Here is a 66753-nt window from a genome sequence, read left to right as displayed (position 1 = left end):
GTATAGTCCCAAGAGGCGGCATTGTAGGATCCTATGGAAATAAGCTGCTTTTTAACCAATTTGGCTTCAAAATAATCTTCGTAAATTTTGGTAAACCGGGGGCAGGAGTGGTGACGCAGGCAGTAAGGTGTCTGCTTTGCCTGACCTAGCCTAGGATGGACAGCAGTTCGATCCCCTGGCTTTCCACATGGTTCCCAAGTCAGGAGCGATTTCTAAGTGCATAGCCAGGAGTAACCCCTGAGCATCACCAGGGGTGGCCCCAAAACAAAACAAGACTTGGTAAAGCCTCTCCTCAGGTCATTCAGGGAACTTAAACTTGTCATCCAGATCTATCCAAAAGCCCCTTATTCTGTAATTCGGTGTGGAGTGAAAAGACAACTTGGTCAATGTGGACTCTAGCTACTGTGCTCTAGGGCTTTTGTAAAGACAATGCCCTCCATACTTATTTAGAATATAAGGTTGGAAACAGTAATAGAGATTATATGAGTGTCTTCTGCAAAGAACTGTCTCCAGGGTTCTTTTGAAGGACTTGTACATGTCACAAGCCTCAGCAGCACCAAGGAGTCTGTTTGCTGTTTGCAGTCATCTCTTCCCGGGTCTCACAGGTCAGAGAACAGGGGGGCCTAATTGACTGCATCAATATGTGGCTTTTATTGCATTGTGATTCTAAAATGAATGAAACCTTGTTTTTAGAATAAATGGATAGAGTTTAAGGTGCTGCTAATAACAAAAGTGAAAGAACTATTGTTTCACTCATGAAATGTTATTAAGAAAAGACATACGCCCCCCAAAACCGCCTCTAATTATCATTTCTGGTTTTGTTGAAATATATTGTGGTTACTAGTGGGAAATGGAGGGTAAGGGAGGGGTGGTAGAGTTAGAATTGAAAGCAGTAATTCTGACATACTTTTATGTTAAGCCTTATCTTGGAATACTATAGTAGTGAAAAGCAATTAAAGAAGGAAAATAGAAACAACCTCCCTCCAAGGATATGACTATTAGAACTGAAGTGATATTTAAGTACTAATGTATTTTTTCTCACTAAAGTCTTCAAAGTAATTCTTTTTTTTTCTCTTTTTTGGATTTTGGGCCACACCCAGTGACCCTCAGTGGTTACTCATGGCTATGCATTCATTAATTGCTCCTGGCTCAGGGAACCATATGGGACACCAGGGATCAAACTATGGTCCATTCTGGGACAGCCACGTGCAAGGCAAACACCCTACCTATTGGGTGCCATCACTCAAAGTAATTCTTGTATTTATTAGTGCAAATTGCAAACAAACATATTGGGATGTAAAATCAACCCACACACCTGATCTCCAACCCCAGGTAAAGTAGCATCGTGCATGAAATAACACAAACCAGGATGAGGGTTCAACATGTGTAGGTGAAATAAAAATGTCACTGAGAGGCCGGAGTGTTGGCGCAGGACTCAAGCGTCTGCCTTGCATGCACTAGCCCAGAACAGACCATGGTTAGATCTCCGTGTCCCATATGATCCCCCAAGCCAAGAACGATTTCTAAGCACATAGCGAGGAGTAACCCCTAAGCATCACCAGGTGTGGTCCCCCCTAAAAAAGAAAAGAAAATGTCACTGGAAGGCCTTACCAGCAGATTAACAACTGCTGAAAACAGAAACACTGAGGTGGAAGATAAGGTGCACAACACATCCAGACAATAGCAGTAGCTGCTAAAATAAATGAACAGCATATGGGAAACTTCCTCAACATAAGTGGACGGGTAATAGAAAAGTGGATTATTTCAACAACAACAAAAAAAACAACATAAAAGCCAATGGGGCGCAGAAATCCTGGAAGCTAATCCCTATGAAGCAGCAACAAAGACATCATTGCTGAGAAGTTCCCAGGGATGAAGAGTACATATACCTGTATCCTGGATGCCTGAAGAGTACCAGCTAAGAGACCCAAATAAAAACACTGCAAATCGCAATAATGGAAATCCTAGAGGTAGAATACTGAAATAATTAAGACCAAGAATGAAAATAATATACAAAGGCTTATCCTTAAGATGTACAGCAGAATTATCACAAGCAACTCGTGAGTCCGAAGGCAGCGGTGCGATAGAGTGGAAAAGCTAAATGAAATGAACGCCTTACCCAGGATACTTCACACAGCTAGACACTCATTTAAGATTGAGTGAAGTATATGCCGTTCTATGTATAAAGAACAGCTCAGAAAATTTAAAACTAAAATACCAACTTTCAAAGAACTAAACGTGAGTACAAGGCAAGAAAAATCACACAAACACCCACACAATACACCTAGAAAAACAGCATACAATTTCATGACAGACAACCACATTTCTCTTTGTTAAAGGACTAAATGCACTAAGCAATAGACACATGGTGGCAAAATGCACAAAACTGAAACCAACATTTTGCTGCCTGCACTAAACACATTTGATAGAGCAAACAGATTCTCAAACTTAAAGGTTGCAACACATCCATCAAGCAATCAACTCACAAAGGCTGAAATGTCTATATATCAGACAGCATAGAATTCAGGTTTAAACATGTTATGAGACTAGAGGTTCTTTTTATAATAATCAGGGATATGTACATCAGAATGATACCTCACTCCTAAACATACATGCACACATGAGGGACAAGCAAAATTCTTAAAACAACTGAATAGAAATGAAAGAAGACATCAATAGCAATGCAATAGTTGTTGGAGACTTCAGCACTTCTCTGTTATCTCTTGATAGGTGAAACACGCTAAACATCAATAATGATATATTGGATTTGATGGAACAGGGAGATTACTAAATACATATATATGTCTTAGGGCTTTCCATCTCAAAAACACTGAATAAACCTTTTTATTATTTTATTTGTTAAATTTTTGTTTGTTTTGGAGCCACACCCAGTGGCCCTCAGGGGTTGCTTCTGGCTCTGCACTCAGAATTTGCCATGGGCAGGTTCAAGGGACCATATGGAATGCCAAGGATTGAACCTAGGTCCATCCCTGGTCAGCTGGATGTAAGGCAAATGCCCTACCATTGTGCTATTGCTAGGTCCCCAAATACACCTTTTTAAAATTGCTTTATTTTAACACCATGCTTTGGAAATTGTTGTTGTTAGGTTTCAGTCATACCATGTATACCATCATTCACTAGTGCATATTCCCGTCACCAGTGTCTCCCATTTCTCTCCCACCTTCTATCCCCAACCCCCAGCCTTGCTCTCAGGTAGGCAATTTACTTCTCTCTCACACTCTCTCTTTCTCTTTCCTTTTAAGCAGCATGGTTTGCACTATTGTTACTGATGGCATGCCTTTGCTGTTAGTTTCTCCACTTTCAGTACCGAGTTCTTGTCCAGAACGATCAATGCGACATACCATTGTCATAGTAGAACCTCCTCTACTCTAGCTACATTCACGGTTCTTTGTGGTGAGCTTTCTACCATGGGCCATACCTCCTGACCTTATCTCTATTGTCTCTGGCTATTATTGCCATAATCTCTTGTTTTCCTTGTATCTCACAAGTGAGTGTGATTATTCTATATCTATCCCTTTCCTTTGGGTCATTTCACTCACCATAATAATCTCCATGTGCATCCTTGTAAGGCAAGTTCCATAACTTCATTTTTCCTATTGTATAGGTGTACCACCATTGCTTTGGCCACTTATCCATTGTTCAGCACCTGGGTTGTTTACAGATTCTGGCTGTTGAAAGTAGTCTTTAGTTTCCTTTAAAAATAATTGCATTGTTTTAGTGAGAGTACACATGTACTCATAGTTTTAACTCTTGGATTTCTAATTCCAGCAATGAGTACATTATTTGTAGTGGTGTCGTAATTATACAATCTACACATCTGGAAATCAGCAGGATACACCCCATGTAACTGTGCAATTTCCAGAGTGAAAGAAAGGGGGAAATATAGGAATATGGAGCACACTTGTTAAAATAGTACACGAAAATAAATTTTTTTCTGGAATTTAATAAATTTTCTTTTGAAAAGCTATTTTATGATGCATTAAAACACTTATTAATGAACACTGGAAATAAAGCCAAATTTTTGTAAATACTACTTTCATTTTTCAAATACTAGAAAGTAGTGCTCCCTGGTGGTCTTGACTCTCTCTCTCAAATATTAGAAACTAGAACAATATTTGAATTGGGTTCTATTCAGTTTCTGAGACTGACTATATATATTTCCTGAACACTTACACTAACATATTACGTTAGCATATATTTAAGTAGCTGTCTCTTCAACTAGGCTATAAGCTACATGAGAAAAGTGTATTGTTCTTTATAAATGTACAAAATGCTAGTACAGAGTGGGTGCTTTATAAATATCTATGGATCTATAGCCCAATAGTTCTAGCAAGCAGAAATGATTCATTATTTCTAAATTCAGTATTTTGTCTCCTTTAGTCAAAAGTGTGAATAGTGAAGTACACACTTTCTTTAAGATTTTGCTGTTGACAGTTTGATTTGGATCTTATTTTGGGGCCCTACCTGCCTCCCTCCATCTCTCCCTTTCTTTCTTCTTTATTTCTTTTTTTGCTTTTGGGTTACACTGGCAGTGCTCTAGCTTTTCATTTAGAAGTCGCTCCTGGCAAGCTCGGGGGACCATGTGGATGCAGGGATTCGAACCTGGGTCCATCCTGTGTTGGCCACGTGCAAGGGAAGCAACTTAAAACTGTGCTATCGCTCTGGCCCCAAGGCATGTATTTCTTAAAATAACTCCCTATGATATATTTTGGAAGAATTTACAAAGAAAATAAGTTTGTGTGGTTTGGGGCTGTGGCTTCAATATCACCATATCTCCCCTCTGAGTATGAGTGTAGTTTCAATTCTTGGCACCACCCCACATTGCCCAGGGAAATGTCAAGTGACATGGCTGCTGTGATCTCAGGCACCACAAATGTGTGTGCTTTCCAGGTCATCGTGTGAGCATGAGGTGTAGAGTTTCAATTCTTGGCACCACCCTTCGTTGCCCAGGGAAATCTCAAGTGACAAGGCTGCTGTGATCTGAGGCACCACAAATGAGTGCGATTTGCAGGTCATCGCAACCAAGGATGAGTGAATACCACAACCAAGTGTGTAAAAGCCAAGGGAAGGGAATCATGAAAGGACAGAGAAAGTAAATGTGCATAGTACCCTCTTTGGGTGCAAGTGGTTATAAAAGAATTAATGTCCTGGCAGTCAAAAGAAGTAACATTTAAAATAAATAATATGTATATAATATTTAATCCTTCCTCTAGTGAATATGAAGCTACCCAAGACAAAATCTAAAGTAAGATTTTCCTCTTAATAAAAAACATAAGGAAATTATTACAAAAGCATGAATCCTAATTATTTTTAAGAAATAATATATATTATCTTTTTGTGACCTATTTTTCTTGGCTTCAAACTGCTATTTAAAGATTAATTCAAAGTTTTTCCTGTTTCCCCAGGCAAGATCAAAACTTGGATTCTCATTTCCCAAAAATGGTATAAATATTGGAACATAGAATCAATATTCAAGAATGTGAAATTAGGGACTGGAGCTGTGGTGGAAGCGGTAAGGTGAGGTGTCTGGCCTTGGCAGCTCTAGCCTAGGACGAAGGAGGTTCGATTCCCCGACATCCCATATGGTCCCCCAGTTCAGGAGCGATTTCTGAGTTCATAGACAGGAGTAACCTTTGAGCATCACCCGGTGTAGCATAAAAGCCAAAAAAAATAGTGTGCTATTACAACCTGAAGAGTTTTAGTATCTAATTCTCCTATTGAAGTTCCAACTAAATTACTATAATCCTTTCAACAACTTTTTCAGTGTTTTCAACTATGATTTAAACTTTACATTTTAAACCAACCTTTAACAAAATAAAATCTCCAATATTTTCTTAGCTATAACCCTATACTTAAATGACTTCTCCCAAATCATGTCTTGAATGTTGCTCAATTATACAAACAAAAAAAAAAACACTATCCTCAGTCTCCTAGAGCTTGAAGTTATTTATCTATTGTTTAACCCATTATTTTATGTTTGGATGCGTTGTTTTAATCTGTCTGCAATGTGCCACATCTCAATTGCAGTTTGTCAAAGTGGTACTTACCCCAAAGTGATGTTTTAGATCCACTCATTTTCTGGAGGGTGGGGTAAAAATTCAGTCTACAGTTGTAACTCACATCAGGAATTTGCTTCTCAACAGCTATGCAACAGAGATAAAATGAGAGAAACTCACTGTTATTGCCTATTATGTGACACTATTTTCCTCTATAGGCAGCTGCGAAAACACAATCAAAACGACAGAAAGCATTGTTTTCCCTCAGTGCTATAAATTGTCATTTACTCTGGGATTGTCTTCTGTTCCAGTCCAGTAATGGATGTGACCTAGATTTAGGCAGAATGCTTTTCTGCAGCTTCCTCCACCCTGCAGACCTCTTGGAGTTCATACTGGATTTTGCTTTTTCATGCAGTAAATCCTGCAATGGAGCCGCACCAGCAGCAGGGAGCACGTGACTGAGCACAGCGCTACACATGGGGGAGGGAAAGGTGGGCGTGACTACCACAGAAAGGCTGGAAAGGTGGCCATGGGGGAGAGGCGCACGTGACTGAGCACAGCTCTACACGTGCAGGGATGGGGAAGGCGGGCGTGACTACCACAGAAAGGTGGGAAAGACGGCCTTGCAATGCTCAGCTCCCCTTCCCGCCAGGGCCGTTTCCAGGCGGAGGCTCCACCTGCGAGGCTTGGGAACAATGAGCCCCTTGGGTGTTGACATGGAGCACTCGGCCCCCCACGGAGTGCTGGGCCCAGACGCCATCTTGCCGCCCAGTGCCACCCAACCAACCGCACAGACAGACAGACCCGAGGCCCTGGGACCGGGTTGATGGGATTCGGGACCGACTTACCAAAACCTATGCGCTTCGGGGTCTTCATTTTTGTGGCTTTGCCGGGCTCCCTCGGCGACTTTCCAGAAAAAGCCACCTCACCTCGGAAAGGGAAAGGGAAGAGAGGAGAGGGACAGGGAGAGGTAGGGAGAGGGAGAGGAAGAGGGAGAGGGAGGGAGATGGAGAGGGAGGGAGAGGCAGCCGTCCTGCCAGGGCGACTGCTCAACGAAGAACATGGCGCCTCCCTCGTGCACCGGAAGCACCCCCTCCCCCAAGACCGTTAAACTGCGTCCAAGCCCAGGAGGGGGGCGGCTTAGGACAGAGCTCCGCCTGAAATGTCTCCACGTTGTCCAGCTACCCCTGCCCCAGCATGTATCAGTGACTTATGACCAAGTAAATTACGCAGTGATTGCAGAAATGAAAAATATGAATCAGGACTCAGCAACTGCCCCGCTCTTTTCCTTTCCGCACCCCTCTGGTCTGGCCACACTTACACTGACCCAGGCAGGTGTCCTTCTCATCTGCACATGCGCAGACACCAGGCAGGCATTCTTCTCATCTGCACATGCGCAGACGCAGAAGAAAGACGCCAGGCAGGCGCTCTTCTCATCTGCGCATGCGCAGACTCCGACACAAGATGCCAGGAAGGCACTCTTCTAATCTGCACATGCACCTACACCAGGCAGGCGCTCTTCTCATCTACACATGCGCAGACACCAAGCAGGCGCGCTTCTCATCTGTACATGCGCAGACACTGACCCAAGACGCCAAGACGCCAGGCAGGCGCTCTTCTCATCTGCACAAGCGCAGTTGCACACGCAACACCAGGGAGCCACCACAGATCTTTCTTCTGGGACCTCGTGCATCCTTCACCTTATGCTTGTACTTTGGGGCCACACCTCAGTGATCTATTCACAGATTTTAAAAACAATATTCATATTCCTCTTGTTGCCTAAATACTGCTTGGGTATGTGATTTTTTAAAATGGTAGAGGAGAGGAATGGACTGATAATACAGCTGGGAATAGCATTTTCCTTAAACATGACTGACCCAGATTCTAGCCCAATCAGGAGTGATCCCTGAGCACAGAGCTAGGAATAAACCATGAGCAGTGCCAGCTGTAGCATCAAATATATATATATATATATAAATATATACATACATATATATGTATATGTGTATATATGTATATATATATGGCTGGATCAGCGACAGAACCATTAGGGTGTTTGCCTTGCACGTGCTAACCTAGAATGGACAGGCTGTTCAATACCCAGACATCCCATATTGTCCCGAAGCCAGGAGCGATTTCTGAGCGCATAGCAAGAGTAACCCCTGACTGTCACAGAGTGTGGCCCAAAAAACAAAAACCTAATATATATATATAATAACACATATTATATATAAAGAAAAAGAGTAGAATGAAACACCAGTGATTCTCCAGAGAAAATTAAGATCAAGTTACTACATCTTCATAAATGCAAACAAGGGATAGTATAGATCATAACAAAAAATGTTTGATGAGTTCTTAGAATGAAAATTATTGAACTTGTCATATTTAATACTTTATGCTCCCTATAAAGTAATAAGGGTAAAAGTTTTTCTTTTTTATTTTTTCTTTTTATTTTTTCTTTCTTTCTTTTTTTTTTGTTTGTTTGTTTTAGGGCCACAATCGACGGTACTCAGGGGTTACTCTGGCTATCTGCTCGGAAACAGCTCCTGGCAGTTACAGGGAACCATATGGGACGCCGGGATTTTAACCAACCACCTTAGGTCCTGAACCAGCTGCTTGCAAGGCAAACGCCACTGTGCTATCTCTCCAGTCCCATGGGTAAAAGATTTTAACGGTAAAGTTAAAAGTCAACTTAATAATTAATATCCATTAATTAATGTATATATTATTTTGCAAGGCACGTATATTTACCAAAGGTAATAAATAGATGCTGATATAAATGTAGGTGCTCTAAGTCTACAAAAGTTATAAATAAGAATATAAAGACAGTAAGTCTCTCTGCTAGTAAATAATGAGGTCCTTACTGTTGTTAAAACTGATGGGGCTACAGCTATCTAGAAAGTATATATAAAATTAAAGGAGAAAATCCACCCGAGGCATCAAAAATGCTATACATTTCATTCTTGCTTTCTATCAGTCCTATGCACTCAAAACATGCTCAAGAACGTTCAAGTCCTACTGTATCAGAGAGTGCTGAAAGGTTGACTTGCAATCAGTGTGTCAAGTTCCTGTGTTCATTTGAGGACCTCTGATTCCTCATAGGAGTGGTGAAATGAAGGAACTGGACAGAATGCTGTTCTTAGAGTACTGATCACAATGGGTAGAGTTAAACACCAATCTTTCATCATCCAATTTATCAGTGGATTGAATATCCACAATACCTAGCCTTGGCTACATCCTCACAGACCAGCTGGTTTGCCCTGGCTCTCTGATTGAAATTCTTTCAAAGCCTTGTGGCTGCTTACACCTCTGGGAACTTCAGTTACCTGGTTTGAACTGGGGTGAGATTCTAAACACAACTTAAGAAAGAGACACATGTGATCATCAGGGTCACACTTCCTCTTGCCTTCCCAAAATAATCAGCAAACCCCCATTTCCATTGCTGTATTTAGTGCTTAAGTCCTCTCAAGTCCATGGACTGACTGTAAGAGGAGGTTTCTCTAAATGTGTTTAAAATATTTTTATGTCCCTCTGAAATCTGCCTTATCCATAAGCCTATTACTGCTTTGTGGAAAGGCTCTGATATCTGGTGGCACTCCTCTTCATAGTAGGGCATGAGATAGAATTCTGACATCTCAGAGCAGGCTGCCACTGCCACTGCTGCTGCACTAAGAAGACTGCATTTTCTTAGGCGGATATACCCACCAATTTCATCAGAAAGATGTGACTCTCTGCAGTTCAAGAGTCTTCCAAGAAATACAAATTGTTCATAGTGAAAACAGACAAAACTGCTATGCCATTTTCACTATCTTCCACTTGATGTCTGGAACAGGCTGCAGTGAGGAAAAGAGAAGACAATAACCTAGACAGCAGTACACCTTGCCCAAAGACTCAGGTCAACTAAGATACTGGGGATATAGTTCCACATCTAGAGGTCATCAGCAACACAACTTTTTCTCCATGGATAATTTATTGAGGCCTGAGTTACAGGACGAGATTTAAAGAAGAATAGCAGGTATTCTTGTGATTTCTCTCTCACTGGTTACTTCTGAGATTCATTTCCCTAAGAAATCTAATCCTCTGTGTCCATTGTATATTTTTGTCTCCATATTTCTGCTAATTATGAAGGTTTTCAAATGAATGGCACTACCATAAAAATAAAAATAGAACAAGTATCAGATGACGTAGTAGAACACTCTAGAAAACATTTCTGATTTTCCAGGACTTCTGGGACACAACATACCTATAAAAGAAAAGTCCACGAGTGGTGAGACTGACTCACACACCATGTTTCTAACCCCTTAGCTTTCCCTTAGGTTTCTAACCCCTTGGGTCTGAAGAACCAGGCTAGCTGTGAACATATAATACACCAAGCCTTCAAGAAATTATGTGGAAAATGACATCCATGGCTCTTTGCCTCAGGGTCTCTTCACCTCCTCAAACAGCCAAAAAGTTTGTCCTGTACCTTGATGTTTTTGCTAATCCCATGGGCTAATTCCTTTTCTTCAATTTGGTATTATCTAACCTGAATGTTGTACAATTATGCTGAAGGCTTTGGTCCAGATGTTTGGCCAGTAGGGGGAACTGGTGTCCCTTACTTGAGTTTTCTCTCAAGGTTTTCATTGTACCTAAGGGACTGCATTTAGTGAAGGTATATTATCAAGAATATTATACTACTTGTTTGTAGGCCTCTCTCACTAATTAGAAAAGTAGGATGTCCTTTCCAAGACTGTCATCCTTAGTAAACTTGCAAATCCCAGTCCATTTCAATTCTCTGGGTGATTGAACCTAAAATAGTCAGAAGGCATATCCCAAAATTTTGTGGAAAGGAGTGAGTGCCTCAGAAGCACTAGAGCTGTGCTGTTCCACATAAACAGAGCACAGACCCAAATTGCCACTTAAGAAACAAGTTGGAAGACTTCCACCACCTCAACACAATCATGTATTAAGGAGTCCCAAACAATATCTGATTGTTATGATTGAAAGGAAAGAATATACATAAAAAGGTGATAAAAAGAAACCATAAAAGAGCAGTTACCATAGTCTATCATAGAGCAGAGCAGGTATAATTGAAAATAAATACTGAAACAATAACAGATGTACTAACTGAATCATGTAAGTGAATTTGACTGAAAAAAGGTTCAGTTCATTTGGAGTCAGAATGGATAGAAAGTATTACCTTTCTGACAAAGATAAGTTTGTTGGTTTATTAAAGAAAAGTTGACATTACAGATATTCTAGATGATCATGCTGAAAATAAGAGCCATTTTGATGAATTGCCCAATCATGGTTTCAGTAATATTCTGCTCAGTGTATCCTCAGAGTGACATATTGTCCATCTTTCTTGTTGTTTTTAAAATTCAATTTCTTTATTTTAGACAGTTATTTATAATACAGTCATTTCTGTCATTCAATATTCTAACAAACATTCCATCCATCCTTGTCTTCAGTTTTCTCCCTTCCTGAAGTATGCCACTTGGCAGGCATCAACATTTACTTACTATTTCTTGGTACAACTAGATGGTAATGGAATTATCAAAAATTGTTAAAATAACTTTGTGAAACTGGTCGTAGCTTAGTTAAGCAATGTGTTCTTGCTTATCTTTTGTTCAGCTTAGGAGGCCTCTATGATAAATTCATATCTAATTACTGGCATTTCTACTGGAAAGTTAGTATTAATATTATGGAGGCATTGGACTACTGTTGTGTGGCCTCATAGTTCATAAATGAGGATCTGTTGAGCTGGGCTAATGAGCTCATAAGGCAATAGCAGTGGTTCATAGGTTCCTTCAAAAGGTCCCTGTGCAATAGCCTACAGGGCTGATATGTCCATGAGTTTTGCTGCTAATTGTACTTTGCTTTCAAGAGTTAGGTGACTCTATATCATTGGCTGCTTGCACAGACATGGTAGTAGGCTGTGGATCTTGGATGTGGCTGCTAGGACTTGTGGATGTACAGGAATTCAGGAGAGGTGGTGTACCAAGTTTCCAAACCTTCCCTAAAGATGTCAGCCACAAAGCCAGCATACCTGGAGTTTTTTGTTGGTTAGGAATCTCTGCAGAGATTAATGGAAAAGCAGTTAAACTGGATTATTGACTGGATGAAGACATGATCACCTGTGAGATTGATATATCCAAATGCTTTTGCAATTCATTGTGACTCTTTCAAGAGCTATATGAGTCTGTGGTATTGGTTACTTGCATAAGCATGAACGAAGGCTATGGATCACAACATGATTGCCAAGATTTCTGGAAGTGCATAAGATCTCTCTCTCTTTTTTTTGGTTTTCGGGTCACACCCGGCAGTGCTCAGGGGTTACTTCTGGCTCTACGCTCAGAAATAGCTCCTGGCAGGCTCAGGGGACCATATGGGATGCCAGGATTTGAACCACTGACCTTCTGCATGTAGAGCAAACACTCCACCTCCATAACTCTCCAGCCTCAGATCTCATTTTTCACCATCCATTTTACCAGTGCAATGAGTGCCTGCAACAGATACCATCTGTGGCCTACCACTTTCACATCCACACAGACCAGAAGCACTGAGCTAGCACTCTACTTTCACTTCTTTTGAGCCTATTAGCCACCCATCTTCTGGGAGGTCCATTTTCCTTCATTTGAATTGAGGCAAAAGTTTGAATACAACTGAAAGATGGGAGTTATTAAAAGCCTACTTCTTCCTAAATTGAGTCAGAACCTTCCATTTCATGATAAGAAGGACTTGGTTACAGTCACTTAATTCCATGGCTGCTTTTCTTTCCTAGACAACCTGAGAATATCTACATGATCTCAGGACATCCTGTCTATATAATTGTTTACAAAAGATAGGAATATGGATGGTTCTTTGGAGGTTGCTCTTTGTCCATCTCCACAGGAGACCAATACAGGCATCTTTCCTTATGTGTTACTAGAGGGTTAATTCCTAAAATATCTTTGAACTAAATGTTTGTCCACATTTACTTCAGAACATGTTGATTTATTTTCTGTCCCTAAAAATAGCAGCTTCATCCATGACCTGTTTGTTCCATGAGAAGACTCCAAAACCTGGTGACACTCCACACAATGACAGGGCATTGAATACAATTTTTATATTGAGTATCTGAGTATGTTGCAATTGTAAGTGCTGCTGCACTGACAAGACAGCATTACCATAGAGGGCACGCCCTGAAATCCCACCAGAAAGAGGAAACTCTCCACAGGTCAAGAATCTTTCAAGGAATGGGGCATTGTTCAAAGTCGAAAAAAATCAAAGCTTTTCCACCTCCTTTCCTGACATCACAAGGTAAGTGGGAAGAAGGCAAAATTGAGTTTGTTCTTTGATGCTAATAAGGAAATTAAAGGAAAATATCTTGGACAGCAGCAGAACATCTTCTCCACTGACACATCCCAACTATGCACATAGAACATAGAACCAACATCATTCAACAAAGTGGTTATCCAACTATTAGAATCTCTATACATTAAGTCTTTACTAGACTAAGATCCAGGACAAGATTCAGTAGAAAAATGTTGGTTTCATGTGATCCATCTCTGCTTAAGTGCCTCTTGAGAGCTATTTCTATGAATCCAGGTGCATTGACTTTCCTTTATTAATTGCTTCTGCACACTGCTGCTGAGCAGTTGGGATTTCTAACTGGTGGATACTATCCTTGCGATAGAAAAGTTACATTGAATAGTTTGGAAACCCTAGAATGGTTTGACTTCTCCAAGACTGAAGGGAACGCTACCAAAGAGGAGGCCAGGATGGTAAAAAGGTTCTTTTGCTACAAATATTAGTCTCCCAGATTGGGATCCAGTTTTTATTTGTCACATCAACTCTGGTCTTGACATTAGCCAACAAAGTTAGGATTGGAGGCAGAGCCTGAATAGACAGCAAGAACTGACAAAAGGGTATTGAGTCTGTAAGCATTTGTAAGTTTTTCATGTGGTATTTTTTTCCGGAATGGCACTGGAATCAAAACCATCACCCCATCAGAAAATGGTAAATTAGAGCCAGTTAGTTCAAAGAATTTGAATGACCCAGTCTTTTGAAGACCAGAAGAGTACAATGAGTTCCTCCTGTGTTCTAATGTTTTTTGAAAATACACTGCTTAGATTTTTGTTTCATTCTTTGCTACCAGACCCTACTAGATCAAAGGTGCACATCAAATTGCCTATTTTATAGATACTTACTAAAGATATCTTGATTATTATAAATGCTTTCATGAATAAAGTACTGAATTATATTAATAAAATTTATAGCAGTCAATGACTCTATATGAATGGGAAATTTAAAAAGAATGGACATCTCTGTTAACTCTTCCTTCCTTCCTTCCTTCCTTCCTTCCTTCCTTCCTTCCTTCCTTCCTTCCTTCCTTCCTTCCTTCCTTCCTTTCTTTCTTTCTTTAGATATATATATCTTTGGTCCTTTTTGGCCTCTAGTAGGGAAACTAAGATGTACCAGAACTCTGGTTATTGATATGAATTCGCATCAAATGCATTTTTTTGCTTTTGGTTTTGTTTTCTTTGGGCCACTCCCGGAGGCACTCAGGAGTTACTCCTGGCTATGTGCTCAGGAATCACTCCTGGCCAGCTCTTAGGATGCCGAGAATCAAATAAGGGTTAGCTGCATGCAAGCAAATGCTCTACCTGCTATTCTATTGCTCTGATCCCCTGAATGCTCTTTATTTTTATAAGCTTTGGGTTTTAAAAGTTTTGGTTTATAAATATAACCTTATACAACCGTTTGAATTTTGGGTCCAACTGGAAATGCTCAAGGCTTACTCCTGGTTTCTGTGCTCTGGGATCATCCCCAGTGGGACTCTTGTACCATATGTTGCAGAAGTTATGCCACCTGGATTAGTCACATGCAAGGCAAGCACTCTATCTGCTGTACTCCATAATGCTTTTTCTTTTTAGGTATAATTTACTGTTTTATCCAAATTAGCTAACTGCATATTTTACATAGAGAATAACACAAAACTGTTTCAAATCTACTGTTGAGGTTGAAAATGAAGGATTTCATTTCTTCCACAAATTAAACCCTCCATAGCAAAATTTATAAGTGGACCCAAGACAGATATTCATATGTTACAACTTGTCACAAGAATATATTAAGTACTTGGATCAAGGTTATTGTTTTCCAATTATAGTTATATATGTTACATAGTTACATCTGGCCAATGCTTATTTATTAATTCAGTTATTGTAGAGTGGTATCCCATCAGCCAATGTGCAAAATTTATTCATGGCTCTGTGCTCAGAGGTCACTGGTAGTTATATGTGGGAGACTACCCGGGGTGGGTGTTTGACGTGCCTTTGTTTATTTGGTCCCTGCACCCACCAGAAGTGACCCCTGAGCGCAAGTGCACAGTCAATTGTCAACCGTGAACACGACAGTTGTGGCCCGAAGAACAACAGGATGTTGGGACAATCCTATCATTTAGTATCAGAGGCCTGGTGCCTCAGTGAGCCTCCAGGAGTTTCTGATGAAAATAAGTAAAAGGGCATGCTGGAACTGGAGGGATAGGCAACACAGCTGGAAGAGTACTTGCCGTCCCTCTGCCCAGCGCCCCTTATGATTCCTTGAGCAACACCAGGAGTGATTCCTGGATGCAGAGCAGGAGTAACTCCTGAGCATTGAAATACCCACAAAACAAATGGTAGACTCAGGGACTGGGCAAATAGCTCAAAGGCTAGAGTGTGGACTTTGCATATGGAACTCGAGGTTCCACCCCAGCACCCCAAGAGGTATTGCCCTGCTCTGTGCTGAGAGCAGGTCCAGATGACCCTTTGGGCTGCACAGCCACAAGTAACCAGTGAAATGTGAGCATGTGCAGAGCGGCTCTGCTGGGGGGCTAGGGGTTCTGCTCCTTGGCCGAATTCATGCCCTCACACGAGTCTTCCTGTGCCAAGCTCTGGGTTTGTTCATGGAGTCCAAACAACAGATTAAAAAGCACAGGGAGTAGGCACAGACTAAATCAGAATGCTGCACCGGGAATTCCAAGGGAAACAAATGTCTACCATATCAATCCTCTGAACCGAAACATGGAATAACATTGTATTCATCTATGTTATAGCTCCCTTCCAAAGAAAAAGGTCACTGCTTCGAGATTTATTGTGTATTGAAATTTGATGGGCAATTAATTTGAAGGTATTTCTTCAATACTGGCTTTCAGATATTGTCTATCAATTTTCCATTGGGCAATGGAAACTGACTTTAAAGAGTCAACACTTTTCTGCACTTTAGAAGCACCACTCCAATGAAGATCATTTTATTCAAAAGGCAATAGCACTTCCATTTGTAGATTTCTCTTCTAACTTGAGATCGAATTGGCATACGTCACTTTATAAAAATAGTGTTTACTGAAATTTAAAATGTATATTCATGAGCAGGAACACTAAAGCTTCAAAATGGACGTAAACTATCTTACAAATGGGAGGAAAATATATAAACATATGTTTGTATATAGGTACATATAGAGAGAGCATGTGTGTGTGATGCATACAGAGAGTCAAAAATCATACCCAGGGCCTCACCCATATGATGCCTGTATTCCTTAACAGAACTGTACATACCCCACCACAAATTTTAAATGTAGTACAAATATTAACGTTAAATTTAAATTAATTCATTAAAAATTAGGGTCTAGCAGAAAAGGTCTGTACTACATATGTGAGATAAATAAATGAGTCACTAGACTGGAGGGTGAATAAAAAACTGCAGCTCAATAACTGTTGAGGAATGAGCAAGGGATGTCACTCATTGCTAGAGCAATACTTTACATGTACGAGAGTCAGGGTTCAAATCCACCGACATTATGCCAAATTCCTCTTACATTAGTCAGAAGCAGTCCCTCAAACAGCACAAGCTTTATTTAAACTTTATTTAAAAAATTCATACAGACTTCTATTCTGAGATGATTTCTCAATTATAACACTGAGGACTACTTCCTAGCCTTCCTGATCCTGTAGCTAAAATCCTCTGAAATTTTTCTCCCATTTCCATCCATTCCCCTCTGGGTTTACTAATGCCCCCAGTTTTCCTGACTTGAATTTCATAGACCTCTGAAAGTGAAAAAGAAACCAAGTCTTTGAATAACAGTGCACCCAGAAATCTATGCACTCCCATGGTGAGCTTATGCGGACAGAAAAACTGATGATGTCATAAAGCCTCAGAACAGGCTGAGTATGTCATATAGGGCACTTTCTTAGGCAGAATCAAAGTTGTGGAGGAGACTTCAAGATGAATCTTTTGATTTATGTCCTTTACTTGTGCGTGGGTATCCAAGCCCAAGATTATGAGGAAAATATACCTGAAGATATAGAAACTACGTTGACAACTATTGGTATATGTTTCATCTTTTTAATGATAAATGATGAGTTCTAATATTTATTTAGCACTAGTCATTTTAGTTAACAAGGTTGAAAAAGACCGAAACTATATTATATATAAAATATAGAGAGAGTATTTATATGTTTATATAAAAGTTATATAGTTCAATATGAATATAGATATATAGATATTTTATATATAATCATATAGATATTTATGTATAAGATTAATTTAGATATATATCATTACATATAATGAAATATATTAAAAATAACTTTATATATTTAGATATATATTTCTATAAAGATATATTAAGATATAAAGTTATGGAGAGAGATAAGTTTTTATGTATAAAAATATATATCTTTATAAATATCTAAAATAGATATTGTTATTTATATATATGATATATATGTAAATTTATACATATGTAAACAGATAAAGATATTCAGATACATATCTAATTATTTTATAGTAATATATTTGTAGATATGTAAATATATAAAAATATGTTTATAAAATTTATATAAAGTATATATCTAAATATCAAATAGATACATCGATATATAACTCTATAAATGTTTTTGAATAATATGTTTTAGATATATATCATTATATATCTATTTATATATATTAAGATATCTATATATCTATATTGATATACATTTGTATATACATATGTTAACAAGCATTTAAAGATCTTTTGATACATGATATATAAAGATGCATACACAAAAACAATTTTATATAGCTTTATATATCTAAAGATAGCTATAGATATTTATATATTGAGAAATAGATATAGATATTTTATACATATTAATATATAGATATATAACATAAAGATATAAAGATTTTATATAAAATGTTTCTATATATCTCTCTATAAAAAGTTTTCTATGTAAGTATCAATATAGATATATAGATATTAATATATGGATATTATATATGTATATGTATAATATATTTAGGAATTTTATCTCCCCATATAGTGTTCTTCCTATAAATACTTATTGCTGACAGTTTATTTTGAAAATATGGATATTGAGATAGAGTATAAGTTCTGCTCATTATACTGTCAGTCATGCATTATCCTATCACCAGAGTGTATTCTACATCACCACTGACTGAATGGCCCCTTCCAACCCTTACCTCTCAGGAACATTCAGTTCTATAAGAAGAATCTCTAGCTACGAATTCTTGTCCATTTATGGTATTTCACTGTTTTTATTAATGTTTATTTAAACACGTTAATTAAAATATAATTGTAGTTGGGGTTCGGTCATGTAAAGAACGCCCCCCTTCACCAGCGCAACAGTCCCATCACCAATGTCCCAAATCTCCCTCCTCCCCACCCCACCCCTGCCTGTACCCTAGACAGGCTTTCTACTTCCCTCATTCGTTCACTTTGCTAAGATAATTCTCAATGTATTTATTTCTCTAACTACACTCATCACTCGTTGTGGTGAGCTTCATGTCATGAAGTGGACCTTGCAGCCTTCTTCCCGTTGACTCTGAGAGCTACTGCAAAAAATGTCTTTTATTTTTCTTAAAACCCAGAGATGAGTGAGACTATTCTGCTTCTATTTCTCTTTCTCTAGCTTATTTCACTCACCATAATAGATTCCATGTACATTCATGTATAGGAAAGTTTAATGACTTAGTTTGTCCTGATGGCTGCATTATATTCCATTGTGTATATGTACTACCCTTTCTTTAGCCATTCATCTGTGGAAGGGCATCTTGTTTTTATCCAGAGGCTGGCTATAATAAATAGCACTGCAATCAACATAGGTGTGAGGAAAGGAGTTTTGTATTGTAGTTTTGTGTTTCTAGGTTTTTTCCCTAGGAATGGTATAGCTGGCTCATATGGGAGCTCAATTTCTAGTTTTTTGAGGAACCTGATATCCCTTTCCATAAAGGTTGGACTAGATGGAAGGCTTCCTTTATCTCCACATCCAGCCAGCATTGCTTGTTCTCATTCTTTGTGATGTGCACTAATCTCTGTGGTGTGAGATAGTACCTCATAGTTGTTTCGATTTAGATCTCCCTGATGATTAGTGATGTGGAGCATTTTTAAAGTGCCTTTAGGCCATTTGTATTTCTTCTTTGACAAATTGTTCATTTCTTATACCCATTTTTAATGGGATTATATGTTCTAATCTAATCTTAGTACTAATCTTAAATAGGTGTTAAAAACATAACAATCAGGGGCTGAACAGGGGCTTAGATGCTTGCTTTGCACTCTACAAATCCAGATTTGATTTCTATCCCTAAGCACTGCTGGGTGTGGCAAAAAAAAAAAGAAAAGAAAAGAAAAGAAAAAAGAAAAAGAACTTCTATGACTTCCTACAAATTAAGAAAAAAAAGTGGATGGTACCAGGGGCAAAGCAGTCTCATGAATATTGAGTGGAAATTTTAAAAAAAGTTCAGATCTAAATACCCAACCCAAAGTCAAAGACAATAGAATCAAGAGACAAAACTACAACAAGCAATATACAAAATATACAAAAGGGACCGGTAACACTAGCAGTCCAGAGGGCTAAGAGTGGAGGTCTGGAATGCATGCTGGGAACTAGGGCACAGGGAGGTCAACACTGGTGGTGGGAATGGCCCTAATTCACTGTCACTATGTGCCTGAAATACAACTGTGAAAGACTTGTAATTCACATTGATCTCAATAAAAATTAAAAAAAATTAAAGAACTTCCAGATTCAACATTTTTTAGTAGCTGAGGCCACACCCTGCAGTGCTCAGGGGCTATTCCTGGTTCTGTGCTAAAGAGTGACCCCTGGTGGTGCTCACATAGATAGTCAACAATTTCTTAGGAAGATATGAAAGGCATGTTATGAAACATACTCAAGAATTTTCAAATTTACAAATGGGATAAAATATTTCAGGAATAATGACACAATAAAATCTAGAAAAGAGATACACAAAAAGATAGGTTTTTAAAATCAAATTAGATGAGCTTGGCACTATCATATAATTGGACTCAGGTTCAGTACAGATTATTTATGCAAATCATGGAAACCATCTAAAAATGAATCGGACCTTTAGGATTTATTTTAGACCACTTTCAGTTCCAAATTTTCATTGACCTTACTGACTGTCATCAGCAGTTTTACAAATATTGATTCAGCACTTACTCTGTATCATACAAGACGCGAGTTGTGATGTTTGAAATCTGAGATGAGAATGTTTTCAGCACTCAAAGATCTAAGGTATACAATGTATGACAGACATATAAACAGCTATTTACTTAAAAAATGCACTGACGTTGACAACATGCACTAGAAATCAGCCTACAGTATTAAATTTACCAAGAAGGTATGGTCTGAGTGTGTGGCGGGAGACCTTGAAACATCTGTGGAGAGATGCTGACGCTCAGTGGCACTAGAACATTGTATGCCTGAAACAGTATTGTATATCATCTGCATATATAATTTTAGGCACCATGATTTATAATGGTGCTAATGAAAGGGATTCATGAACACAGTATTCCAACACCTCACCTGCCATGAAGTCTAGACATTTTTAAAATACTTAGGCAGTATTTCACCCAACGTGGGGCATTCAGAAAGACTTTCCAGAGCTAAGGTCTCATTTGAGGGTGGACAACACCTGGTGCTGCTCAGGGTTACTCCTGACTCTGCAGTCAGGAATCAATCCTGGCAATGCTCAGGGGACTGACCATACAGAATGTCAGAAATTGATTCTGAGCCTTCAGCCTGCAAAGCAAGCACCCAATCCACTGTACTATTAGTCCAGAGCCTTACCAACTTATTTTTATGCTCTCTAGACCAAGAAAAGTGCCTCTCTTTTTAACTAAATATGCAACAGAATATCTACAGTGTATGTCCTGGATACAGGTGTAGATGGTTTACTTACACAAACTATAATATTTCATTTTACTTTCTAAAGCTATTTTAACAATGATGCATATCACCAGTCAGTTTCTTAATTGTTCTGATAGTGAATTATGAAAGGATACATCTTTATTCTATTTCATTGCATATATTTAAGAATCTTGTTCTGAAGAAAGAATTCAGTCCTGTACAGTTGGTCTCTAAAGGCAAAACCATAATTTCGAATACGTCACACATACTAGATGGCATTCCAGCAAGAAGTGAATGAGAGTTCATTTCTCCCCACGCTCCCTTCCAGCATGGATTGTTCTTCTTCTTTGTGATGTATGCCAGTCTCTGTGGTTTGAGACGGTGCCTATTGTTTTGACTTGCATTTCCCTGATGATAGGTGAAGTGGAGCATTTTTTTCATGTGCATTTGGCCATTTTAATCTTTGAGGAAGTGCCTGTTTATTTCTTCTCCCCATTCTTTGTGGGGTTGGTTAGTTGCTTTTTCCTTGTTAAGTTCTGTCAGTACCTTATATATCTTAGATGTTAGTCCCTTATATGACGGATATTGGGTGAATAGTTTCTCCCATTCTGTGGGTGGGTTTTGTATCCTAGGAACTATTTCCTTTGAAGTGCAGAAGCTTCTCAGCTTAATATATTTGCATCTATTTGTCTCTGCTTCCACTTCTTTGGAGAGTGATTTCCTTGAAGATTCCTTTAGTCTCAAAGTCATGGAGTGTTTTACCAGTGTGCTCTTCTATATACTATATGTTTTTGGGTCAGTTATCAAGGTCTTTAATCCATTTGGATTTGATCATTGTGCATGGTGTTAGATGAAAGTCTGAGTTCTCCTTTTTTATATTGCTGACCAGTTGAACCAATACCTCTTGTTTAAGAGGCTTTCCTTGATCCAATTTGTGTTTCTTGCCCTTTTATCAAAGACTAATTGATAGAGTGACTGGGGGAACATTCTCTGAATACTCAAGTCTATTCCATTGATCTGAGGGTCTGTCTTTATTCCAATACCATGCTATTTTAATGACTATTACTTTGTAATACAATTTAAAGCTGGGGAAAGTGATACCTCCCATCTTCATTTTTCTAAGGAATTTTTTTAGCTATTCGTAGGTGTTTATTGTTCCAAATGAATTTCAGGAGTGTTTGATCCACTTCTTCGAAGAATTTCATGGGTATCCTTAGAGGAATTACATTAAATCTGTAGAATGCATTGTGGACTATTACCTTTTTAGTGATGTTAATCCTCCAAATCCACTAACAGGTTAACTGTCTTCATTTTGTTTTGTCCTCTTATTTCTAGAAGCAGTGTTTTGTATTTTTTTTGTATAGGTCCTAGACCTCTTTAGCTAAGTTAACTCCAAGATGTTTGAGTTTCTGTGGCATTATTGTGAATGGGATATTTTGAGGTCCATTTCTTCTCTATCATTATTTGTGTATAAGAAGGCCATTGATTTTTGTGTGTTAATTTTGTAGCTTTCCACTTTGCTATACAAATGTATTGTTTCTAGAAAAATTTTAATAGAGTCTGTAGGGTTTTCTAAATATAGTAGCAAGTCATCTGCAAACAGTGAGAGCTTGGATTCTTCCTTTTCTCTCTAGATGTCCTTGATATCTTTTTCTTGCCTAATTGCTTTGGCAGTAATCATAGTACTAAATCTAATACTATGTTGAATGGAAGTGGTGAGAGGGAGCAGCCTTATCTTGTACCAGATTTTAGAGTAAATGCTTTTAGATTATCTCCATTGAGTATAATACTTGCATTGGCTTGTGGTAGATGGTCTTGACTATATTGAGAAAAGTGTTTTCCTTTACCATCTTGCTGAGATTTTTTAATATAATTTTTATTTTGATCATAGTGGCTTACATATTGTTGACAATAATATTTTAGGTGCATATTTACATAAAATCAGGGGAGATTCCCATCACCAAATTGTCCTCCCTACACCTCCGTTTTTGTCCTACCTCCCATATCCTCTTCCCTCACCCCCAGGGTTGCTAGAATATGTGGTCCCCTCTGTACCTAGCCTACTACTTAGTAGTCTTGCACCTGTTTGGTCCTGGTGCCTCCCTTATTTCCCCCTCTAACTGGGGGCAGGACTAGCTAGTTCAAGTTACGTGGTTTTGTTTGAAGAAGAGAAAAGTAATAAACTGGGGTAAAAGTCTAATATGCTGAAAATAAGCGGAATTCTTCTAGAGGCTCTCATCATCGGTTTGAGAGATGAAGGAGAAAAAGAAGGTGAAACACTCCACCAGTACAAAAAGAAGTGTCAAATATCCAGTGATGACTCCAACAATAATGATAAGCATCACAAAAAAACAAAAACAAAAACAAAAACTCCATGGTCTTGATATAAGAAACATAGCATATTTGCTGAGATTATTTTTTTTACCATGAATAAGCATTGGAACGTACTGAATGCTTTCCTTGTATCTATTGCTATCATCATATGGTTTTTATTTTTCTTTTGTTGGTATGGTGTATTATATTGATTGATTTATGTATGTTAAACCATTGTTCATTCCTGGGATGAAACCTGCTTGGTCATTGTGTATGGCCTTCATTATGAGGTGTTGGATCATATTTGCTAGGATTTTGTTGAGTATCTTTGCATCTGTGTTAATCGTGGATATTAGTCTGTAGTTTTCTGGGTTTTTTTTTACAGCATCTCAGTCTGCCTTTGGTATCAGAGTGATCTTAGCTTCATAAAAATTATTTAGTAGTGTTTGTATTTTTCCAATTTTCTGGAAGAGTTTGCAAAGGTTTGGTAGTAGGTCCTCTTAAAAGGTTTGAAAGAATTCATTAGTGAATCCATCTGGGCCTTGGCTTTTGTTTTTGGGAAGAATTTTGAATACCGTTTTAATTTCCTCAATAGTGATGATTCTGCTTAGATATGCCAGATCATCCTGGTTCAACAGTATAAGAGTCAAATAATTTATCCATTTTTTTCTAGGTTCTGATGTTTTGTGGCATAGATTTTCTAATTACCCTTTGAATCTCTGTAGTATCTGTAGTGATCTCCCCCCTTTTCATTTCTTATCTGGGTTATTGTTTCTCACTCTCTATTTGTGAGTTTTGCTAGTGTTTTATCAATCTTGTTCATTTTTGTCAAAGAACCAACTTTTGATTTCATTGATCTTTCAGATCGTTTTTTGGATTTCAATTTCTTTAATTTCTACTCTAAGCTTTGTTATTTTCTTCTGCCTACCTATTTTTGGTTCCTTTTGTTGATCACTTTCTAAGTTTATAAGGTGTGTGATTCATTTATTTATGTAGGCGCCTTCCTCTTTTCTGACGTGTGCTAGCAAAGCTATAAATTTTTCTTTTGGTATCGCTTTTGCTGTGTCCCACAAATTCTGATAATTGGAGTCTTCATTCTCAGCTGTGGTTCATTCCTGCAGTAGAGTCAGTTCAAAATGGCTCCTGTGTGCAAATGCACATGGCAGGGATCAGACTCTGTCCTTTGAGGGTAGGGTTATCTCACTTCAATTATCATATTGTCAAGAGCTTTTCTGGGTGATGTGGTTCACTGATGTAGCAGAGGCAGTTCAAGATGGTCCCCTTTTGCAAACATGCATGGCAGTGATTAGAAAAAGCACATTTTGTGAAATTCTCTTTAAATGATTAAACCAAACTTTACATTAAGAAAAACTGGTCAAAGTGCAAGCTGACAGTTGATATGAAAATCCTTGGTTACTTTGGAGGCTGCAAAATACATGTTAAAAATTCTCTAAGCTCGTTTAATCTTCAAGGGGCTATCCAATTCCAAGCTTAAAATATGGAAGCTGCATGTGCAAAAACTGCAGTAGCCTATGCTGCTGCTGTAACCAACATCACCCTCTATCCTAGCAGATCTTGGGTTCAGGCCAAACAGACACTCCAGGGGAATAAACGGTGTGATCTGTAAATAGTTTGCACTATGTAACTGAACCTGTTGAAAGAGAAAACCAGGAATGGACAACGTTCTTACATCATTTTCATGAAAATTGCCAGTTACTGGAAAATTATTATGTGCAAATGTGCTCTTTAGATCCACATATGCACATAATCAAAGAAGCAAGCCCTTGGACCTCTATGTTGATACCATTGCTCTAAGTATCTTGAGTTTTTTTAAGTGCTAAATGAGCGTAATTAATAGAAGACACTGAGGAATTATACGTGTTTTGTATTTTTCAGTGTTTCCTTTGCACTTTAATCTAAGCTATATGGCACTCCGGTCTGACTTTTGGTTACATATGTAGTAACTGTACAGAGAAATATATCAAAGTAGTTTGGGGACACTGATGTGCCTGCAAGCATGTGCCTGTTAGCATGAGTGCCAATACAGACAGAAGTGATAAAGCTACTGGTAAATGGGCTGACTCAGATCGAACTGAAATTGTGCTTTCCCAGAGACATGAGGTGCTACTTAAACTTCTAGAAAATTTTATTTTTTTTACTTCTAGGAGATTTTAAACAGCACTAGGCTTTCCTACCTCTCAGCACCCCTTAACAGTCTACAGCTTTCCATTCTCAACCCTCCTGCCACCTATAATATACTTGCATAATCACTGTCACTATGAATTATGTTCTATTACAACTTCTCTCTTAATAAACTGTTCCCTTTTCCTTATCTTTCCCTCTGCCTCTCTGTCTCTCTACCATTCCTTCACTCTCTCTAACTTTCCCATGCCTAGTCTCCAGACATTTACTAAACTTCTTTAAAACATCTACTATCATTGAAATCCTGCCCAAATACCAAAACATTGTCATCATAGAATTCTGGGAAGAGAGTTTCTGGATACAACTTCTATAATCAGCCACATGCCATACTGTGAAGTTGACAGTCCCCCAAGGTCTTTCCAATATTTGCAGAGAAGCCTCGCTACTTGGTGTTTTATCATCAACATCATCATCCTTTTCATCCTCATCTGTCATCATTTATGGTAAAATATTAAAACGGAATAGTTAAGAGAAGAACAATAGCATTGCATAATAGGTGGTTTAATTTCAGGTTTTCTTTTTGCTTGTTTTGGGACTATACCCTGTAGTGCTCAGGACTTATTCCTGACTCTGAGTTCATGAACCACTCCTGATGGAGCTCAGTGGACCATATGGTGTACCTGTTATCAAATCAGGGTCAGTGGCAAGCAAGGCAAGCACCCTGCCCACTATCTAGCCCCACACACTTATATTTCATTTTCTTTTTGTTGTTGTTTGTGTTTTGGCGACAGCTGGCAATATTCAGGGCTTACTCCTAACTTTGCAAGACAAGTGTCCTACCCTCTGTACTATCACTCCTGCTTTAGCATCACTGTGTTTTAAAAACACTTTGTATCTATTAACATTGACTATATTTTTTCAGAATTCTATTCTATTGTTCTATTGAATAAAGTTTATGAAGAGGAAAAAAATATTGTGTTTGAGGATGTGAAATCTATTTGCCTTGTTGTGTTTCCAAAGAAAACACTTGGAACTACACATCTCATTGGGACTGATCTTGTAATTTGCGAAAGGGATTCAGTAACTATCATAATGCCATTCATGGCTCTTAAGAGCACCTGTGCTTTGTAGCATAGGCGCTAAAGTCATTAAAATGACTAATTCGATGTATAGGTAATCTTTTATTGGTTGCAGCTCAGCAATGACTCAGAGAAGTTGTAATTAACACTATTACTATTTACTAAATGCCAGCATTGTTCTAAGTGGTGTACATGCCTTGCCTCATTTATTCCTTACAAGAATCCCATGAAATATGTAGTACTTTACCCCATTGTACATATGGAGAAACTGTGGCATGAAAATGTTAAGTGGACTTGCCCAAGGTTACATAACTAATAATTAGAAGAGGAGAGATTCAAAATCAGTTAATTTGGTTCCTATATAAAGGGATCCTATCAGCTTTTAAAAAGACATTAGACCCAAAATATTTGATTTATCTAGAACTACACCTTATGCCAAGTTGGTACAGTCCATAGCTTTGGGCATTCATTTTGTGCCTCAAGATGCCATTATCTGCGCATGTGCTTCCCAGCACAATGCACATGGTGCCTGCATGCATATCCTGCCCACATCTTTCCTTTTGAGATGTGTGTGAACTTTCCTACTTTCATGCTGTTTTGTGTATGTGGGTTTTCTCCACCGTTGAAGAAACCCATGTTCTCTTTTGAGTGCATTGCTCTATCCCTTTATTATCCTGTCCCCCATTCCTCAGTATGTCCAAATAAAATCTGTTTTTACTTCACTGTTCATCTCCCTTCAAATTATTTTCTTTGAGGCAAGGTGATGGACCTGAAATCTCCAGCGAAGTAGTGTCTCGAGGATCTCCACTGGCACCATAATTGGTGGTGAAGATGGGATTTTGCAGTGAAGATTCTGAGTAAGGAGGTAATCATAAAAATTTGCTGTGTAAGTCTCTAGAGGGGAGGACTGTAATAACTTCTGTGAATATGTTGTCTCCATGAGGCATCTTACATGTTGTCTTACATGAAGACTGCAATAAACTCTGTGACTATGTTGTCTCCCCCTTATTTTTCTTGTACCCTCAACCATTGTGGGAGGGAAACTTGGAAACCCATTAGAGGAAGAAGAACTTTAAGATTTGGATGGATTATGGCATAAAATCAACCCCCAAACAGGAATAATTTGCTTTCAATTTAATAGAGGTAATTAGCTAGAGATCACCAAGAGAACTTGATCTGAAAAAACAGCAAATTAGCAAGGATCCAGAAGTAAGGTCTTCAAAAGTCACAGCAGTCTAGGTTAGGCTTGACACGTGCCTGGTGTTAATGCCGAAACAGGCCCCATGGAGGCTTGGGGTGCATTGGTGAGGTCAGTAATAGAGGCGTTCAATCCAATAACTCTCTTTCAAGTAAGGCAAAGGCATAAAATCCCTTCTTATAAGTCCAAAAGGAATGAGAGTCCCTTAAGTAAGGTCTAAGACAGGGGTCCTCAAACTATGGCCCACAGGCCACATGTGGTCCACCAAGGACATTTATCTGACCCACTGGGTATATATATGGTTTGGGGACTACTCCCAGCAGCCCGCAAGGACTCATCCTGGCTTTGCACTCAGAAATTAATCCTGGCAGGCTCAGGGGACGATATGGGATGCTGGGATCGAACCTGGGTCTGCTGTATGCAAAGCAAGTGCCCTACTTACTGTGATTTTGGTCCAGCCCCCAAACAGGGTGTTTTTGCCCCTACTGTCTATCCTGTTTAATGGCCAACTCACCCGGGACCACAGTGCACCAGTTTGAGATGTCCTCCGCAGTCCCTGACTTCCTCCTTCCCTCTTTCACTGGACTCCTCCTCTCAGTCTCAGGCAAGGGTTCACAAACTACAGCCCCCATAGTTTTTTAAACTATAGTCTGGCCCTCCAATGGTTTGAGGGGCAGTGAACTGGTACCCTGTTTAAAAAGTTTGAGCACCCTTATTAAAGTGTCCTCAGTAAAGCAAAGTGGTAAAACACCCTACATAAAACCAAAGGATTAAAGTCCCCTAAATATGGCAATAGAGTTAATCACCCCCATCCGTAAGCCCCAAGAGGTTAAAGTTTCCTCAAGAGAAGAGAAGTTAAAAGTATCTTGAGAATAAACGAATGCCAAGCAATCATTTTGTTTTAGCTTGCCCCTCTTCTATAGGTTGCTGCTGGTACTCGGAAAACGATGGGAAATTTGACTTCAGTTCCCAAAGATTGCCCTCTGGGTTGCTTACTAAAATATTGGAAGAATTTCCAGTGGGCATAAAATAAAGTGTCTTACCCTCCTTTCTATTATCATATGTCGCAAATATAAACTGGAGTGTAGGGAAAATTGTGAACTAGAGCAATGTCATTACAGTTTGGGTCTGTACCTTGGAAAACCAAATGCAGACCAGGCTCATCAGAGCCTAGAATAAGATTAGAAAAATTAACCCCTGGTCTCTGGAAGGGCAGGATTTGTAAACAAGATGCATGGCTTAATTTAATATCGGCTTTGTTTATATGTGCCTCGAAGGAATATGGATATGTGCTGTTAAGTTATAAAATATAAAGTCTAAAGTCCACGTGTTGGGTGAGGCCTCCCTCAGCATGGTGCCTCTAGTCCCTCAAGTGGATGGGCCTGATGATACAGGTAACGGTGAAGAAATAATTCACAAGAAGTCAGTTAAAATTTCATCTGAAACAGCTTGCTTTATTCCATGGCCCTATCCATCATGTGTTTTCCTCACATGGCTTTTCTGCTAAGCTTTCTGCTGCCCCTCTCTCTCAGGCTTTGCTGCTTCCTCTTTCATGTGTCTATCTCCTCTCCTCTCCCCTCAAGCCAGCCCCTCTTATTCTTTACTCAAAACCTCAGACCCCCCCCAGATGTGGGTGGTTTTGACCATCTAGGTGGGATTAACAGCTCAAAAAGAAGCTTAGGTAAGGGGGTTGGGGGAAGGGATACCATAAAATGTGCCTTGAAAATGTGGGCTGAAAATATATAAATTGTGTTCCTGTACCATGCTTGGGGCTCCAAGTTTCTCTGACTTGTAGGTCCCTAGTGTTCCTAGTTCCTTTGATCTGCAGGCTCTCTTGCTGAGTCTTAATCTATCTCTGTCTTCTGTTCTGCGCGGCAATTAGGCACTCAACACCCTGAAGAGGGATAGGATGTATTCCTGCTGGGACACTCCTACTGAAGATGAGAAGACTGAGGCCACTTTTTTTCTTTTCTTTTCTTAATAATTTTTTATTATTTTTTATTATTTAATAATTTTTATTATTGATCATCCACTACGATCAAGTAGGTTTCATCCCAGGAATGCAAGGCTGGTTTAACATCCGTAAATCTCTCAACATAATACACAACATCAATAACAAGAAAAATAAAAACCACATGATCATATCAATAGATGCAGAGAAAGCATTTGATAAGGTCCAACACCCATTCTTGATCAAAACTCTCAGCAAGATGGGAATGGAGGGAACCTTTCTCAATATAGTGAAGGCCATCTACCACAAGCCAGTGGCAAATATTATCCTCAATGGAGAAAAACTAAAAGCCTTCCCTCTAAATTCTGGCACAAGACAAGGCTGTCCTCTCTCACCACTCCTATTCAACATAGCACTGGAAGTACTTGCTATAGAGATTAGGCAAGAAAAGGATATCAAGGGAATCCAGATAGGAAAGGAAGAAATCAAGCTCTCATGTTTGCAGATGACATGATACTCTACTTAGAAAACCCTAAAGACTCTATCAAAAAGCTTCTAGAAACAATAGACTCATATAGCAAGGTGGCAGGCTACAAATTTAACACACAAAAATCAATGGCCTTTCTATACACCAATAGTAATAAGAATGAAATGGACATTAAGAAAACAACCCCATTCACAATAGTGCCACACAAACTCAAATATCTTGGAATCAACTTGACTAAATATGTGAAGGACCTATACAAGGAAAACTATAAAACTCTGCTCCAAGAAATAAGAGAGGACACACGGAAATGGAAACGCATACCCTGCTCATGGATTGGCAGGATTAACATCATCAAAATGGCAATACTCCCCAAGGCATTATACAGATTTAATGCCATCCCTCTAAAGATACCCATGACATTCTTTAAAGAAGTGGACCAGACACTTTTGAAATTCATTTGGAACAATAAACACCCTCGAATAGATAAAGCAATCATTGGGAAAAAGAATATGGGAGGAATTACTTTCCCCAACTTTAAACTGTACTACAAAGCAACAGTTATCAAAACAGCATGGTATTGGAATAAGGACATGTCCTCAGATCAGTGGAATAGGCTTGAATACTCAGAAAATGTTCCCCAGACATACAATCACCTAATTTTTGATAAAGGAGCAGGAAATCCTAAATGGAGCAGGGAAAGCCTCTTCAACAAGTGGTGTTGGCACAATTGGATAGCCACTTGCAAAAACTTGAACTTAGACCCCCAGAAGGTAAAATCCAAATGGATTAAAGACCTCGATATCAGCCCCAAAACCATAAGATATATAGAACAGCACATAGGCAAAACACTCCAGGACATTACAGGCATCTTCAAGGAGGAAACTGCACTCTCCAAGCAAGTGAAAGCAGAGATTAACAGATGGGAATATATTAAGCTGAGAAGCTTCTGCACCTCAAAGGAAATAATGCCCAGGATACAAGAGCCACCCACTGAGTGGGAGAAACTATTCACCCAATACACATCAGATAAGGGGCTAATCTCCAAAATATACAAGGCACTGACAGAACTTTACAAGAAAAAAACATCTAACCCCATCAAAAAATGGGGAGAAGAAATGAACAGACACTTTGACAAAGAAGAAATACACATGGCCAAAAGACACATGAAAAAATGTTCCACATCACTAATCATCAGGGAGATGCAAATCAAAACAATGATGAGATACCACCTCACACCCCAGAGAATGACACACATCACAAGGAATGAGAATAAACAGTGTTGGCAGGGATATGGAGAGAAAGGAACTCTTATCCACTGCTGGTGGGAATGCAGTCTAATTCAACCTTTATGGAAAGCGATATGGAGATTCCTCCAAAAACTGGAAATCGAGCTCCCATACGATCCAGCGATACCACTCCTAGGAATATACCCTAGGAACACAAAAATACAATACAAAAACCCCTTCCTTACACCTGTATTCATTGCAGCACTATTTACCCTAGCAAGACTCTGGAAACAACCAAGATGCCCTTCAACATACGAATGGCTAAAGAAACTGTGGTACATATACACAATGGAATGTTATGCAGCTGTCAGGAGAGATGAAGTCATGACATTTTCCTATACATGGATGTACACAGAATCTATTATGCTGAGTGAAATAAGTCAGAGAGAGAGAGAGAAAAACGCAGAATGGTCTCACTCATCTATGGGTTTTAAGAAAAATGAAAGACACCCTTGTAATAATAATTTTCAGACACAAAAGAGAAAGAGCTGGAAGTTCCAGCTCACCTCAGGAAGCTCACCACAAAGAGTGATGAGTTTAGTTAGGGAAATAACTACATTTTGAACTGTCCTAATAATGAGAATGTATGAGGAAAATGGAGAGCCTGTCTAGAGTACAGGCGGGGGTCGGGTGGGGAGAAGGGAGACTTGGGACATTGGTGATGGGAATGTTGCACTGGTGATGGGTGGTGTTCTTTACATGACTGAAACCCAAACACAATCATGTATGTAATTAAGGTGTTTAAATAAATTTAAAAAATGTTTAAAAAAAAGAAAATATCAGATGACTAAAAAAAATAATAATTTTTATTATTAACTCATCATACTGACCCGATCTTTCCATCTTATTTTAATTTTTTTTGGGGGGGGGCTCACATCCAGCAGCACGCAGAGGTTACTCCTGGCTCTCTGCTCCAAAATCTCTCCTGGCAGGCTCAGCGGACCATATGGGATGCCGGGATCCGAAGCACTGTCCTTCTGTGTCCAAGGCAAATGCCTTACCTCCATGTTATCTCTTCGGCCCCTGATCTTTGTGTCTTTACACTAACCAAGCCTGAGTAACCGTGATCTAACAGGTAAAATATTAATCCCTTTATTAATATAATTGCCTGTTCCCTTAGCCAATTCATAGGACTGCTCAGTAAGTAATGGGATACCCCAAATAGAGTGTTCGCCAATCTTGCTGTGTTTATACAAAAGAACAAGCCAGGTTTATTAAGCCTTCTGGCAAAACTTAGAGAAGTTGAAAGAGAAAACTATGTTTCTGTAACTTACCTTTTTGCAGAAAGCATGTAAATGTACTCTAACAGGCTTAAATAAAAAAGGGTACCTCCGTGGGTAATGAAGATAAAACCAGATTACTGATAATAGCACAGTAGCTCATAAATAGACTCACAGCTGCATATGCTGCCACTAGTCAGACCAGGATAGCAGAAATCAGATTTATCAGCAAGAAGTTAAGTTAAAAAGGCAGACTTTCTTTGTTTCTTTCTGTTTCTGTTGTTTCTGTTTCTTTGTTTCTTCTTTTTTGTTTTCCTTTCTTCCTTCCTTTCTTCCTTCCTTCCCTCCTTTCTTTCTTTTTCTTTCTCCTTATTTTCTTTCTTTCTTTCTTTCTTTCTTTCTTTCTTTCTTTCTTTCTTTCTTTCTTTCTTTCTTTCTTTCTTTCTTTCTTTCTTTCTTTCTTTCTTTCTTTCTTTCTTTCTCTCAGTACACTGTCCCTTCTAATTCTCTCTTCCATTCCTCAATACTTTCCAATGAAAACTGATTTTAATTTTTAAAAGACACCATTAACTTCAAGTCTTTTTTGAAGTTTATTTGTCTCTAATTTCATGTGGAAATGCATGATTGAGGCTGGGAAAGTTAGGTAATCAAGTGCCTTGTGACAAGAACAACAACTAACCTCCTATACTCCCTCTTCTTCAGAACTCCTTATGTTCTTAGGAAAGATTGTGCATGAACTTTTAACTAAAAGTTTGTCTATGGAGTTTGTCTATTTAACTTAAATAATTAAATCTCTTGATATCTCAAGACTAATGGATTCACTTCCATTTGAGGTATATCTCAAAGGCTACTTGCACAGAGACATTTGGGAACTGAGTTAGAATTGCATATTCTGGACACACATGTTCCAGATATATCTCCCTCATCTCTTCTCTCCCCTCCCCTTCCCTTCTCTCCCCTCTTTTTCTCTCCTTTCCTCTCCCTTCCCCTCATCTCCCCTCTCCTCTCCCCCCTCTCCCCATCTCTTCTCTCCCCTCCACTCCCTCTTCTCCTTCTCCTTTCCTCTCCTCTCTTCTATTCTCCTCTCCCTCTCCTCCCCTCTCCACCTCTCCTCTCCCATCCCTTCCTCCCCCTCCTCCCTCTCCTCTCCTTTTTTCTCCCCTCCTTTCCTCTTCCCTCTTCTCCATACCCCTATTACCCTCCTCTGTCCTCCTCTCCCTTCTCCTCCTCTCCCCTCCCCTCCTCTCCTTTCCCCTCCCATCCGCTCACCCTCCCCTCCTCTCCCCTTCACTCATCTCCTCTTCTCTCCACTCCTAACCTCTCCTCTCCCATCCACTACCTCCTCTCCTCTCCACTTACCTCTTCTTCTCTCCTCTTCTCTCCTCCCCTCCCTCCTCTCCTCACCTCTCCTCTCTCCTTTACTCACCTCTTTTCTCCTCTGCTCTTCCCTCCTCTCCTTTTCTTTCCTTGTCACCAAGGATCAAACCTAGAGCCTCACCCACACAAAGGAAGTACTTTAATATTTCATTACATCCTTGGCTCCCAACTTTATTTCTGAGGCAAGATTTATACATCTGTATTCTCAAAATGTTTCCTAGTGATACTTGGCAAATTACGAACCAGAATTCCATACTACAAACCAGCCTTTAGCAACTGGTGGCTTAGATGACCTGGCCTTTTTTACTTCCTGAATGATTCAGAGAAAAATCTTATGTATGTATATAAAAGATCAACTTTCTTCCAATTCTCTCAAAATAATATAAATACAATCAAAATCAAAACACAACTATATTTAAAAGTTTTTTAGAATTGTCTAAAATGTAGCACACATTATGAATGAAATTAAGGTCAACAGACTGGAGAAGGAATGCTGTTGGCAAGAACATACAAGAGGAGAATTGGTTTTCTTTTTCCCATCAAAGTTTAGACAACGAATTCTAGTATTATGTAATTTCAAGATCATTTTCAAGCACAATATCTCTTCTCCTTCAGTTTACTTCTCTCTATGTGAAAAATCTATCTGACATCCTATATGGTCCCATAAGCCCTGCCTGGAGTGATCCCAGAGCAAGGAATAAGCACTGAATACAGATTGGTGTGGTCCCCAAAACAAAAAAAAAATGTCTGAATCTTTCTTTTTTTTTTCCTTAGGGCCAAATGAAATCAAATAATAGCTATCTACATAGTAGCATAAATGAAAAAAGGGTATTTTTGTGTTTATGTATAGATAGGCTTAGGAATGGTACAAGAGACAATTAGTCATCTTAATTTTTTTTGGTGGTGGGAAAACACTGGCAGCACTCAGGTGTTACTCCTGGCTCTGTGCTCAGAAATCACTTCTGACAGGTTCAAAGAACCATTGGAATGCTGGGTTTGAACCAGAGTCACCTATGTAGCAAGGCAATGCCTTTCTCTGCCCCTGTGCTATCAATCAAGCCCCCATAGTCATCTTAAAAGACACAGAAAATACACATTCTCCCTATATAATAAGCCCAATTATTTGTCCCTGATATATATGAAGGGATCTATTTATTTTCAAAGTTGATTATTCTACTTAAGCTCCTAGCTTTATCCTTCATATTCCAAAGTTTAGTCATTAAATTATATTTCAATACCTCTAAGATTCAAATTGGGTCTAGCTGGGTTGGAGAGATAGCATAGTGGGTAGGGCATTTGCCTTGCATATGGCCAATACAGGACAGATCCCAGTTTGATCCCTGGCCTCACATTGTTCCCCGAGCCTGCCAGGAGTGATTTCTGAGCACAGAGTCAGGATTAACCCCTGAGCAGTGCCAAAAAAAATCAAATTGGGTCTAAGGTTTTTCATAAACATCTGGCTTTCAATTTCTGAATGCCTAGGTCATTCCTGGCTCTCCAAAAAGAATGTCTGTCCATTCTTGTTCATTCTCAGAGTGCTCCATCTCAGTGGCATGCTTCTCTTTTTGGCATTTTAAACAAAGCCTGTAACTTTAAACTTTAAACAAAGGCTGTAACTGAGGTCACTCCCAAGTCATTCAAAGGTTCTATCCAAAGGCAAATGCTATATGGGAAATAATGAAAAGAGGAGGACAAAAAAAGATGCACAGAAGATGAAATTGAGCTTTGACAAGCAATTCAGCCTGAACAGCCCCTTGGAAGGAAGCCAGTGTTGGTAAAGCTGCAGCTCCTCTTGATTTCAGTCAGTCTGGAATACACTTCAACTCAGCTCACCCTCCATCTTCCTTCTCCTTAGAAGCCCAGTGTTTAATCATTCAGCTGCTTTTTTGCTGCCAGGAGAGATTTGGCCAAATGTTTGAAAAACACTGTCTGCCCCAGACTACACTTGTTTTTATTCTCTGCTTATTGTCAAGGCCCTCTTCTAAAATGGTACACCCCAGGAAATTAGACTTACACCCTTAGAAATTTATGCTGCCTTTATGTCCCCTTTTCAAAGACAATTATAGGTATTTGGGGGGTACATCCATTGGCAGAAACATGCTTTCCTCATAAAGTTGAAAGTAATGTCTTATCAGAAATGATATCATTAGATATCCTTTAGGTTCAATGGAAAATATTATCCTTACAAACTCATCAGACATTAAAGGCAAAACTGAGATTTCGCACTCCTAAAATATGACTCCTAATCCTCCCCTTCCATGATCAGGGAGTTTTTTAATTCAAAGAAATAGGTTACAGGGTAATTGAAACAAGTTTTAGGGGGACAGGAAGAGGGGAGCATACCTGTTGGTGCACAGGACTTAGTCCTGGATTTATGGTCAGGGAACCATGGGAGTGCCAGAGATTTAACCTGAATAGGCAACAGGACAAGTGCCCTATCTGCACTATACTATCTCTCCAAACCTGCAAGAATGAAGTGAGAGCCTCCGTTTTAGGCTGAATTCTTGAACATTACTCTTTGTTTATCGGATTTCCTTCAAACCAGAAGGCCAACTTTCTTTTGTGGGTGAAGACAGGTTCTATGAGCCAGCCCAGGGTGATGAAGGTTCATTTACAATGATGGGAATCTTATTTGAACTGATTTGGATCAAGGGCTGTATTATAGCCCTTTTTGCTATCTACTCGTCCCTGAAAGCCTAACATACTAGAAAAGATGATCCTCAAAGTAAAGTGAAGAACGCAAAAAATAAATGTTCCCATAAACATAGCTTAATGCTTAAAAGGAGGGTCTTAGATGTTTGTAACCCAATTTACTACCTATTAGTCCTGGGCACACAGGAAATTAAATTCCTCTGTACCCTGCTTTTATAATATGTAAAATAATAATACCTTCTTTATGGGGTTATGAAGTTTAGAGGATATATGAATATGAATAGTGATTAAATGGGGTTTAGCATAGGATAATATGCTTTCTATAATAGTTTTAGCTATTAATGTTATTAAAACCCTGAACGTATTCTAGCCAACAGTTCTCATGTACTGTGTGGCACAATGATTGATTAAAAAAAGTTTAACCCCATATACATTTTTAGTGTATTTATTTATAATGACTCCAAACTTGAAACCACCTAATGTTCTTCAATAAAAGAAATACTAAGCAAATCAAGTGCACTTGTACAAAAAATGCTAACCATATAGACTATAGAGACAGTCCAAAAAAACTGACTGGCACTAGGGTTCTCTCTTTTGCTCAGAAGAGCCATTTTCACCCCAGATCAGTGAGCCCCCCAAATGTACTTTGCTTCATGGCCAAGTATTATTTCCAATCAATGAAACACACCACAGTACATAAAAAACACCAACACACTGCAATGGTTACAATGGGAAAGAAAACCCCACCACATTCAGTGAGTAAGTATGATAGTATAATAGACCAAACTAGTATCAGCCATCTATATAGAATCTCTGATAAGGACTCTAGGGGAAATTGTTGGGGATGTTCAAGGAACTCAAATAAGCCATGTGACAAATAATAAGAGACTCAGGAGACTATGAAAGAAAAAATGAGGAAACTTCAAATAGAAATGGCAGAACTGAAAGGCATGGTAGGTTAAATGAAAAACTCACTGGAAAACCTCACCAGTATCTGCTGATAACAGAATCAAAGAATTCAAAGATGAAATGCAGAAAATCTCTAGAGAACAACAGAAGATGGAAAAAAGACTCAAACAATCAAAAATGATGGAGAAAAATTTTATAATAAAGAGATGTTAGTAGAAATTTAAGATAAATGCAAAAGAAAAAATATTACGTTGCTGAGTTGTTGGGTTGCCAGAGACAGGAAGAAAACCTCCATGAAGAAGTAACAGTCAGAGACAACATTGATGAGAAGCCCCTAAACTGATGAATGCATACACCAATATCCCTGATGCCCGAGGAGTACCAGCTAAAAGAGACCCAAATAAAACATCCCAGAGCAAATCCTATTAATAATGATGAAAACCAAAGATAAAGATAGAATACTGAAAGCAGCAAGATAAAAAAGAAAATGCATACAAAGGAGCATTCTTAAGATTTAAACAGATTTTGACAGATTAAAAGATTTAAACACATTAAACAGATTGATAAAATTTAACAATTAAAAAGTTTGTGTGGAACTATAAAAGACCTAATATAGGTAAATATATCCATATTGAAAAACAAGAAACTGGGGAACAACTTACCTAACTTGAAACTCTGTATAAAGCCATAGTGATTAAAACATGGTATTGAAACAAAGACAAACTTTCAGACCAATGGGTCGGAATGGAATATCCAGTGACTACCCCCCAAGTATATGGTCAATTAATCTCTGACAAAGAAGCCAAGAACTTTAAATGGAATAAAGACTGTCTTCAACAAATAGTGTTGGAAAAATTGGATAACCATGTGTAAGAAATTAAAGGACAATCTATATCTCACACTTTACACAAAAGTCAATTCAAAGTGGATTAAAGATCACTTGAGATTAGATCCAAGTCCATAAAGTTCACTGGAAAAAAACATATGGAGAACACTCCAAGACTTAGACCACAGAGAAATCTTCGATGATAGGATGCCAAAATACAAGAGCTATAGAATCAGACCTAAATAAATGGGACTACATAAAACTAAAAAGTTTCTGTATGGTAAAAGAAACATGGGCTAAAACCAAAAGAAGACAGATAATTGATTGAGAGAAAATTTTTGCACTTAATGCATCAGATAAAGTTTGATATATAGAATATACACAGGTTAACTCCACAAAACCTAAAAACCCCATAAAAATAGGGAGAGGAAATGAACATAAACTCCACTAAGGAAGACCAATAGATGACCACAGGCACATAAAAATGCTTGTCATCGCTTATCATTAGTGAAATCCAAATCAATACAACAATGAGATATTATATTATACCAATGAGGTTGCCACATCAAAATACTGGGGACAATCTATGTTGATGGGGGCTGTGATGAGAAAGGAACTCTCATCCACTCTCATCCACTGCTGGTAGGGATGCTGCTTGAGCCAATTCCTATGGAAAACAGTATAGAGGTTCTCAGTAAACTCAAAATTGAATGCCATATGACCCAACAAGCCCCCTTTTGGTATCTATCCCAGGACAGAAAAAGCATTCATGCAAATACCACTATTCATAGCAGCACTCAGTACAATAGCTAATACTTGGTATCAACCTAGATGTCCAACAACAGATAACTGGTTCATGAAGATATGGTTCATATATACCATGGAATACTACATAGCTGTAAGGAACGATGCAATCATGCAAGTTGCAGCTACATGGATGGAACTGGAAGATAGTATGTTAAATGAAGTAAGCCAAAAAAAGAAGGATGAATACAGAATATCACTTATATGTGATATTTAGAATAACTGCATGAAGAAATGCAATGGTTTAAATGGGAGTTGTCTTGAACTCACTTGGCCCCAGAGTATAGCAAAGAGAAGGAAGAAACTGAGTGAAAGAGTAGAAAACTAAATATTAAAAGATGAGTGTCATGGGCCAAGCGGTCTCACTTGCATTGGTTGAGATAAGAAAGGGACAGAACTCACCACAAAGAGTGATGAGTTGAGTTAGAGAAATAACTACATTGAGAACTATCCTAACAAGGAGAATATATGAGGGAAATAGAAAGTCTGTCTAGAGTACAGGCGGGAGTGGAGTGGGGAGGAGGGATATTTGGCACATTGGTGATGGGAATGTTGCACTGGTGATGGGGGGTGAACTTTACATGACTGAAACCCAACCACAATTATGTTTGTAATCAAGGTGTTTAAATAAAATATTATTATAAAACAGAACTAAATATCCAAGCCAAATTCAACTACAATAGAATCAAGAGACCCAAACTACAACAAGCTATACTCAGAAGGAACCTGTTACACTGGTAGTCCTGGGGTCTAGGAGTGGAGGGGTGGGATGCATTCAGGGAACTATGGTGGAGGGAGGTCAACACTTTTGGTGGGACTGATCCTAATTCACTGTCACTATATGCCTAAAATACAACTATGAAGACTTGTAATTCATAATGGTCTCAATAAAAATTTTCAAAAAAAAAAAAAGGAAAAGCAAGGGACAGAACTAAACATCCAAGCCAAAGTCATAAACAATGGAATCAAGAGACCCAAACTCTAACAATCTAAACTTTAAATGGGCCTGTTATACTGGCAAGCTGGGGCTTGCTGGGGGGGGCACTGGGGGGTGCAAAGGTTGGTGGTATGGGATACACTCTGGGAATATTGGTGGAGGGAGGTGGACACTCGTGGTAGGACTGGCCTCGATTCATTGTATGTCTGAAACCCAAATATGAAGGACTTTCTAAATCACGATGGTTTCAATGAACTAAAATAAAAATTAAAAAAAAAGAAACTATTATGATCAACCTTCTAAACCATGCTGTTTAAATAGAGTAATTTTAAAAATATAAAAAAAGATTTAAACAGATTTATTATAACCCTTTTGGCCTGAAGGTAGTGATGGGATATAATTAAAAAATAACTACACTAATAAGTATCATGACTATCTTAATAAGTGAGAGAAGTAGAATGCCTCTCTCAAATGTAGGCAAGGGTTGGGAAGGAGGGAGGGGGCATTGGTGGTGGGAATGTTGCACTGGTGAAGGGGGTGTTCTGTTTATGACTGAAACCCAACTACAATCATGCTTCTAATCATGGTGCTTAAATAAAGATTTTCTATAGTAAAAAAAATCAACAAAATGAATGATTTTGAAGGAATGGTACACAGTTTCAAGGATAAACAACAGCTCAGAAACTTTACAGACTCCAAATCAACTTTAAATGAGTACTTGATAGCAAAACAACTCCCACAAACACAATAAACTTTAATAAAATGATGGCACAAAATTCCATGACAATAATGTCTCTCAAGTAAATAGACTAAATGCATCAATTAAGAGACACAGAGTGGAAAATAGATTAGAAAATTGAATTCAATGTTCTGTTGCAAAATACATATCTGAGTAGTCAGAGCAAATACAGACTCAAAGTTGGAACACAATTCTTCAGCATACAACTCCCTTAAAAAGGGTAAGGTGGTCATACTAGTATCTAATGATATAGAATCAAAAAGGTTATAAGGAAGGGACAGAGAACATCACTTCTTTTTTTTTTTTTTTGGTTTTTGGGCCACACCCAGCGTTGCTCAGGGGTTACTCCTGGCTGTCTGCTCAGAAATAGCTCCTGGCAGGCACGGGGGACCATATGGGACACCGGGATTTGAACCAACCACCTTTGGTCCTGGATCGGCTGCTTGCCAGGCAAATGCCGCTGTGCTATCTCTCCGGGCCCAGAACATCACTTCTTAATCAAAGAATATGTATGTCAAGAAATCACATTTCTAACACTTTATTTTAGGTGGGCAAGGGATTCTAAAGTATCTTAATCATGTTAGAAGGAAAATAGGAAAAATAGAAAAACAGGCTTCCTTTTCCTGGTCGGTCCCTGCGGCCGCTTCGCTTCGCTGCGACTGGAGCTGGTCCTGGGGTCCCCGCGAGTGCAGGGGGTCTGGAGCAACGATTTCCCGGCTGCTCTGAGGTCACCTCACCAGGGATTCATGCAAATTGCCTTTCTGCTGCTCTTCCAGAATAATACGTACTAGGGAAGATGGATCTGCACCATCAGAAGTCCAGTTCCCAGAGATTTGTGACAACGGCCTTGCTGCTGCTCTTTATGAACAATATAGACAAGTGAAGATGGAACTGCACCGTTTGAAATCCTGTTCCCAGGAAATGGTGACCTTCACCGATGTGGCTGTGATCTTCTCCCCAGCGGAGTGGCTGTGCCTGGATGCCTCTCATCGGAAACTCTACAGAGATGTGATGCTGGAGATCTACCAGCACCTGGGGGTCATAGGACAGTGCAGGGTGAAGCCTGCACTGATCTCCTGGTTGGAAGAAGGAGCCCTTCACAAGCTGCAGAGAGGTTTGTTTGAAGTATGCAGAGCACCAGTTGAGTATTACTCCATTCTACAATTTCCTTTTAGAATGAGATCTTCAAACAGAAGATTCCTCTGATGGTAAGAGAGGTGGATTCAGTCTGAGACAACTGTCACAACCGGAATGACCCAAAGGAAGTCTGGACAGGAAGCAAATGTCATCTAGGTCCCGAGAATGGCAAGTCCTTCACATTCTCTTTGTCCCACACTGAACACATGATAATTCATGTAAGAGAGAAGTCTTATATGAGTCAGGAGTGTGGAAAGTTCTTCACTCAATCTTCAAAGCTTATTAGACACATGAAAATTCATACAGGAGAGAAGCCTTATTTATGTCAGGAGTGTGGAAAGGCATTTGCTCAATCCTCAAAACTTTTTGATCACATAAAAATTCATACAGGAGAGAAGCCTTCTTCATGTCAGGAGTTTGGAAAGGCATTTGCTCAATATTCAGACCTTAAAAAACACATAAAAGTCCATACAGGAGAGAAGCTTTATTCATGTCAGGAGTGTGGAAAGGCATTTGCTCAATCCTCAAAACTTTCTGATCACATAAAAATTCATACAGGAGAGAAGCCTTATTCATGTCAGGAGTGTGGAAAGGCTTTTGGTGAATCCTCAAGCCTTTCTGATCACATGAAAATTCATACAGGAGAGAAGCCTTATTCATGTCAGGAGTGTGGAAAGGCTTTTGGTGAATCCTCAAGCCTTAACAGGCACATGAAAATTCATACAGGAGAGAAGCCTTATTCATGTCAGGAGTGTGGAAAGGCATTTGCTCGATCCTCAACCCTTAACACACACATGAAAATTCATACAGGAGAGAAGCCTTATTCATGTCAGGAGTGTGGAAAGGCATTTGCTCAATCCTCAAATCTTTCTGGTCACATGAAAATTCATACAGGAGAGAATCCTTATTCATGTCAGGAGTGTGGAAAGGCATTTACTCAATCCTCAAACCTTTCTGGACACATGAATATTCATACAGGAGAGAAGCCTTATTCATGTCAGGAGTGTGGAAAGGCATTTGCTCGATATTCAGACCTTAAAAAACACATAAAAGTTCATACAGGAGAGAAGCCTTATTCATGTCAGGAGTGTGGAAAGGCATTTGCTCAATCTTCAAAACTTTCTGATCACATGAAAATTCATAAAGGAGAGAAGCCTTATTCATGTCAGGAGTGTGGAAAGGCATTTGCAAAATCCTCAAACCTTTCTGATCACATGAAAATTCATACAGGAGAGAAGCCTTATTCATGTCAGGAGTGTGGAAAGGCATTTGCTCGGTCCTCAGACCTTAACAAACACATGAAAGTTCATACAGGAGAAAAGCTTTATTCATGTCCGGAGTGTGGAAAGGCTTTTGGTGAATCCTCAAGCCTCAACAGGCACATGAAAATTCATATAGGAGAGAAGTCATATTCATGTTCGGACTGTGGAAAGGCATTGCTTGATCCTCATACCTTAACACACACAAAAATTCACACAAGGGGCCGGAGAGATAGCTTGGAGGTAAGGTGTTTGCCTTGCATGCAGAAGGTTGGTGGTTCGAATCCCGGCACTACATATGGTCCCCTGAGCCTGCCAGGAGCTATTTCTGAGCATAGAGCAAGGATTTAGCCCTGAGCGCTGCCAGGTGTGACCCAAAAACTGAAAAAGAAAAAGAAAATTCACAAAGGATAGAAGCCTTATTATGTCAGGAGTGTGGAAAGGTGTTTGCTTTATCCTCAAAGCTTCTGAGACACATGAATATTCATGGAGAGAAGCCTTTAGCCTTGTCTGGATTGTAGCAAAGCCTTCAATAAATCTCAAGACGCATTAAAATTTATAAAGGAGATAAGCCATATGCATATGAGGAATGTGGGGAGGCATTTGCCCATAGCTTGTTAGACACTTGGAAACTGGAGAGAAACCTTACTCATGTTAGGTGAGTGTGAAAAAGACTCACTCAAACCACAACTGTTTCTGGGCAGTACATTACTGATTTGTACTGATAAGAAGACTTACTCATGTCAGAAGTATGGGATGTCCTTCATTAAATCCTCAAAACTTAATTTGCACGATTACATTCAAACAGGAGTTAAGTCTAATACATGTCAGGAGTGTGGAAAGGCCTTTGCTTAGTCCTCAAACCTTACTATACACATGAATGTTCATACAAGAGAAGAGTGCCATTCATGTCTGGAGTGTGGCAAGGCTTACACTTTCTGCTCAAGCCTTCAAAAGCATAAAAAATCCATTCTAGAGGGAAACGTCCATAAAAAGTGTGGGTATTTTTTTCACTGATATGAAACTTTTATAGGTATGAAAATGATATCTGATGATCTGAGCACCTCATGCAAAATGGTTGGAATTGACCTTGCAAAGCACTGGCTGGGATTCAATGCTAAACATTCTGTAGGGTTTCTCAAGCCCAAAGGTATGGATAACAGAGTCAGGAATTACCTTTGAACATTATAGTGTGTCGCCTATGAAAATAACTAAAATCACTTTTAAACAAGACAATATTAACTTGAGGGAATATGGGGAGACTGGTTTACTTCTGAATGATTAACTGCATAAAAAATTTATAGTTGGGACTAGAATGTAGCATAGTGGAAAAGGTATTTGCCTTGGTCGCAGCCAACCAGGGTTGGAACCTCGACATTCCCTATGGTCTCAAATGTTGGCCAGGAGCAAATTTTATACTCAGTGTGTCCTATAGCAACGAATACAGCTGGATAACATCTCTACTTGAGAACTTTATATTTATGAAGTGCTTTGACACTTTTACTACTCTAAGATGGATCAGTTTTAAAACTGTAACATACTGATCAGTTAATTATTTCTGCGTATGTCTCCTGAGCACATATAATGTCTGTGTTGTACATAGCTCTGTCCATTTCTATGTTCTACATAGCCTGCTACATTTCCCCTTTTCTGCCTGTCATTCAGCACTTTCTTTCTTTCTTTTTTTCTTTCTTTCTTTCTTTCTTTCTTTCTTTCTTTCTTTCTTTCTTTCTTTCTTTCTTTCTTTCTTTCTTTCTTTCTTTCTTTATTTCTTTCCTTTCTTCTTCCTTCCTTCCATTCTTCCGCCCTTCATCCCTTCCTTCCTTCCTTCTTTCTTTCTTTCTTTCTTTCTTTCTTTCTTTCTTTCTTTCTTTCTTTCTTTCTTTCTTTCTTTCTTTCTTTCTTTCTTTCTTTCACCACACCTGGTGATGCTAATAGGTTACTCCTGGTTATGTGTTTAGAAATCGGTGCTCAGTTGGGGAACCAAATGGGATCCTAGGTCAGCCACATGCAAGGCCAATGTTCCACTGCTCCGGCCCTGGAATGTGTATTTTTCTTTTCTTTTTTTTTTTTTTTCAGGCCACGCCCGTTTGATGCTCAGGGGTTGCTCCTGGCTAAGCGCTCAGAAATTGCCCCTGGCTTGGGGGACCATATGGGACGCCGGGGGATCGAACCGCAGTCCTTCCTTGGCTAGCCCTTGCAAGGCAGACACCTTACCTCTAGTGCCACCTCGCCGGCCCCGGAATGTGTATTTTTCTTATAAAATAATGTTATTGGTGGTGGGAATCTTGCACTTATGAAGAGGGGTATTCTTTACATGACTGTAATCATACAACTACAATCATATTTGTAATCATGGTGTTTAAATAAACATAATTTAACAATAAAAAAAAAGAAAAACAGGGTATGTGCCCTGTTTAAAGGGAAAACAGGATGTATATACTTTGTTTAAAGGAGAAACAGGCCTGGGCTCTATCTAGGAAGAAAACAAGATGTTGGCTCTAGTAGGCTTTGTGAGTTTAGCTACACTCAGCTTACCCAGACTACCCTGGCAGTTCTCAAGGACTTCGCAGATCACACTGTGGTGCTACAAGCCTACACTGAACAATGCTTAGTGTAACACATAGAATGTTTATTTATTTGGGGGGGGGCACATCTGGCAGTGTTAAAGGCTTACTCCTGGATGTCTGCTCAAGAATCAGTCTGTCAAAATCAGACCTCGGTCAACTGCATGTAAGACAATTGCTTTGCCCACATTTACTATTGCTCCTACCCCCTGATAATGGGGATCAAATCCTATTCAGTTCACTCACTGAAATATCTCTTGTGCCCAGAAAGATCCTTTTTAAAATGGAAAGTTTGTGAGTAATGGTGTATTATGGAGGCAACTCAGCTAATAGATTTAATAGATAGACAGATTGGTAGGTAGATAAATTTCATAGATGGAATGCCCCCACACTATATTTCATCACTGGTAAAGCGGGACTGGAACGAGGGTCACTACAAGAAATAAGCCAAAGAAAGATGAGAGTGAAATATGTGTGGCCAAGTAACAATCTGTCTTGTCAATCTGGGAGAGTGAGTTGCCTGCCAGACTGCAGTTTTACTGAGACCACCCCAGGCAGAAGAGTAAGGACTGGAGGCCTATCCTGAGTCAGACCCACCCAGGTTTGCTTGTACTTGCTAAGTAGGAAAATCTCTGTTTTGTGTAAAAACAGGTTGTAAAGAAACAGGGATGTGAACATTGTCATAATGACATGGCTTAGTTCTCAGAAGAATGGGCATTGTCCATTCACCCCTGAAACATGGATACCATCTACAGAAACAATGACAGTTGTCTATAACATCACCAGGAAGCAAACCTCTATCAGGAAGATCATACAGCTGCCCTGGCATGACTTACTCCAAATAAGATCCTTTTAAAACCCAGACGACTTAACAAAAGCAACAACCTGCTTTCAGGGCAGGGTTCTCCACATTGTCCTCTAATGGTGAGGTGAAACTAGAGGACACTCCATATCATCCTGACTCGATCTAGGATATGCATAGAAACCAGTGTCTTGAACTACAGAAACCTGACACCAACAACAGCAATTGTGCGAAAAATTTTACTGGGACCACAAAGAATGACTCAGGGGTAAGACAACCTAGTATGCCTGGAGTCCAGAGTTGGTCCTATGCCAGAGTATTTCAGGGTTAAGATCTCCTTGTATTTTGGCCTAAGCTTTTGCTTTCTATTTCCCCCATATTTTGCTGGACAGACAACAATTGCCACTCTCACACCTTTTTTTACTGTATTTCTTTAACTCTTATCCTTTAAAAAAAAGAAGAGCTTACTAAACTTTCTGCTATTGCTTTAATGAGTTCATTGATGAATAATAATAATAAGTTTCACAAATATACTTGCTACTGAACGTTTTCTTTTTTCCTTTCTCTTCCACTTTTTTTAGTTTTTCTTTCTATTTTCTTTTTTTTTTTTTTTTTTGATAGGGACATATCCGGCAGCGCTCAGGGGATACCCTGGCTCCAGGCTCAGAAATAGCTCCTGGCAGACTCGGGGGACCATATAGGATGCCGGGATTATAACCAATGACCTTCTGCATGAAAGGCAAACTCCTTACCTCCATGCTATCTTCTCCGGCCCCTTCTTTATATTTTCTATTTTTTAATAATAACTTTGCTTTTGTCATCTTGAAACAAATGTATTATGATCAGTTATGTCAACTGTGTGATGCATTTTCTTTAAATAAAATTATTAAAAATAAAAAAAAGGGCCCGGAGAGAGAGCACAGCGGTGTTTGCCTTGCAAGCAGCCGATCCACGACCAAAGGTGGTTGGTTCGAATCCTGGTGTCCCATATGGTCCCCCGTGCCTGCCAGGAGCTATTTCTGAGCAGACAGCCAGGAGTAACCACTGAGCACAGCCGAGAAGAAAGAAAAGAAAAAAAGAAAAAAGAAAAAAGAAAATTTCCTATTGATAAATGAACATATAAAGAAAATGTTGTACATATACATATGTATATATATGTATGTATACACATGTACATATACGTATATAATGAAATCTTCTCTATCTATAAAAATAATCAAATCTTTTTATTTGCAGCAGCAACAACAACAAAATGAAACCAGGGATGATCTTTGTATTGGGTGGAACCAAACTGTAAGTTGTAAACCATCTATATATAATACATATGTATACATATATACATGTATATACATATATAATACATTTATATATAATATATATATTAGATACGTGTTTATTAAATTGAATTATTCAGGGATAAAGAGATGACTTTCCTAGCATGTGGGCAACCTAGGCTTAATCCCTGCATCTCATTCGGTTCTCCAGACATCTCCAGAGTGATTCTGAAATACAGAGCTAGAATAAATCCCTGAGCATTATGTGCTATAACCCCCAAAAAACCCAAAAAATTAAAACAGGCATTTATAGTCAATGCATGCTCCTTTGTTTGAACCAATCATTAAGAGATAGGGGATCAGAACTTCTAAAAGGATATACTGTAATATGAGGGGAGATATTGAGCATTTATTGGAGTATAAAAATGAAAGAAAACTAACACTTCAGGACCTCATCCATCTCATGCTCCTATTCTTCTCCAACACTAAATTCGGGACAAAGGAGCCAGAGGGGAAGATGAAAGGGCCATGCAAATCAAGAAGTCATTGAAAGCCAGGATGACAACTACCTATGTAAGTAGCCCCCCTTGGCTCACTTGTAAGAAGACTATTACTTGGTATAACAATTTTCCCTCAAATTGGATCCTGAGATGTCAGTGCTAGTCTCTTCCAGGAAGTCTGCCATATTCTACAATATGAGTTTGAGCCACACTCTTCAGAGCTCAGAGATTATTCCAGTCTCTGCTCAGGGAACAATGTAGTGCCATGGTTAGAACTAGGGATATTCAGACCAAGTGTCTTACTCTGATATTGCCTCACTAGTTTTCAGAGATTAGGTGAGTTAGCTTGGAAAGTTGGTTCTTCTAGAATTTTATCACAAGTGTCATCATTTAAACAGTAATGATAGTTTCGTGGAAATGGAAACACATACCGTGCTCATGGATTGGCAGGATTAACACCATCAAAATGGCAATACTCCCCAAGGCATTATATAGATTTAATGCTATCCCTCTAAAGATACCCATGACATTTTTCAAAGAAGTGGGTCAGGCACTCTTGAAATTCATTTGGAACAATAAACACCCTAGAATAGCTAAAGCAATCATTGAGAAATAGAATATGGATGGAATTACTTTCCCCAACTTTAAACTTTACTACAAAGCAATAGTTATCAAAACAGCATGGTATTGGAATAAGGACAGGCCCTCAGATCAGTGGAATAGGCTTGAATACTCAGAAAATGTTCCCCAGACATACAATCACCTAATTTTTGATAAAGGAGCAGGAAATCCTAAATGGAGCAGGGAAAGCCTCTTCAAGAAGTGTTGTTGGCACAACTGGATAGCCACTTGCAAAAAATTGATCTTAGACCCCCAGCTAACATCATGTACGAAGGTAAAATCCAAATGGATTAAAGACCTCGATATCAGCCCCAAAACCATAAGATATATAGAACAAACAACACATAGGCAAAACACTCCAGGACATTACAGGCATCTTCAAGGAGGAAACTGCACTCTCCAAGCAAGTGAAAGCAGAGATTAACAGATGGAAATATATTAAGCTGAGAAGCTTCTGCAACTCAAAGGAAATAGTGCCCAGGATACAAGAGCCACCCACTGAGTGGGAGAAACTATTCACCCAATACCCATCAGATAAGGGGCTAATCTCCAAAATATATAGGGCACTGACAGAACTTTACAAGAGAAAAACATCTAATTCCACCAAAAAAATGGGGAGAAGAATGAATATTCCTAGGAATATACCCTAGGAACACAAAAATACAATACAAAAACCCCTTCCTTACACCTATATTCATTGCAGCACAATTTACCATAGCAAGACTATGGAAGCAACCAAGAAGCCCTTCAACAGACGAATGGCTAAAGAAACTGTGGTACATATACACAATGAAATATTTTGCAGCTGTCAGGAGAGATGAAGTCATGAAATTTTCCTATACATGGATGTACACGGAATCTATTATGCTGAGTGAAATAAGACAGAGAGAGAGAGAAAAACGCAGAATGGTCTCACTCATCTATGGGTTTTAAGAAAAATGAAAGACAGTCTTGCAATAATAATTTTCAGACACAAAAGAGAAAAGAAGTGGAAGTTCCAGCTCACCTCAGGAAGCTCACCACAACGAGTGATGAGTTTAGTTAGAGAAATAACTACATTTTGAACTGTCCTAATATTGAGAATGTATGAGGGAAATGGAGAGCCTGGTTAGAGTACAGGCGGGGGTCTGGTGGGGAGGAGGGAGATTTTGGACATTGGTGATGGGAATGTTGCACTGGTGATGGGTGGTGTTCTTTACATGACTGAAACCCAAACACAATCATGTATGTAATCAAGGTGTTTAAATAAAAAAAGTAATGATAGATTTGCAGTAATCGATTGCTGGCACAGAAGGACAAACCCTGCACATTAAATTCAGCAGGACTCACTGGCTGGCAGGCAGGCTGGCAAGCTCCCTGGCTGGCAGGATGGCAGCTAGACTGTCAAACTGCCTGGCGGAAGGCTGGCTGGCAGGCTGGCAGGCAGGCTAGCTGGCTAGTAAGCTGGCAGGATGGATGGCAGGATGGCACACAGGCAGGCTGTCAGGAAGTCTGTCTAGCTGTCAGGCAAGCTAGCTGGCTGGCAAGTAGGCTGGCAGGCTGGCAAGCTGGATGGCAGGTTGGCTGGCTGACTGGCAGGCTGAAAGGATGGCGGGCAGGCTGGCATGATGGCAGGCATATTGACAAGCTTGATGGCAGGTTGGCAGGCATACTGGCTGGCAGGCTGGCATGATGGCAGGCATATTGAAAAGCTTGCTGGCAGGCTGGCAGGCAGACTGGCATGATGGCAGGCAGGCTGGCAAGCTGGCTGGCTTGCTGGCAGGATGGAAAGGTTCACAAGCTGACTGGCTGGCTGGTTGGCAGGCTAGCAGGCTGGCTAGCAGGCAGTATGGCTGGATGAGAGGCTAGCTGGCTGGCTGGCAGGTTGCTCACAAGCTGACTGGCTGGCTGGTTGGCAGGCTGGCAGGCAGTATGGCTGGCTGGCAGGCAGGCAGGCTGGCAAGCTGGCTGAAAGGATGGTAGGTTGGCTGCCTGTCTGGCATGGAGTCTGCCTGAATGACAGGCTGGCTAGCTGGCTGTCAGGCTGGCAAGGCTCACAAGCTGGCTGGCTGGCTGGTAGGCAGGCTAGCAGGCAGACTGGCAAGTTTGCTGGCAAGCTGGCTAGCTAGCTGGCAGGCTGGCAGGCATGGTGGCAGTCTGGCAGGCAGTCTGGCAGGCATGCTGGCAGTCATGGTGGCAGGCTGGCAGGCATACTGGCAGGCAGGCTGGCAGGCTGGCAAGCTGGCTGGCTGGCTGGAAGTCTGGCTAGCAGGCAGTATGGCTGGATGAGAGGCTAGCTGGCAGGCTGGCAATGCTCACAAGCTGACTGGCTGGCTGGTTGGCAGGCTGGCAGGCAGTATGGCTGGCTGGCAGGCAAGCTGTCTGGTGGGCAGGCTGGCAAGATGCCTGACTGACTGGCTGAGTGTAGGCTCGCAAGCACTCTGGCAGGGTGGCTGCCAGGCTGGCAGGCAGTATGGCAGGCTGTCTGGCTGTCTGGCAGGCTAGCTAGATGGCTGGCTGGCTGGCTGTTTGGCAGGCTGGCAAGTGGCAGGCAGGCTGGCATGATGGCTGGCAAGATGGCTGGCTAGATGGCTGGCAGGACTGCAGGCTGGCAGACAGGCTGGCAGGCTGGCAAGCTGGCTGGCTGGCTGGCAGGCTGGTAGCTGGCAGGCAGGCTGGCAAGCTGGCTGGCTGACAGGTTGGCTGGCTGGTTAGGCTGGATGGTAGTCTGGCAGGATGTCTGGAAGGCTGGTAGGCTGGCAGGCTGGCAAGCTGGCTGGCTGGCAGGCTGGTAGGCTGGCAGAATGTCTGGCAGGCTGGCTGGCTGGTAGGCAGGCAGGCTGGCAAGCTGGCTGGCAGGCTGAGCAGGCTGACTGTCAAGCTGGCTGGCAGGCTGATAGGATGGCAGGAAGGCTGGCAAGCTGGCTGGATGGATGGATGGTAGGCTGGCAGGCAGGCTGGCAAGCTGGCTGGCTGGTAGGCTGGTAGGATGGCAGGATGTCTAGCAGGCTAGCTGGCTTGCAGGCAGGCAGGCTGGCAAGCTGGCTGGCTGGAAGGCTGGCAGGCTGGGCAGGCAGAATGTCAAGCTAGCTGGCAGACTGATAAGATGGCAGGCAGGCTGGCAAGCTGGCTGGCTGGCAGGCTGGCAGGCAGGTAGGCTGGCAGGCAGATTGGCAAGCTGGCTGGCTGGTAGGCTGGCAGGCAGGCTGGCAAGCTGGCTGGCTGGCAGGCTGACAGGCTGGGCAGGCAGACTGGCAGGCAGTCTGGCAGGCAGGCTGGCAAGGTGGCTGGCTGGCAGGCTGGCAGGATAGCAGTCAGGTAGACTTCCAGGCAGTCTGCCAAGCTGGCTGGAAGGTTGGTTGGCTGGCAGGATGACTGGCAGGCTGGCTGGCTGGCTGGAAGGTTGGTTGGCTGGCAGGATGACTGGCAGGCTGGCTGGCTGGTAGACTGGCAAGCTACATGGCTGGCTGGCAGGATGGCAGACAGGGAGGCTGCCAAGCTGACTGGCTGGCTGGCAGGCTTGCAGTATGGTAGGCAGGCTGGCAGGCTGGCAAGCTGGCTGTCTGGCTGTCAGGATGGCAGGCGGGCTGGCTGGTTGGCAATAGGCATGCAGGCTGACAAGCTGGCTGACTGGCAGGCTAGCAGCCTGGCAGGCAGCCTGGCAAGCTGGCTGGCTGGCTGGCAGGCAGGCTGGCAGGCAGACTGGTAAGCTAGCTGTTTGGCAGGCTGGCAGGCATGCTAGCAAGCAGGCTGGCTGGCTGGCTGGCAGGCTATGTGGCAGTATGGCTAGGTGGATGGCAGGCTTGTGGCTATCTGGCAGGTTGGCAGGCTAGCTGGCAAGCTGGCTGTCTAGCAGGCTGAAGGCAGGCTAGCAAGGTGGTATTGTGGCTGGCTGGCAGGATAGCAGGCAGGCAGGCTGCCAGGCAGGCTTCCAAGCTCTCTGGCTGGCAGGCTGGTGGCAGACTGGCAAGCTGGCTGGCAGGCAGGCTGGCAGCTAGCGGCGGACTTTCAAGCTGGCTGGCAGGTTGGCTGTCAGATTGGCAGGATGGCAGGCAGGCTGGCTGGCAGGCTGGCAAGCTGGCTGAAAGGCTGGCAGGCTGGCTGCCTGGCTGGCAGGCTGGCAGCAGATTGGCTGATGGCAGGGTGGCTAGCTGGCTAGGTGGCTAGCTGATGGTTAGGTGGCTAGATGACTGTGTGGCTGAGTGGTAAGCTAGCAGGCTGGGTGGCAGGCAGGCAGGCTGGCAGGCAGGCTGGGAGGCTGTATGGCTGTCTGGCAGGCAGGCATGCTGCTGGCAGGCTGGCTGTCTGGCTGGCAGGCATGCTGATGGCAGGCTAGCTGGATTGCTGCATGGTAAGCTGGCAGGCTGGCAGGCAGCCTGGCTGCATGACAGGCTGGCTAGCTGGCTGGCAGGCTGGCAATGCTCACAAGCTCGCTGGCTGTCTGGGTGTTTGGAAGGCTGGCAGGCAGACTGGCAAGCTGGCTGGCAGATAGGCTGGCTGGCTCGCTGGCTGGCAGGTTGGCTGGCTGGCTGGCAGGGTGCAGGATGGCAGGCAGGATGCAGCCATCCATCCAGCCAACATGCCAGCCAGCCAGCCAACCTGCCAGCCAGCCAGCCTGCCTACAAGCCTGCTAGCCTGCCAGCCAGCCAGCTTGCCAGCCTACCAGCCAGCCAGTCTGCCAGCTATCCTGCCAGCCAACCAGCCAGCCAGCCAGCCAGCCATTCTGACAGCCAGACATACAGCTTGCCTGCCTGCCTGCCAGCCTAACAGCCAGCTTGCAAGTCTGGAGCCTGACTACCAGCCATCCAGCTTGACAGCATGCCTGCTAGGCTGCCTGCCAGCTTACCAGCCTACCTGCCAGACAGCCAGCTTGCCAGCCTGCCTGCCATACTGCCACCCAGCCTGCCATCCTACCACTCAGCCACAGAGTCAGTCAGCCAGCGTGCCAGCTTGCCAGCCAGACAGCCTGCCTGCCAGCCAACTAGCCACCCTGCCAGCCAGCCAATCTGCTGCCATCCTGCCAGCCAGGCAGCCAACCTGCCAGCCTTTCAGCCAGCTTGCCAGCCTGCCAGCCAGCTTACCAGGCTACCACCCAGCCAGCCTGCCAGCTATCCTGACAGCCAACCAGCCTTCCAACCAGCCAGCCAACCTGCCTGACATCCTGCCAGCCAGCCAGCCTGCCAGCCAGCAAGCCAGAAAGCCTGACAGCTGATTGCCATCCTGACAGCCAGTCTGCCTGCCAGACAGACAGACAGCTTGCTAGCCTGCCTGCCAGCCTGCCAGCCACCTAGCCAGCCTGCCAGCCAGCTAGCCACCCTGTCAGCCAGCCAATCTGCTGCCATCCTGCCGGCCTGCCAGCCAGGCAGCTGACCTGCCAGCCTTTCAGCCAGCTGAAAGGCAGGCTTTCTGGCTTGCTGGCTGGCAGGGTGCCTGGCTGGCTGGCAGGCTGACTAGCTGGCAGAATGTCAAGCAGGCTGTCAGGAAGGGTTTCTGGCTTTCTGGCTGGCATGTTGCCTGGCTGGCTGGCAGGCTGGTTGGCAGTCAGGATAGCTGGCTGGCTGGTAGGCTGGCAAGCTAGCTGGCTGGCAGGCTGGCAGAATGGCAGTCAGGCAGGCTGGCAGGCAGGCTGGCAAGCTGACTGACAGACTGTCTAGGTGGCTTGCAGGCTGGCTGGCTGGCTGGCTGGCAGGTAGGCTGGCTGGCAGGCTGGCAGGATAGCAGGCAGGCTGGCAAGCATGCTGGCAAGCTGGCTGGCTGGTAGGCTGGCAACAGACTTGCAAGCTGGCTGTTAGGCTGGTAGGCAGGCAGGCAGGCAAGCTGGCTGGCTGGCTGTCAGATTGGCTGGCTGGCTGGAAGGCTGGATGACAGTCAGGATAGCTGTCAGGCTGGCTGGCTGGTAGGCTGCCAAGCTGGATGGCTGGAAGGCTGGCATGCTTGCAGGCAGGCTGGCTGTCAGATTGGCTGGCTGGATGGCATGTTGGCTGGATGGCAGGCTGGCAGGCAGGCTGACTGGCAGGATGGCTATGGGGCTGGCAGGTTGGCTTGCAGGTAGGCTGGCAAGTTGGCTGGCAGACTGGCAGAATGGCAGTCAGGCATTCTGAAATGCAGGTTGGCAAACTGACTGGCTCGCTGGCAGACTGGCTGGCAGGATGGCTAGCTGGCTGGCAGGCTGGGAAGCTGGCTGGCTGGCAGGCATGCTGATGGAAGGCTGGCTGGATAGCTGCATAGTAAGCTGGCAGGCTGGAGGCAGCCTGGTTGGATGAAAGGCTGGCTAGCTGGCTGGCAGGCTGGTAATGCTCACAAGCTGGCTGGCTGGGTGGTTGGCAAGCTGGCAGGCAGACTGGCAAGCTGGCTGGCAGACTGGCAAGAAAGCTGACTGACTCACAGACTGGCAGGTTGCCTAGCTTGCTGGCAGGTGGCAGGATGGCATGCAGGATGGCTGGCAGGATGACTGGCCGGCTGGCAGGCTGACAGGCAGGCTGCAAGGTGGTAGTTTGGCTGGCTAGCAGGCTGGCGGCATAGCAGGAAGGCATACTCCCAGGCAGGCTACCAAGCTGTCTGGCTTACAGCAGACTGGCAAGCTGTCTGGCAGGCAGGTTGGCTGTCAGATTGGCCGGCTGGCCGGCTGGCTGGCAGGCTGGCTGGCTGACAAGATGGTTGGCTGGCTGGCTGGCACCATGGCAGGCAGGGAGTCTGGCAAGCTGGGTGGCTGGTAGGATCATAGGCTGGCAGGCAGAATGGCAAGCTGGCTGGCAGGCTGGCAGGCTGGCAGGCAGGCAGGCTGGAAGGCTGGCAAGCTGGATGGATGGCTGTCAGGCTGTCAGGATGGCAGGCGGGCTGGCTTGCTGGCGAGTAGGTATGAAGTCTGACAAGCTGGCTGGCTGGCAGGCTGGTAGGCTGACAGGCAGGATGTCAGGCAGACTGGCAAGATGGTAGTTTGGCTGGCTGGCAGGCTGGCAGGATATCAGGAAGGCAGTCTGGCAGGCAGGCTGCCAAGCTGGCTGGTTGGCTGGCAGGAGGGCTAGCTGGCTGGCAGGCAGGCAGGCTAGCCAGCAGTCTGACAGGCTGTCTGGCTAGGTGGCAGGCAGGTAGGCTGGCAGGCAGGCTGGCAAGTTGGCTGACAGACTGGCAGGATGGCAGTCAGGCATTCTGGAATGCAGTTTGGCTGGCTGACTGGAAGAATGGCTAGCTGGCTGGCAGGCTGGGAAGCTGGCTGGCTGGCAGGCTGGCAGACTGGCTGGCAGGCTGGCAAGCATTCTGGCTGACTGGCTGGCAGGCATGCTGATGGCAGGCTGGCAGGCAACCTGGCTGGATGACAAGATGGCTAGCTGGCTGGCAGGCTGACAAGGTTCATAAGCTGGCTGTCTGGTTGGCAGGCAGACTGGCAATCTGGCTGGCAGACAGCTAGGTGGCAGACTGGCAGACTGGTTGGCAGGCTGATAGCTTTCTGGCAGGCTGGCAGGAAGTCTGACTGGCAGCCCGGCAGGGCTCACAAGCTGGCAGGCATAATGGCAAGCTGGCTAGCAGGTTGGCTGGGTAGCTGGCAGAATGGCAGGATGGCAGGCAGGATGGCTGGCAGGCTGGCAGGCAGTTTGATTGGTGTGACAGTATGGATCAGATTATTGAACCCAACAACCTGTTCCCTGCAAGAAACACATTTTAACAGTCAGAGTGAACACAGATTCAAAGTGAAAGCTTGAAAAAGTAAACTCAGAAAAGTGAGGGTGGCCATACTAGTATCAAGCAGCATAAGCTTCAATGGATCAAAAAAGGATATGTACATTATGAAGAAGTCACATTATAAACACATATGCACCAAATTGAGACCAGAAAAAATACTTAAAACAACTGCTAAGATATTTGAAGACATTGATATCAATACAATAGTAGTATGAGATTTCAAAACTTCTGTCATATCTAGATAGCTCAACTAAACCTCATTAATGAACTGCTTTCTTTGAAGAATGAAGTGGAAGAGAAGGCCGTAGTATATATGCATACATTTTCATCTTCAAATGCTGAAGACATATTCTCTAATACACATGGTACATTCTCAAATATAGATGATATGCTCGGACAAAAACTTAACTCCAGGCGTGTGTTTTCTGTTGGAGTTGTGGATTGTGCTGGTTTCCTTTGCTTGGCAGACATTTGGGGGCCTCCCCAGGCATCCCCTGACGGCTTGCCTCGGCTGAGGTGAGTGTTTGGGGGCCGGAGTTGCGGATCAGGCTGACTGCTGGACCCCTAGGCCCGGCAGACATTTTGGGACCTCCCCCAGCCTGCATCAACCTGGGAACTTTGACCTCATTCAGCATTAATCTCTTCAAGGCGTGTCTCGCTGGGGCGTGTGTTTTCTGTTGGAGTTGTGGATTGTGCTGGTTTCCTTTGCTTGGCAGACATTTGGGGGCCTCCCCAGGCATCCCCTGACGGCTTGCCTCGGCTGAGGTGAGTGTTTGGGGGCCGGAGTTGCGGATCAGGCTGACTGCTGGACCCCTAGGCCCGGCAGACATTTTGGGACCTCCCCCAGCCTGCATCAACCTGGGAACTTTGACCTCATTCAGCATTAATCTCTTCAAGGCGTGTCTCGCTGGGGCGTGTGTTTTCTGTTGGAGTTGTGGATTGTGCTGGTTTCCTTTGCTTGGCAGACATTTGGGGGCCTCCCCAGGCATCCCCTGACGGCTTGCCTCGGCTGAGGTGAGTGTTTGGGGGCCGGAGTTGCGGATCAGGCTGACTGCTGGACCCCTAGGCCCGGCAGACATTTTGGGACCTCCCCCAGCCTGCATCAACCTGGGAACTTTGACCTCATTCAGCATTAATCTCTTCAAGGCGTGTCTCGCTGGGGCGTGTGTTTTCTGTTGGAGTTGTGGATTGTGCTGGTTTCCTTTGCTTGGCAGACATTTGGGCTTGCCTCGGCTGAGGTGAGTGTTTGGGGGCCGGAGTTGCGGATCAGGCTGACTGCTGGACCCCTAGGCCCGGCAGACATTTTGGGACCTCCCCCAGCCTGCATCAACCTGGGAACTTTGACCTCATTCAGCATTAATCTCTTCAAGGCGTGTCTCGCTGGGGCGTGTGTTTTCTGTTGGAGTTGTGGATTGTGCTGGTTTCCTTTGCTTGGCAGACATTTGGGGGCCTCCCCAGGCATCCCCTGACGGCTTGCCTCGGCTGAGGTGAGTGTTTGGGGGCCGGAGTTGCGGATCAGGCTGACTGCTGGACCCCTAGGCCCGGCAGACATTTTGGGACCTCCCCCAGCCTGCATCAACCTGGGAACTTTGACCTCATTCAGCATTAATCTCTTCAAGGCGTGTCTCGCTGGGGCGTGTGTTTTCTGTTGGAGTTGTGGATTGTGCTGGTTTCCTTTGCTTGGCAGACATTTGGGGGCCTCCCCAGGCATCCCCTGACGGCTTGCCTCGGCTGAGGTGAGTGTTTGGGGGCCGGAGTTGCGGATCAGGCTGACTGCTGGACCCCTAGGCCCGGCAGACATTTTGGGACCTCCCCCAGCCTGCATCAACCTGGGAACTTTGACCTCATTCAGCATTAATCTCTTCAAGGCGTGTCTCGCTGGGGCGTGTGTTTTCTGTTGGAGTTGTGGATTGTGCTGGTTTCCTTTGCTTGGCAGACATTTGGGGGCCTCCCCAGGCATCCCCTGACGGCTTGCCTCGGCTGAGGTGAGTGTTTGGGGGCCGGAGTTGCGGATCAGGCTGACTGCTGGACCCCTAGGCCCGGCAGACATTTTGGGACCTCCCCCAGCCTGCATCAACCTGGGAACTTTGACCTCATTCAGCATTAATCTCTTCAAGGCGTGTCTCGCTGGGGCGTGTGTTTTCTGTTGGAGTTGTGGATTGTGCTGGTTTCCTTTGCTTGGCAGACATTTGGGCTTGCCTCGGCTGAGGTGAGTGTTTGGGGGCCGGAGTTGCGGATCAGGCTGACTGCTGGACCCCTAGGCCCGGCAGACATTTTGGGACCTCCCCCAGCCTGCATCAACCTGGGAACTTTGACCTCATTCAGCATTAATCTCTTCAAGGCGTGTCTCGCTGGGGCGTGTGTTTTCTGTTGGAGTTGTGGATTGTGCTGGTTTCCTTTGCTTGGCAGACATTTGGGGGCCTCCCCAGGCATCCCCTGACGGCTTGCCTCGGCTGAGGTGAGTGTTTGGGGGCCGGAGTTGCGGATCAGGCTGACTGCTGGACCCCTAGGCCCGGCAGACATTTTGGGACCTCCCCCAGCCTGCATCAACCTGGGAACTTTGACCTCATTCAGCATTAATCTCTTCAAGGCGTGTCTCGCTGGGGCGTGTGTTTTCTGTTGGAGTTGTGGATTGTGCTGGTTTCCTTTGCTTGGCAGACATATGGGGGCCTCCCCAGGCATCCCCTGACGGCTTGCCTCGGCTGAGGTGAGTGTTTGGGGGCCGGAGTTGCGGATCAGGCTGACTGCTGGACCCCTAGGCCCGGCAGACATTTTGGGACCTCCCCCAGCCTGCATCAACCTGGGAACTTTGACCTCATTCAGCATTAATCTCTTCAAGGCGTGTCTCGCTGGGGCGTGTGTTTTCTGTTGGAGTTGTGGATTGTGCTGGTTTCCTTTGCTTGGCAGACATTTGGGGGCCTCCCCAGGCATCCCCTGACGGCTTGCCTCGGCTGAGGTGAGTGTTTGGGGGCCGGAGTTGCAGATCAGGCTGACTGCTGGACCCCTAGGCCCGGCAGACATTTTGGGACCTCCCCCAGCCTGCATCAACCTGGGAACTTTGACCTCATTCAGCATTAATCTCTTCAAGGCGTGTCTCGCTGGGGCGTGTGTTTTCTGTTGGAGTTGTGGATTGTGCTGGTTTCCTTTGCTTGGCAGACATTTGGGCTTGCCTCGGCTGAGGTGAGTGTTTGGGGGCCGGAGTTGCGGATCAGGCTGACTGCTGGACCCCTAGGCCCGGCAGACATTTTGGGACCTCCCCCAGCCTGCATCAACCTGGGAACTTTGACCTCATTCAGCATTAATCTCTTCAAGGCGTGTCTCGCTGGGGCGTGTGTTTTCTGTTGGAGTTGTGGATTGTGCTGGTTTCCTTTGCTTGGCAGACATTTGGGGGCCTCCCCAGGCATCCCCTGACGGCTTGCCTCGGCTGAGGTGAGTGTTTGGGGGCCGGAGTTGCGGATCAGGCTGACTGCTGGACCCCTAGGCCCGGCAGACATTTTGGGACCTCCCCCAGCCTGCATCAACCTGGGAACTTTGACCTCATTCAGCATTAATCTCTTCAAGGCGTGTCTCGCTGGGGCGTGTGTTTTCTGTTGGAGTTGTGGATTGTGCTGGTTTCCTTTGCTTGGCAGACATTTGGGGGCCTCCCCAGGCATCCCCTGACGGCTTGCCTCGGCTGAGGTGAGTGTTTGGGGGCCGGAGTTGCGGATCAGGCTGACTGCTGGACCCCTAGGCCCGGCAGACATTTTGGGACCTCCCCCAGCCTGCATCAACCTGGGAACTTTGACCTCATTCAGCATTAATCTCTTCAAGGCGTGTCTCGCTGGGGCGTGTGTTTTCTGTTGGAGTTGTGGATTGTGCTGGTTTCCTTTGCTTGGCAGACATTTGGGGGCCTCCCCAGGCATCCCCTGACGGCTTGCCTCGGCTGAGGTGAGTGTTTGGGGGCCGGAGTTGCGGATCAGGCTGACTGCTGGACCCCTAGGCCCGGCAGACATTTTGGGACCTCCCCCAGCCTGCATCAACCTGGGAACTTTGACCTCATTCAGCATTAATCTCTTCAAGGCGTGTCTCGCTGGGGCGTGTGTTTTCTGTTGGAGTTGTGGATTGTGCTGGTTTCCTTTGCTTGGCAGACATTTGGGGGCCTCCCCAGGCATCCCCTGACGGCTTGCCTCGGCTGAGGTGAGTGTTTGGGGGCCGGAGTTGCGGATCAGGCTGACTGCTGGACCCCTAGGCCCGGCAGACATTTTGGGACCTCCCCCAGCCTGCATCAACCTGGGAACTTTGACCTCATTCAGCATTAATCTCTTCAAGGCGTGTCTCGCTGGGGCGTGTGTTTTCTGTTGGAGTTGTGGATTGTGCTGGTTTCCTTTGCTTGGCAGACATTTGGGGGCCTCCCCAGGCATCCCCTGACGGCTTGCCTCGGCTGAGGTGAGTGTTTGGGGGCCGGAGTTGCGGATCAGGCTGACTGCTGGACCCCTAGGCCCGGCAGACATTTTGGGACCTCCCCCAGCCTGCATCAACCTGGGAACTTTGACCTCATTCAGCATTAATCTCTTCAAGGCGTGTCTCGCTGGGGCGTGTGTTTTCTGTTGGAGTTGTGGATTGTGCTGGTTTCCTTTGCTTGGCAGACATTTGGGGGCCTCCCCAGGCATCCCCTGACGGCTTGCCTCGGCTGAGGTGAGTGTTTGGGGGCCGGAGTTGCGGATCAGGCTGACTGCTGGACCCCTAGGCCCGGCAGACATTTTGGGACCTCCCCCAGCCTGCATCAACCTGGGAACTTTGACCTCATTCAGCATTAATCTCTTCAAGGCGTGTCTCGCTGGGGCGTGTGTTTTCTGTTGGAGTTGTGGATTGTGCTGGTTTCCTTTGCTTGGCAGACATTTGGGGGCCTCCCCAGGCATCCCCTGACGGCTTGCCTCGGCTGAGGTGAGTGTTTGGGGGCCGGAGTTGCGGATCAGGCTGACTGCTGGACCCCTAGGCCCGGCAGACATTTTGGGACCTCCCCCAGCCTGCATCAACCTGGGAACTTTGACCTCATTCAGCATTAATCTCTTCAAGGCGTGTCTCGCTGGGGCGTGTGTTTTCTGTTGGAGTTGTGGATTGTGCTGGTTTCCTTTGCTTGGCAGACATTTGGGGGCCTCCCCAGGCATCCCCTGACGGCTTGCCTAGGCTGAGGTGAGTGTTTGGGGGCCGGAGTTGCGGATCAGGCTGACTGCTGGACCCCTAGGCCCGGCAGACATTTTGGGACCTCCCCCAGCCTGCATCAACCTGGGAACTTTGACCTCATTCAGCATTAATCTCTTCAAGGCGTGTCTCGCTGAGGCTGTGTTTTCTGTTGGAGTTGTGGATTGTGCTGGTTTCCTTTGCTTGGCAGACAGCCTCGGCTGAGGTGAGTGTTTGGGGGCCGGAGTTGCGGATCAGGCTGACTGCTGGACCCCTAGGCCCGGCAGACATTTTGGGACCTCCCCCAGCCTGCATCAACCTGGGAACTTTGACCTCATTCAGCATTAATCTCTTCAAGGCGTGTCTCGCTGGGGCGTGTGTTTTCTGTTGGAGTTGTGGATTGTGCTGGTTTCCTTTGCTTGGCAGACATTTGGGGGCCTCCCCAGGCATCCCCTGACGGCTTGCCTCGGCTGAGGTGAGTGTTTGGGGGCCGGAGTTGCGGATCAGGCTGACTGCTGGACCCCTAGGCCCGGCAGACATTTTGGGACCTCCCCCAGCCTGCATCAACCTGGGAACTTTGACCTCATTCAGCATTAATCTCTTCAAGGCGTGTCTCGCTGGGGCGTGTGTTTTCTGTTGGAGTTGTGGATTGTGCTGGTTTCCTTTGCTTGGCAGACATTTGGGGGCCTCCCCAGGCATCCCCTGACGGCTTGCCTCGGCTGAGGTGAGTGTTTGGGGGCCGGAGTTGCGGATCAGGCTGACTGCTGGACCCCTAGGCCCGGCAGACATTTTGGGACCTCCCCCAGCCTGCATCAACCTGGGAACTTTGACCTCATTCAGCATTAATCTCTTCAAGGCGTGTCTCGCTGGGGCGTGTGTTTTCTGTTGGAGTTGTGGATTGTGCTGGTTTCCTTTGCTTGGCAGACATTTGGGGGCCTCCCCAGGCATCCCCTGACGGCTTGCCTCGGCTGAGGTGAGTGTTTGGGGGCCGGAGTTGCGGATCAGGCTGACTGCTGGACCCCTAGGCCCGGCAGACATTTTGGGACCTCCCCCAGCCTGCATCAACCTGGGAACTTTGACCTCATTCAGCATTAATCTCTTCAAGGCGTGTCTCGCTGGGGCGTGTGTTTTCTGTTGGAGTTGTGGATTGTGCTGGTTTCCTTTGCTTGGCAGACATTTGGGGGCCTCCCCAGGCATCCCCTGACGGCTTGCCTCGGCTGAGGTGAGTGTTTGGGGGCCGGAGTTGCGGATCAGGCTGACTGCTGGACCCCTAGGCCCGGCAGACATTTTGGGACCTCCCCCAGCCTGCATCAACCTGGGAACTTTGACCTCATTCAGCATTAATCTCTTCAAGGCGTGTCTCGCTGGGGCGTGTGTTTTCTGTTGGAGTTGTGGATTGTGCTGGTTTCCTTTGCTTGGCAGACATTTGGGGGCCTCCCCAGGCATCCCCTGACGGCTTGCCTCGGCTGAGGTGAGTGTTTGGGGGCCGGAGTTGCGGATCAGGCTGACTGCTGGACCCCTAGGCCCGGCAGACATTTTGGGACCTCCCCCAGCCTGCATCAACCTGGGAACTTTGACCTCATTCAGCATTAATCTCTTCAAGGCGTGTCTCGCTGGGGCGTGTGTTTTCTGTTGGAGTTGTGGATTGTGCTGGTTTCCTTTGCTTGGCAGACATTTGGGGGCCTCCCCAGGCATCCCCTGACGGCTTGCCTCGGCTGAGGTGAGTGTTTGGGGGCCGGAGCGCAGCCGCTCCGCTGCGCTTCGCGGCCGCGCACTCCAACTCGCCAATGAGTACCACCACAACACGTAGAAAAACCCACAGCGTAAGCGAGACAATGGGGAGACTACACAAACCAACTTCAACCATAGAGAATGAAGATGGAAACTCTGATGACCCAACAACGACCAACTACCTAAGCAGTCTTTCAGAAATGGAGTTTAGAGACGAAATATGGAGGTTGCTAACAGATATCAAAGAAAGTATAAATCAGAGCACTAATAAAAATCAAGAGAATATGAAGATAGAAATCAGAAAACTCCAAACTGAAATATCAGATCAGATAACAGGTCTGAAAAACTCAGTAGACGAATTGAAGAACATAATGGATGAGCTTTCCAACAGGTTAACAGCAGCTGAGGATAGAATTAGTGCTTTAGAAGACGAGATGCATAACAACTTTACACAGCAGAAGAGATTGGAAAAAAGCCTCAAATCAAATGATCAGACAATGGAAAATTTACTCAAAGAATATGAGAAGATGAAAATAGAAGTCTTTGATAAGCTCAACAGAAACAACTTTAGAATCATTGGAGTTCCAGAGACCCAAGAAGAAAATCTTCAGGATGAATCAATGGTTAAGAACATCATCACAGAGAAACTACCAGAGCTAAAGAAAACATGTGACCAAATCCTGCATGCCCGAAGAGTACCAGCTAAAAAAGACCCCAGTAGAAACACCCCAAGACACATCCTAGTCACCATGATGAAACCCACCGATAGAGATAGAATACTGCAAGCAGCAAGATCGAAAAGGGGAATTACATTCCAGGGAGCATACTTGAAATTTACAGCAGACCTGTCACCAGAAACACTCAAGGCCAGAAGGCAGTGGTGGGACGTAGTGGCAAAACTCAATGAAATAAATGCTTCGCCAAGAATATTGCACCCAGCAAAACTAAGTTTCAGGTTTGACGGATGTATACACGGCTTCACAGATAAACAACAGCTCAAAATCTTTGCAGACTCAAAACCAGCCTTAAAAGAAAAACTGAAAGATCTACTCTAAAAACAAGACAGAACAAAAAACACACCAAACTTCTACACAAAGATGGCAATAAATCCCATGACAATTATTTCTCTCAATGTCAATGGACTAAATGCACCAGTTAAGAGGCACAGAGTGGCGAAATGGATCAAAAAACTGAAGCCAACCTTCTGCTGTCTACAAGAAACACACCTGAATAGTCAGAATAAACATAGACTCAAAATCAAAGGCTGGAGGAAAATCATTCAAGCAAACAACACCCTTAAAAAAGCAGGGGTGGCCATACTAATATCAGATGACACAAACTTTATACTCAGAAAAGTTGTAAGGGACAAAGATGGATATTATGTACTAATCAAGGGATTTGTACAGCAAGAAGAAATCACTCTCCTAAACATATACGCACCAAATGAGGGTCCAGCAAAGTATTTAATACAATTGTTGACAAATCTGAAGAAGGATATCAATAATAACACAATAATTGTGGGAGACCTCAACACAGGCTTGTCAACACTTGATAGGTCAACCAAATGGAAACCCAACAAAAATATACTAGACCTGCAAAGAGAAATGGATGAAAGAGGCCTAGTAGATATATATAGGGCACTCTATCCTCAGAAACCTGGATACACATTCTTTTCCAATGTACATGGATCATTCTCCAGGATAGATCATGTGCTGGCACATAAAACATACCTCCATAAAATAACAAAGATAGACATTTTGCAGGCTGCCTTTGCTGACCACAAGGCTCTGAAGTTAGATGTGAACTTCAAAGGGACACAGAAGAAAAAATTTAACACCTGGAAGTTAAACAGCCTCATACTCAATAACCAGTGGGTCCGAGATGAAATCAAGGAGGAAATCAAAAGGTTCCTGGAAACAAATGACAATAAAGACACAAACTATCAGAACTTATGGGACACAGCAAAAGCAGTACTGAGAGGAAAATTTATAGCTTTGCAAGCACACATCAGGAAGGAAGAAGGAGCTTACCTGAGTAGCTTAATGACACAGCTAATAGAACTAGAAAGTGCTCAACAAAAGGACCCAAAAATAGGGAGACAGAAGGAAATAACAAAGCTGAGAGCAGAAATCAACGAAGTGGAAACCCAAAAAACAATCCGAAAGATCAACGAAAGCAGAAGTTGGTTCTTTGAAAAAATAAACAAGATTGATAGACCATTGGCAAAACTCACAAAGCAAAAGAAAGAGAGAAACTTGATAACGCGTATTAGAAATGAAAAGGGGGAGATCACTACAGATACTACAGAGATTCAAAGGGTATTCAGAGAATACTTTGAGAAACTCTATGCCACTAAATATGAGAACCTGGAAGAAATGGATAAATTTCTGAACTCATATAACCTTCCACGGTTGAATAAAGAAGAGGTAGCATATCTAAACACCCCCATCACTATTGAGGAAATTAAAACTGTAATCAAAAATTTACCCAAAAACAAAAGCCCAGGCCCTGATGGATTCACGAATGAATTCTTTCAAACCTTTCAAGAGGAACTACTACCAATTCTGGCCAGACTCTTTTATGAAATCGAAAAAACAGGAATACTTCCAAATAGCTTTTATGAAGCCAACATCACCTTAATACCAAAACCTGATAGAGATGCTGCCAAAAAAGAAAATTACAGACCAATATCCCTGATGAACACAGATGCAAAGATCCTCAACAAAATCCTGGCGAACAGGATCCAGTGCCTCATCAAGAAGATCATTCACTTTGATCAAGTAGGTTTCATCCCAGGAATGCAAGGATGGTTTAACATCCGTAAATCTATCAATATAATACACAACATAAACAACAACAAAAATAAAAATCACATGGTCATATCAATAGATGCAGAAAAAGCATTTGATAAGGTCCAACACCCATTCTTGATGAAAACTCTCAGCAAGATAGGA

At 43.0% G+C, this 66753-nt stretch overlaps 1 protein-coding gene and 1 non-coding gene across 2 annotated transcripts; one reads left to right on the top strand and one right to left on the bottom strand.

Annotated features, from left to right (window-relative positions):
* Positions 1–501: 501 nt before the first annotated feature.
* Positions 502–637, bottom strand: LOC125999649 (small nucleolar RNA SNORA70). Its single transcript, XR_007492153.1, has one exon. It is a non-coding gene; the product is annotated as a small nucleolar RNA SNORA70 (small nucleolar RNA).
* A 6874-nt stretch (positions 638–7511) lies between these two features.
* LOC125999046 (gastrula zinc finger protein XlCGF57.1-like) lies at positions 7512–46751 on the top strand. The gene is made up of 4 exons (XM_049767028.1): positions 7512–7726; positions 41866–42214; positions 42352–43659; positions 46704–46751. The coding sequence occupies exons 1-4, from the start codon at positions 7512–7514 to the stop codon at positions 46749–46751; spliced, it is 1920 nt and encodes a 639-aa protein (XP_049622985.1).
* Positions 46752–66753: the final 20002 nt, after the last annotated feature.

This window comes from Suncus etruscus, chromosome X (genome assembly GCF_024139225.1).
Source record: "Suncus etruscus isolate mSunEtr1 chromosome X, mSunEtr1.pri.cur, whole genome shotgun sequence".
NCBI classification, from domain to species: domain Eukaryota; kingdom Metazoa; phylum Chordata; class Mammalia; order Eulipotyphla; family Soricidae; genus Suncus; species Suncus etruscus.
Note: the sequence above shows the minus strand (reverse complement) of the source record. Positions and strands in the feature narration are given on the sequence as shown.

Coding starts and splice junctions, on each gene's coding strand:
- LOC125999046 (XM_049767028.1), top strand. CDS start 7,512: ATGCACCTACACCAGGCAGGCGCTCTTCTCATCTACACATGCGCAGAC. Junction 7,727..41,865: donor GCATCCTTCACCTTATGCTT/GTACTTTGGGGC, acceptor CTGCTCTTCCAG/AATAATACGTACTAGGGAAG. Junction 42,215..42,351: donor TGCAGAGAGGTTTGTTTGAA/GTATGCAGAGCA, acceptor AATGACCCAAAG/GAAGTCTGGACAGGAAGCAA.